The 60948-nt window shown below is 43.0% G+C and overlaps 3 protein-coding genes and 1 non-coding gene across 4 annotated transcripts in view; 2 read left to right on the top strand and 2 right to left on the bottom strand.

Annotated features, from left to right (window-relative positions):
* The first annotated feature begins 214 nt into the window (after nucleotides 1–214).
* Nucleotides 215–17186, top strand: LOC122421105 (zinc finger protein 211-like). The gene is made up of 3 exons (XM_043436906.1): nucleotides 215–458; nucleotides 4511–4637; nucleotides 12618–17186. The coding sequence occupies exons 1-3, from the start codon at nucleotides 426–428 to the stop codon at nucleotides 14240–14242; spliced, it is 1785 nt and encodes a 594-aa protein (XP_043292841.1). The 5' UTR covers nucleotides 215–425; the 3' UTR covers nucleotides 14243–17186.
* A 5205-nt stretch (nucleotides 17187–22391) lies between these two features.
* On the bottom strand, nucleotides 22392–30238 carry LOC122421106 (zinc finger protein 211-like). Its single transcript, XM_043436907.1, has 3 exons — nucleotides 30029–30238; nucleotides 27986–28112; nucleotides 22392–26010 (listed from the first exon to the last, which is right to left on the bottom strand). Exons 1-3 carry the CDS (start codon nucleotides 30059–30061, stop codon nucleotides 24620–24622), a joined length of 1551 nt encoding a protein of 516 aa, XP_043292842.1. The 5' UTR covers nucleotides 30062–30238; the 3' UTR covers nucleotides 22392–24619.
* A 6836-nt stretch (nucleotides 30239–37074) lies between these two features.
* On the bottom strand, nucleotides 37075–37181 carry LOC122421871. Its single transcript, XR_006263672.1, has one exon. It is a non-coding gene; the product is annotated as a U6 spliceosomal RNA (small nuclear RNA).
* A 14897-nt stretch (nucleotides 37182–52078) lies between these two features.
* The window catches only part of LOC122420721 (zinc finger protein 211-like), a 9780-nt gene continuing 910 nt past the window's right edge, over nucleotides 52079–60948 (top strand). Inside the window, 5 exon segments of the mRNA XM_043436121.1 lie at nucleotides 52079–52321; nucleotides 52736–52774; nucleotides 53597–53723; nucleotides 57707–59035; nucleotides 59038–60948. The exon segment at nucleotides 59038–60948 is cut by the window's right edge and continues 910 nt beyond it. Coding sequence (XP_043292056.1) covers nucleotides 52742–52774; nucleotides 53597–53723; nucleotides 57707–59035; nucleotides 59038–59156 — 1608 coding nt within the window. The 5' untranslated portion in view covers nucleotides 52079–52321; nucleotides 52736–52741 and the 3' untranslated portion in view covers nucleotides 59157–60948.

The raw sequence follows: 60948 nt of genomic DNA, 5'->3' as shown, positions 1-60948 counted from the left end.
CTTCTCCAGCCCTAGAGGTCACTTTTCAGCTCTCCTTGCAATTCAGCTTGGCTTTTTCTGCCCCAATGTTTCAGGTGTGGACCATTCTTCCTTGAGGACTTAGAACTACATCACCCAGAAGTGTTGCGCTACGGAGGAGCGACGTTTATCCAATGAAAATACAGAAAGGGAGCGTTTCCGGGGAGGGGCTCCCGGTGTCTTCCTGGCGGACATTTTGATTGCTCTCAAGTTGGTGGAGCTGGACGGAAGGTCTGAGCGTGCGGTGTTGCGAGGTCTGTTACAAGCCGAGAGAGCGCAAGGGGCGTCAGGCTCTGCATAGGGGACGGCGTAAGAGCTGGGGACACTGCCGCCTGCAGGTTGTGTCCGCGCCAAGTCCGACCTGACCAGTGGACGGTCGCTGCACCACTCTGTGGAAAGAAGCTCTGATGGCGGTGCCTGCCCTGAAGGACCCCGGTCAGGTAAGTGCAGTGAGTTCCGGGTTCTCCGCTGCCCGTTTCCCCACCAGAATGTGAACTCCCCAGGTGAGCAGGTTCCCGCTCATGTTGTTTGTGGCCTTAAAAAAAGTACAACTCAGGGCAGCTCCTGGCGCGGTGGTGGCGACGGCCGGCCTCCCGGGTCTTCGCTCCTCTCCGCGCCGCTGCGCCTCCTGGGCGCCGGCCGCTTGAGTCCATCGCTGAGTGCGGCCGTCGCCGAGCAGCGGAGCTGACCCGCCGTGGTCCGGGCCTCGTCTCCCCCTCAGACGGTCATGGCACCGCCGTTCTCCAGGGGCACCAGGGCGATCTCCATGACCCGGGGGTGGAGGGCATGCTGCGCCCCTGCGGACCGGTTCCCGCGCCCCCCTCACCCGCAGGGCGCCCCGCGCCGGACTCCTCTCCCGCCGGCGGCCTGCCGGCCCCGCTGTGGGGCGGGCTGGGTGGCTGGCGCGGTTCCCTCGCTGGGTCCTGACGTCAAGAAGCCGCTGCCCTGCGCTCTGCCTCGCTCGGTTCTGGCAGCCAAAAGCCGCCTTCCAGCCGAGGCAACCTTCAGCCGCAGGCCCGGCCTCCACCCCGCGCGGCTCCCCGCCTCCCTCCCGCCCTCCCTTCGGGGCACCGAGACCGCGGGTGTCTTCCCGAGGGCGCAGCTGGGGCCCCCGAGCGAGGGCGGGAGGAGCTGAGCTGGGCGCAGCCTGGAAGGGGAAGGCAGAGGATGGAGGAACAGGTTGTACCGAGAGCGCTGCAACCAACTCCCAGGGCGGCCAGATGAGAATAGTTCTGGATTTCAGTTCACCTGGGAACCCGCTGATCGCCGAGTGGACTCTGGGGAAATGAATCCTCCTGTGTTGGAGAGATGCGACTACAGGATGAGCCGGGGTTCGAGAGAAGGCGGTCCTTTGGAGGAATAACGGTTCTCTCTTCTTTGGGAAAAATTACAAAATTGGGTGAGAGGCGGAGCTATGGGCCTTGAGAGGAAAAAAAAAAAATATGTATGTATATGTATATGTGTGTGTGTATATATATAGGCTTCCCCGGTGACTCAGAATATAAAGAATATGCCTGCAATGTGGGAGACCCCTGTTCGATCCCTGGGTCAGGAAGATCCCCTGGAGAAGGGAACAGCTACCCACTCCAGTATTCTAGATATATTTGTATCTTCAGAGGAGTGGAGAAGCCTGTCTCTTCCCATCTCCCTACAAATATTTGCACCAGAAAGTAGCTGACCGAGAATTCACCTTACAGCACTTCCCTGCCCTTGCCCTTGGGAAAGCCCTGATTCCCAGGGCAGACAGGGGTGGTCCCCCAAGCACATCAAGCCTGGCATCTCCCCAGGCAGGCAGCTGAGACTGGGGACTGGCTGCCTGGCTTCCTATTCCTACCACACACAGCCGCTGCTCTCTCCACCAATCTCATCTGTAGGAACCAGGAAGAGGGAAGGGGAGGAGGGAGAAAGACCCTGGAGAGAGCAGTTCCTGCCAGTGGAAGCTAGGAGCTGGTGACTGCAAGGAGGCTTGTATAGGAAGACTGGGAGGGGCGCTGCTGGGGAAGGAGCCTGGGAACCTCGGAGTCCCCAGGGTGGAGAATTGTCAGGAGTAGAATAAAAACCGATATTCACTTTGCTCTGCTGTAGCAGGCCCAGTCTCAGCACTTGACAAATATTGGCTGGTCTAGTCTCTCAGAATTTTTAAAAAAAAAAAAAAGTACAACTCAGAAGTTGAGTTATGTTTTATTCCGTGGGGATTTTTAGAACTTCCAGCCCAAGAAATATCTTAAGGAACCCTGGGAGAGGAAGGGGGACTCCCTCCAGGGCCTGAAAGTGGGCTCTGTCTAACACTGGGAAGTGGATTGTTCGAGGAGACACTTGTGCTGGCAAAGCAAGAGATTTTATTGGGAAGGAACTCTGGGTCAGAGAGCAGTAGGGTAAGGGAACTCAGGGGAACTGCTCTGCCATGTGCATTGCAGTCTGGAGTTCTATGGTGAGGGGATTAGCTTTGGTTGTCTTTATCCAGTCATTCTGACTCCTTCCTGGTGGTGCAAACCTTGTTCAGCCAAGATGGATGCCAGTGAGGAGGATTCTGGGAGGTGGTTGGACACCTGGTGTCACTTTTTTACATTTCCTGAACTCTCCCTGTTGGTGGTGGCTTATTGGTTCCAGTGTTCCTTACCAGGACCTCTTGTTGTAAAACAGCTCATGCAAATAGTTACTATGGTACCTGGCCAGGGCAGGCGGTTTCAGCGTTCTTCCCCTAACAAAGCCAGCTTATATATAAGTTTTGCAACAAAGGGCAGGTGTTTGGACATCAAAAGATTATTGTTAAGGAAAGTCAGATAACCCAAGTTAAGGAATTAAGCACTTTTCTGTGTATGGAAAAATGTGAGAGTCTGGGCTCACTGAAATAATTTCTGTCTTGGCAATCTGAGCTCTAGTTGAAAAAGAATTTCCAGACACAAAGCATTTTAGACTAGAGCAAATTTATTGAGAACAAAGGGGAGAGGTAGAGAGGGGCACTGCAGAGACAGAGGGTGGACTTCCTAACTGACCAGGGAGAGCCGCCAGGAGACTGTCAGGGCAGCGGGTGGCTCAAGGGCTTGTGGACTGTTTATAACCTCAATGAAAAGAAAATTCCTGTGGAGAGGGGTATGTTAGGTCATTAGTCAGGATTCTGTATGTTATGTCATATGGAGGCTGGAGCTGGCTAGTTAGGAACAGGACGGCTCATAGCAAACATGACAATGGTGGCCTTTGAGCTTCACTAATTTTGGAGATATTGTCCTATCATCTCAGTATAGGGCTCCACAACTCCTTTGATATGCACCTCGGCTAGCTGAGGCAAGTATCCTGTGTTTTCATATCCTGAGTTTCTCGGGACTCAGCATAGGAGTGACTAGTCTGCTAAATGGCAGGTATTCTTCCTGAATTCCCTTAGGGCTCACTGGCTGACACTAGAGGGCTGCAATCGCTGATCACTGTGACATCTTTTTTGTTTACCGATATGGCAGGAAATGTCCCATTTTTCACACTTTATCTCATGAGCCTGGCCCAGTGCAGTGAGGCCTTCAGGGGTGGTGTCCCTCTTTCTGACCACAGATGTAATGTGGTGTGGGTGAGGCTTGGAGATGCAACTGAACCAGGAACATTGGGGAACCTGGAGTCCATCCTGTTTCTTCAAAAAACAAAGTTCGAGGCCAGGCTGCACCTGGAGTGGCAGATGAGAGGTTGTACCTTTCTTCTTAGAGTGCTGGGAGTGCTGGAGAGTTTTGAGTAAAGGAAGCACATGATCTCTGGGCTTTTAAAAATTCTCCAAGGCCTGTTCAGTGGAAGAAAAGTCTGTAGCTGTTGATGAGGACTTGAGCAATGGAAAGTGTGGCTTCTCAAAGCTCACAGCTGATAAAAGGTAGTACTGAGGATGGAGCCACACAGGAGATGTTAGCCAGTCAGCCTGAGGTTATCTGGCTATGGTACCAGGCAGCTGCCCTGGCAAGTCCTGAGCCTCTGGAGCACTGCCCTGGTCACTTTCCTCTGTGGTCTGCATGTTCCCACAGATTCCCACAGCTGCAGAAGAACATTTAGTAAATGGAGGTTGTCCCAGTCCCTTACTTGTTCACACTCTCACGCACACATTTTCTGTATTTGAGGAGGGTCTTGGGGCTCTTAACCTGCCATTCTCCCAACACTTCGGTTTGGGGACCTTGGCAACCCTGTGCCTGAGGTAGTGAGTGCACACTGGTTCTATGGAGGAAGTATGGAACAGTGAAACCCATACCAGTATATCATAGTGCTTTGAGGTGAGGCTAAGCTGATTAAGGTAAGTGCGGGTCTTTTTTTTCTGGTGGAAATAAACAACAGGGAAGAGCAGAATTTCAACTTGAAATTAAATGCCTGTGTGTTCCAGAGGCAACAGGAAGTTCAGATCACGGGAGGGAGCTTTTCTTTCCCAGGTATCAGGAGAATCCATCAGGTTGGACAGTAGGGGAGATGAGTGAGAAGATGGAAGGTGTAAGACTGTTCATGATTTTATTTGTCCCTATTATACCAGAGCCGTGTGACCTTTGAGGATGTAGCTGTGTACTTCTCCCAGGAAGAATGGTGTCTTCTTGATGAGGCTCAGATACAACTGTACCTTGATGTCATGTTGGAGAACTTTGCACTTGTATGCATGCTGGGTAAGGCGCGCACTCCCTCCTCTATCCTCCTGAGCTAGACTCTGCCTTTCTTCTTTTCCCCAGGGACAGCTCTGTCTTTCTTACATGTGGACCATGGTCACCATGTATCTGACATTTATTTGTGCCTGTCTGTACAGAAGAGTGTTGTCAGTGACATGGGCACTGCTAAACAGATGGTGAGCTATTCTTCCCACAACCTTTTCCAAGGTTCCAGTTTCCCTACATACATGCCTGCAGCTTTATTTTCTGTCTTCTGATGATTACCATCTAATGGATATGTAGTGGTATATCTTTATCATTTCCATTGCATTTCCATTATGGTCTGCTTATTGGCCATTTGTATATCTTTTTTGTTGTTGTTGTTCAAGCCACATTAACTTCTGGGATCTTAGTTCTCCGACCAGGGATTGAACCTGGGCCTATGATTGTGAATGTGTAGAGTCTCAACCACTCTAATGTCAGGGAATTCCTGTGTATATCTTTTAAAAATATCTATTCAGGTCCCTTTCCCATTTTTTTTCATCAGTTTGGTTTTTTAGTTGTTGAGTTCTAGACTTCCTCCATATATTCTAGATATAAATTCCTTGTTGTACTCTGTGGTTGCCTTTTTACTATGATTATAGTTCCCTGTGATGTACAATAGGTCAGTTTTTTCCTTTTCCCCTATACCTTTCTTGAGGTATAATTGACAGATGACATTAAGTTAAAGGTATGAAACAAAAAAAAATGTTCATTTTTTTGAGGTCCAGTATCTCGTTTATTATTTTGTTGCTTGTGCTTTTGTTGTCATAGACAAGAAATCATGCCCAAATTCAACATTTTGAAGCTTTTGCCCTTTGTACGTATCTTAGTAGATTTATAACTAAATATCACTTTCTTTCTCTCTTTTTTTGTACTCAGGTACATGGTATTGAGTTTTTAGCCTCAAATTTCAGTTTTTTGTGGGGCTGGTATGTAGGTCAGTGATTGGTTTTTATAGTGTAACTTTGTATCCTGAAAACTTTGTTGTTCTTTAGTGAAAGCAGGCTTATTTAGAGATACACTCAGAATGTGGGCCATCTCAGAAGGGGAAAATGGCCTGTAATTATTTCTTAGTTCTAGGATATTTTTGGCAGGATGTCTATATTGGGGGTTTTTGATGTACCTGATCATGTCATCTGAGAGTGAAGACAATTTTCCTTCCTTCCCAATCAGTACACCTTTTCCTAATTAAACTAAAAAGCTTCTAAACAGCAAAAGAAACTAGCAACAAAATCAAAGGATAACCTACCTAATGGGAGAAAATATTTTCAAGCCATATATTTAAAGGGTAAATATTCCAAAATATAAGAACTTACATAACTTGATACCAATCAATATACCTTTTGTATAAACTCCTCATCTCATTGTATTAGTTGTCTTCCAATAAAAATTTGAAAAGGAGTGGTAAGAGAGAACACCCTTCCTTCTTATTCATCTTAGTGGGAAAGCTAATTTTTCTCTAATAAGCATAATGATAGCTAGAGGGTTTTATTGAGGTTATCAGTTTGAAGTTTTTCCTCTAAGTTTACTAGTAGATGTATTTTTTTTAATATATCATAAATGCAGGTTGGATTTTGTAAAGTCCTTTTTCTGCATCAATTGATGAGATTGTGTTTTTAAGTATTGATAAGTATTATGTTAACTGACTTTCAAATGTTAAACCAGTTTCACTTGCTCAGTTGATCATGGTATATAATTCTTTTTATACAGTGTTTTAGTCGATTTTTAAAAGTTGTTAAATTTTTTGTGTGTATGTCTATGAGAGATATTATTCTATAGTTTTATTTTAATGTTTTTGGTTTGGTATTAAAGTAATACTGGCCTCACAGAATGAGTTGGGAGGTATCCCTTTGTTTCTGTCTTCTGAAAGAGATTGTAGATAATTGTATAATACATTCTCTCATTACATGTTTGGAAGAATTCAGCAGTGAAACACTCTGAGCCAGTTAGATTCTCTTTTGGGAGGTTATTAATTATTGATTCATTTTTTTCTTTTTGGCCACAATGCATAGCATGGAGGATCTTAGGCCCTGACCAGGAATTGAATGCATGCCCCATGCAGTGGAAGCACAGAGCTTAACCATTGGAACCCCAGTGAGGCCCCTTGATTCATTTTTTTTTTTTTAATTCATTTTCTTTAATTGACACGGACCTATTCAGATTATCTGTTGTGTGGGTTTTGGTAGACTGTCTTTCAGGGAATTGATCCCTTGCATCTAGGTGATCAAATTCATGGGGTTAGAGATTGCTTGTATTTTTCATTATTATTCTTTTACTCTCCATGGTATCTACAGTTATGTTTTATTTTGAATTTTTTATGTTATTAATTTGTGTTCTCTGTTTTTATCTTCATGAGCCTGACTAGACTGCTGTGAACATACGAGTCTATCTCTTTTTGAATTATAGTTTTTGGCCAGATATATGCCCAGGAATTAGATTGATGGATCATAATGGCAACATTACTTTTAACTTCTTGAGAAACATCTATACTGTTTTTCATAATGGCTACACCAACAGCATTTGTTATTTGTAGACTTTTGTTTTTAATATGTATGTATGTAAGTATTTATTTGGCTATTCTGGGTCTTAGTTGGGATACCCGGGAACTTTTAGGTGCTACATGCAAACTCTTATCTGGAGCTTGTGGAATCTTAATTCCCTGACCAGGGATGGAATCTGGGCCCCCTGCATTGGGAGCATGAAGGTTTCTTGTTTTTTTTTTTTTGGTAAGCAAGGGAGCATGGAGTCTTAGCCATTGGACCACCAGGGAAGCCCCTGTAGACTTCTTAATAAATGACCATTCTGCCTGGTGTGAGGTGGTACCTCATTGTAGTTTTGATTTGCATTTCTTTCTTTTGTTTTTCTCTTTGCTTTTCAGTTTTGGAAGTTTCTACAAAGAGAACATCAAGCACAGAGATTCTTTCCTCAGCTGTGTCCAGTGTATCAATAAGCCCATCATATTCATTCTTCATGTCTTTTATAGTCTTTTGACTTCTAGAATTTTGAGTTCTTTCTTTGAATTTCCGTTTCTCAAATGTCCAACTCTTTGCGACCCTGTGGACTGCAGCATGCGGCCAGACTTCCTGTCCATCATAAACTCCCAACTCTACCAAACATTAATCAGCATATATATCATACTTGTTTTGTATTTCCAGTCTGGTAATTACAACATCCTTGTGATAGCTGATTCTGGTTTTGAAGTTTCCTTTGTTCATATTGCTTTTCACCATTTAGTATGCTGTGTAATTTTTTCTTGATAACTGGCATGATGTATGGGGTAAAAGGAACCGCTATAAATAGGCCTTTATTCATGTGTTGGTAAGATGTGGAGAAGGGAAGCCTGCACAGTACTGGAAGCATTCATAGCATGTTTACTTATCAGTCTTTTAATGAGCTTGTGTGTCTGGACTATGAACTTCACAAGTTACTTTCAATTTATTTTCCTTCCATTAGGTGGGACAGCAATGTAGAGAGGGCTGGAATTGAGCACTTGTTTTTCTTGTCAGTTGAGCTTCCCTGGTGACTCAGAGGTTAAAGCGTCTGCCTCCAATGCAGGAGACCCAGGTTTGAAACCTGGGTCAGGAAGATCCCCTGGAGAAGGAAGTGGCAACCCACTCCAGTATTCTTGCCTGGAGAATCCCATGGATGGAGGAGCCTGGTAGGCTACAGTCCACAGGGTCACAAAGAGTCGGACATGACCGAGCGACTTCACTTTCTTTCACTTTCTTTTCTTGTCAGTTAACCTTATTAAGAAGAACAGAATGTTCTGGCTATTTTATTTGTCTGATCTTTATCATTTCCTTTTTCAGAATGCTTTGTCTCTTTAATTTGGTTTTTTTTTTTTTTTTTTTTTTTTTTTGGTAGTTTATCAAGTTCTCAAGATAGATTATGATTTATATATATATATATATTCATTTATTTTTATTAGTTGGAGGTTAATTACCTTATAATATTGTGGTGTTTTTTGTCATACATTGACATGAATCAGCCATGGATGATCCCCCCTCCCACCTCCCTCCCGATATTTCTTTTTTTAATATAAGCATTTTTTGCTGTAAATGTTCTCCTTAGTACGGCCTTTGCTGCATCCTGTAGTTTTAGTATGTGGTGTTTTGTTCTCATTAGTCTATTAAATATTCTCTGATTTCCCTTGTGATTATTTTCTTGAACCTATTTATTTCCAGAAATGTGTAGATATTTCAGTTTTCCATGTTATGTTATGGATCTTCATTCTGTTGTGGTTAGAGAGGCTAGTTGGTATAAACTTTATCTAATTAAATTTATTGTTCCTATCCATTACTGAGAATAGAGTATTGAAGTTTCCAGATATTAGTGTAGAACTGTCTGTTTCTCCTTTTGATTGTTAGTTTTTGCGTCATGTATTTCAGTGATCTACTATTGAGTGTATGAATATTTATACTTATTGCCTCATGTTACATTGAATCTTCTCAAAATAAATGTCCTTCATAGTCTTTTTAGATTTAAAATCTTTGTTTGGTATGATTTATAGCTACTCCTGTGTGCTTTTTGTTACTATTTGCATGAAATATCTTTATCTACATTTCAGTTTCAACTTGTGTTTTGTCAACAGCATACAGCTGTTGTTGTTGTTGTTGTTGTTGTCTTGGATTGTGCCACACAGCCTGTGAATTCTTCCTTCTGTGGCCAGGGATTGAACCCATGCCCTCAGCAGTGAAAGTGCAGAATCCTAACCACTGGACTGCCAGGGAGTTTGCTAGATCATTTTTTTAAATCTATTCTGCCAGTCTGTGTTTTGCTCTGAGAGGTTAATTTATTTACTTTAAAGCAGTTATTGATGAGAGGTATTTTTTTTTCGTCTTGCTCTTTGTTTTCTATATACGCCTTGAAGCTTTCTCATTTCTTACTTTTTGTTATTTTCTCCTTTTGTATTTAGTTGATTTTTTTTTTGTAGTGAAATATCTTAATTCCCTTTTCATTTCCTTTGTATACATTATAAAACTTTTTTTTTTTGCTATTTACCATGGGGATTACATTTAATATCCTAAAGCTAGAGCATATTAATTTTAATTTATACCAGCTTGCCATCAATAACATTAAAAAAATTCTGGGAATTCCCTGGTGGTCCAGTGGTTAGGACTCTGCAGTCTCACTGCTATGGTCCTGGGTTCAATCTATGGTCTGGAACTAAAATACTGAGAGCTGCACTGGCAGGCCAAAAAAAAATTTTTTTCTGCTTCTATACAGCTTTGTCTGTATCATTTTACTCGTTAGTGTCTTTTCAGTTCAACTTGAAGGACTCCCTTTAGCATTTCTTGAACTTCCTCATCTTTTGTTTACCTGGGAATATGCTAATTTCTCCTTCATTTTTGAAGGAATCTTGGTTGGTAGGTTTTTTTCCTTCAGCCATCTCTGAACGTATCAGCCCACTGTCTTCTGGCCTTCCCAGGTTTCCCATGAGAAATCTGCTAATGATACTGTTTGGGACCCTTTGTCTGTGATGAGTCACTTCTCTCACTGATTTCAAGATTCTCTGAGATTCTCTGAGTTTCAGCAGTTTGATTATAATGTGCCACAATGTGGGTCTTCTCGTTTATTCTGCACAGACAATAAATGAATAATAAAAAAAAATCATAAAAGACAACCACTTCTTTGTATGCCTTGTGAGTTTTTGTTGTTGAAAACTGAACACTGGCATTTTATGGTTGTAAGTCTGGAGATACTGTGCTTGCCATTAACCAGGGTTTGCTGGGTGGGGGGTTCTCCTTGTTTTTGATGTTTTTAGGGTGTCTCTTTCCTGTATATTGACATGAGATGTAAACTGACAGGCCTGTCAGTGTGCTTTTCCTTGGGGGTGCACCATGACTTAAATTTCCACAATATAAGTGGTTGTCTTTTATGGGTTTTTTTTTTATTATTATTCATTTATTGTCTGTGCCAGGTCTTCATTGATATATAGGCTTTTCTCTAGTTGTTGTGAGCAGGGGCTGCGCTGTAGTAGTGCATGGGCTTCTCATTGCTGTGGCTTCTCTTGTTGCAGAGCACGGGCTCAAGGGTGTGTGGCCTTCAGTAATTGCAGCACATGGGCTCAGTAGTTGCGGCTCCCAGGCTCTAGAGCACAGGCTCAGTAGTTGTGGCACATGCACATAGTTGCTCCACAGCATGTGGCATCTTCCCAGACAGGAGATTGAACCTGTGTCTCCTGCATTGACAGGCGGACTCTTCATCATGAGCCACCAGGGAAGCCCAGTGTTTGCTCTTGATTGCCTTAGTCCTCAAATGTGTCACTCTCAAAAGGGAAAAAACAGAAAAATGAAGAGGAGGCAGTGAGACACTGGCTCTTAAAATCTTCAGCCAGAGGGAGAGGAGATTTATGTATCGGTGGTACCATTTACAGCAATGAGTGTCCACCTCTGTATTACTCACATTCATTCAGGAGCAGCAGCCAGCAGTCAGACTATATTAGATCACTGACATCTGGTGGACTAACTAGGTCCTTCCTTATTTTCCACGCTGGCTCATAAAAAGCATGTGCAGTCTGCTCTAGAAACATGTACACAGTAGCCCGCCATGGGACTTTGGGTTGGGGAATGGGCAGCTCCAGAGGCTAAGAACTGAACTTGACTGAAATAAATTTAACTTGGGAAACTGCAGATCTTCAATAGATTCGAGTTCCGAGAGCTACATTTATTGGATTCTGTCAGCACAGTTATTGTTAAGGCAAGGAGATGGAATCCTAACATTTTGTATTCCATCTGCTGCACATCCTTTCATCTGGTTCCATCAGAGCTTCTTTTTGCAGTATTTAAATATTGTCCCTTTTTGTGTGCTGAGTTCTTCTGGGCTGGTGTTGGCTACTCACCTGACCTGCTCTTCTATTAAGAGTTGTATCATTTGCCTTCCATGTAGTTGTTGAACTGAGAGTGGACAGTCCTTCATGCTTCGCAGGATGGACATGACTCTGGTCTCAGCACAAAGCACTTGCAGTTAGCCTGGCCAAGTTGAATGGCAGCTGGTATAGCTTAATGTCAGGTCTGTGTTCAAGTCATTCCAGGAACCTATCCTGTTTGACTAGTGCTTTTAGTGTGATTACCAGTGGCCACAACTCATTTCTATAGTCTTCTCTCCATTCTTGACACTACCAACTTGCAATTTTTTCTACTTCTCATTATTTATTTATCCATTTATTTTATTTTTGGCTGGATTCTCATTGCTTTGCAAGGGCTTTCTATAGTTGTGGCAAGTGGGGGCTACTCTTTGTTGTGGTACGCAGGCTTCTCATTGTGGTAGCTACTCTCATTGCAGAGCATGGGCTCTAGGCCTGCAAGTTTCAGTAGTTGTAGCACACAGGCTCAGTAGCTGTGCATGGTATTAGTTGCTTCACAGCATGTGGAATCGTTGCAGACCCAGCCTCAAATCCATGTCCCCTCCATTGGCAGGTGGATTCTTACCCACTGAGCCACCAGGGAAGCCCTACTTGTCATTTTCATTCTGACTCCAGCCTGGGATTAATTCCCTACCACCTCTCTAAACTGTTTATTTCATTGGTCTTCACAGTATTTTCTCCAGAGTATTTTTCTGACACTGTTTATGTCCTGAATCAAGGGACTATCCCTTAATATTCCTTAAACACCAGGTACCTGTTCCAGTTAGATTTTCTGAGGCCTGGACGTACAGTTCTGCAGAGAAAAGGTCACCAGCTGTTGTGGTCTAGGCAGAAGCTATTGATAAGAGTGAACTATAGAAAAGGCCTTTCACCCTTTCTCCATACCCAATCCTTGCATCCTGTGTTTGCTGAGACCTCATCTATTCTGTGACCTTAAAGCCCTGTAACACAGACCAGCTGCTTCCTCAGTCTGACCCTAACTCCATTTCCTGAACACAGTCTTGTGGACTCGTTCTTTCAAGTGTCAGATGTACAGTTGTGATGGTGTCATTTCCCTGTACTAAACTCAATGTGGACTTCACTATTGTTTTCAGGTTCTTGGCCTGGAGCTGGGGATGAAGAGACACCTTTTGAACAGAGCAAATCGGTAGGAGTGTCACAGATTGGGACTCCCAGGGCAGATTTGTCTGCTGAGAATGTCCAGCCCTGTAAGATATGCATCCTGGTCTTGAGAAACATTTTGCACTTGACTGAAGAGCAGGGAACAAATAGTGGACAGAAAGCATACTCATGTGGGACACATGGAAAACAGTTCTGTTTCACTGCAGACATTCAGCAGCACCAGAAGCAGCACACGAGAGAGAATCTTTTACAATATGTTAAGGGGAAACTCTCATTTTTGAAGAGCTGCACAATCCATGCATCAGGAAGTCTCTCCCCATACAGTGAGATTGGGAAGGAATTCGTGGCCAACATGGGAGTTCAGCCACAGATAAAAAACACCAGGAATCAACAAAACAACAGTAAGGAGTGTGAAACTGTTTTTCACAGTGGAAAAAGTCATCAGAGCTGGGGAGAAGGCAAGAAAGCCTCCAGCCGCACAGACATACTTGTTCAAGATGAGAGAATCCTCACTAGTGAACGGTCTTGTGAGTTCACAGGCGGCACTCACAAAAGTAACCATGTTCAGCACCAGAAAGGTCACATTAGACAAAGGTCTTCCGAGTGCACTGAATGTGGGAAATCCTTTGGCCAAAGAAAGTATCTCAGGATTCATAGGCGAATTCACACTGGAGAAAGGCCTTATCAGTGCAAGGAATGTGATAAATCTTTTACCTATAAGAACCGTTTCATTGGACATCAGAGAATTCATACTGGAGAAAGGCCATATGAATGCACTCAATGTGGAAAATGTTTTACCCATCAATCCTCTTTCTATGTACATCAAAGAATTCACACTGGAGAAAGGCCTTATAAGTGCAATGAATGTGGGAAGTCTTTTATCAACAACTCCAATTTCCATAGACATCAGAGAATTCACCAAGGAGAAAGGCCTTATACGTGTAATGTATGTGGGAAATCTTTTATAACTCTGGCTGGCATCCGATATCATCAGAAAGTTCACAACGGGGGAGTGCTGAGTAAGAGCAGTGACTCTGGGACATCCTTTAATCAAATGCAGCAACTCAGTTCCAGTAGGAAAATCCACACTGGAGAAAAGCCTTATGAGTGCAGTGAATGTGGGAAATCTTTTACTGCCAGCTCTAGCCTTTGGTATCATCAGAGAATTCACAGTGGAGAAAGGCCTCATGAATGCAGTGAATGTGGGAAATCTTTCATTGTTAGGTTGAGCCTTCGCAATCATCAGAGAGTTCACACTGAAGAAAGGCCTTATAAGTGCAATGAATGTGGAAAATGTTTTACTAGCAGTTCGAGCCTTCTTCGTCATCAGAGAGTTCACAATGGAAAAAGGCCTTATGAGTGCAGTGAATGTGGGAAATCTTTTACTGCTAGCTATGGCCTTCGGTATCATCAGAGAGTTCACAGTGGAGAAAAACCTTACGAGTGCAGTGAATGTGGGAAATCTTTTACTGCTAGCTCTAGCCTTCGGTATCACCAGAGAGTTCACAGTGGAGAAAAACCTTATGAGTGCAGTAAATGTGGGAAATCTTTTACTGCTAGCTATGGCCTTCGGTATCATCAGAGAGTTCACCATTGAGAAAAACCTTATAAGTTCAGTGAATGTGGGAATCTTCTACTGCTAGCTCTGGCCTTCAGTATCATCAGAGTTCACAGTGGAGAAAGGCCTCATGAATGCAGTGAATGTGGGAAATCTTTCATTGTTAGGTTGAGCCTTCGCAATCATCAGAGAGTTCACACTGAAGAAAGGCCTTATAAGTGCAATGAATGTGGAAAATGTTTTACTAGCAGTTCGAGCCTTCTTCGTCATCAGAGAGTTCACAATGGAAAAAGGCCTTATGAGTGCAGTGAATGGGAAATCTTTTACTGCTAGCTATGGCCTTTGGTATCATCAGAGAGTTCACAGTGGAGAAAAACCTTACGAGTGCAGTGAATGTGGGAAATCTTTTACTGCTAGCTCTAGCCTTGGGTATCACCAGAGAGTTCACAGTGGAGAAAAACCTTATGAGTGCAGTAAATGTAGGAAGTCTTTTACTGCTAGCTATGGCCTTCGGTATCATCAGAGAGCTCACCATTGAGAAAAACCTTATAAGTTCAGTGAATGTGGGAAATCTACTGCTAGCTCTGGCTTTCAGTATCATCAGAGTTCACAGTGGAGAAAGGACTTATGAATGCAGTGAATGCAGGAAGTCTTTTATTAATAAGTCCAGTCTTTTTGATCATCAGAGAATTCACACTGGAGAAAGGCCTTTTGAGTGCAGTGAATGTGGGAAATCTTAATAGTGGATCAGGTCTATTTGGTTATCAGAGAGTTCACACTGGAGAAGGGGACTTATGAATGCAGCTAATGAGGACAGCACTAGCGTTGGAGTTGGGGGTGGGTAACAGCATGGGAGGCCACAAGTGCAGTCATCAGGCAGCAAATGGACTATTTCTAGGGAGGAATTTGAGGCACAGAGAGGCTGTGTTTTCTAATTATTACCTCCCAGCAATGGACAGATATTCGGGATTCAGTGTCAGGTTGCCTATTTTCAGGACAAGAGAAGTCTGGTCACTGTAATCTTCTTTCCCTTCCAACCCAGCTTTGGGAACTCAAAGAAGACCTAATCATCCTCTGCCCCCATCCTCAGCTCATACACTGCGCTCCATGCTCAGTGGTCATGACTATCCACTGAAAAGCAACGTTCATGGCTTTCCTGTGAATGAATGATCCCATTATCTACCTAGTAATGCTCTGTTCCCAGCACCTCCGTCCCACAGCATTGCACTGGGTTTAGCACAGCCAGGAATGAAGAAGAGACTTGTATGATACTGTATGATATCTCTTATGTGCAATTTTAAAACAATACAAAATAATACACATGCAAAACAGAAACAAACTCAGGTTTAGGGGCTTCACTGGTGGCTCACTGATAAAGAACCTGCCTGCCAGTGCAGGAGATGTGGGTTCAATCCTGGGTCAGGATGATCCTCTGGAGAGGAAATGGCAACCCACTCCAGTATTCTTGCCTGGAGAATCCCGTGGACAGGGGAGCCTGATAGGCTACAGTCCATGGGTTCTCAAAGAGTTAGACATGACTTAGCAACTACACAGATGTAGAAAACAAACTAATGGATATCAAAGGAGAGACAAAAGTGTGATAGGACAAATGATGTGTATGGGATTAAGAGATTAAAAACTCCTATTTATAAAACAGCAACAGGTTTATATTGTATCAGATAAAGAATTATAGCTATTATTGTATAATAACATTTGGTGGAGTACTGTAAAATACTGAATCACTGTGCTGTACACCTGAAACTAGCATAATATTGTAAATCTACTGCAATTAAAAATAAAAAAATTTAAAAATTAAAAAATAAACAGGTGAATTTTCCACAGAGAATTGTTAATATTGTATTTTCTGGATGGTACAAACCACCAGACATTTAATAAAGGGAGTTTCTATAAAAGTGATTTGTATTATTTATGAGATGATCAGTCAGGTGTGGCTATAAGGAAAAAACAACAACAGGAAAACATTGATGCTCACAGATCCTGGAAACACATGGGAAGGTTATCAGGGTAGTCATGAGACATAAGGCAGGAGTGGGAAGTGTTCAGACCACTGTCTGCTAAGGTTCTATGGGAAAGGCCTGGCAGAGAGGGGTAAACACCTTAGGATTGCTTGCTTTGAATAACTTTGGACTTCATGCTATAGGGGTGGCCTCTAGTTGCCTGGTGCCTGGTGCTGTGATGATGAAGGAAGAGAAACATTGCCTCCAGGGGTGTTCAGCCATGTGGAGGATGTGTGGCTCTTGATTGTTAAGTTTGTTTTCACAGAGAGGCAGGACAAATTTGAGTATCACATGAGGAGCTAGTATATTTTGCTATATGAGAAAGAAATAGTCACTTGGCTGCTTAACCACATGTGCCATGTCACTTTGGCCATGACCTCCCTGGCTACTGATAATGGGCATGGGGACTAGAAATAAAAATGCCAGTCAGGGCTTGCAGCTATTATGAATCAGTGGCCTACCTGAGATGAATTTCCTTCATTTCATAAACATTCCTGAACGGGAGGTGTCTGGTGGGGGAACAAAGCGGATCCTGTCCCTGTGGTGTAAACAAGCACATGGTAACAAATTGTATCTCCCAGTTTGATGTTTCTTTCCATTTTCCCAGGACACCCTACTAGATAATGAAGCATAATTAGGTTAATTAGTTACCATATAACAAGTTTTTCACTCTTAGCAATAGAAGGCAGGAATATACTCCTTAACCATTTTACGCCCAGGATGTAGCAGAAAAGAATAAAAATTAATTTTAAAAAGAAAAAAAAAAAAAACAATGAGTAATTGATCCAAATGCCAAAATGAGAGAAAACTTACAGATGTTTAACAAGAGTAGGAAAAGCATTTGTTTCTGGTGCAGAAGGCAAAGAGAGAAACAAGTGTCACTGCTGATACGCACAAAGGAGCTGGAAGCTGGGAAATGTGAAGGAAGCTAGTAGCACAGTGTCCATCAGTCACTGGCATGGATTTAGAATCATAGCGACAGAAAGTCAAAATAGAAGAGAGAGTAAAAACAGTTGAGGAAGCTCACCAGGATCAGGATGGCGTGTGGCTCTGGCATCATGGGAAGGTCTGGGGAAATTCTGTTGCTGTGAATGTGTTGGACCTGCTGCTTGTCTGTGAAGGACAGAGATCATGTACCCACTAGTCCAGATCGTGACGCCCAAACAGTAGAATCCAGTTAAGAAAAGCCAAATACATCTGCATCTAACATCTGACAGAGTATGTCAGACATAACTGAGGAACTGTATCCAAAATTTTCTGAATGGAGCCCCCCAGAGAGCTCCATCACATGTATACATGTACTGGTGGCATTACTGTAAATTGTGCGATCTCCCGTTGTTAACTTGTTCAGTGACCAAGTCATTTCCCACTCTTTGCCACCCCATGCCAGCTTCCTCTGTCCTCCACAATCTCCCAGAGTTTGCTCAAATTCATATTCATTGAGTTGATGATGCTATCTAACCATCTCATCCTCTGCACCCCCCCATTCTCCTCTTGCCTTCAGTCTTTGCCAGAATGAGGGTCTTTTCCAGTGAGTCAGCTCTAGGCATCCAATGTCCAAAGTATTGGAGCTTCAGCTTCAGCATCAATCCTTCCAGTGAATATTCAGGGTTCATTTCCTTTAGGATTGACTGGTTTGATCTCCTTGCAGTCCAAAGGACTCCCAAGAGTCTTCTGATTGATCCCAAGTGTATGCCCAAGTAGCCAGTACTGTGACCTTTGGCAAGAGACTGAGGACAAAAGCCACCTCTTCTGCAAGTGGGAAACACCAGAGCTCCAGGAACAGCTCTGTCATGTATCAAGGCCTTGCTGTTGCACTGTTTACTGGGTGTTGTGTTGCTTTAATAACCGAGAAAATAAGGTAACTGGGTACAGAGTGTCACAAGTTCAGGTCCTGTGAAAGCCTTCCTTTATGAGAGGGTTGAGTAAGCATCCAGCAGTTGTTGCTCACATGGCATGTCGTGACATTGAAACAGACAACACTTGGTACCAGAAGACCTTGGGTAGCTTACTGCCATCATGGGCCCAGAGACTGCAGAGCATAGGAGGTGTGTGCAGAGCTTCGACCGAGGAGTCTCCAGGAGGCAGCAAAATAAGTGCCTGTTAGGGACTTTGCTCACGGTCCAATGGTTAAGACTCCACGTACCCAATTTAGATCCCTCGTTGAAGGAGCGAAGATCCTGCATGCTGTGTGGCACAGCCAAAAAAAAAGTATCTGTTGAATGGTTGGCCATGTGAACTGATTAGGACTTTTTCTTATAAAGGCCCCAAAGTGGGATGATCTTTGAGTGACTGTATAAATAAGCCTTAGTCATCAATGCAGAATATCTTGCCTCTAAAAGTCAGAAAGATCCAATAGGTTTGGCCCCTCTGAGACTGATGGAAGCTGACAAAATCAGAAGTTGTCCTTTAACCACATTAGCAATAGAGTAGCCCGTACAAACACTGGATGGAGCTAAGAAATTTACTGTGCTGGCATGACACTGAAATGTGTGGGGCTGTAGCCCATCTGTTGTCTGTAAGCACAATGATGAATGTATGTCTTGCACAAGTGTCTTGCAAATCCCCTCACAAGGGGATGTCATCAATGAAGCTCCATAATTGGGTGCTTGAGCACAGATGGGTCCAATAAAGTTCTTGTCCAGTGAGGTTGTATGTGATACCTGAACCTTTGAGGTATCCCATGGGCAACTAAGTAAAGGTGTATTGTACTGAGTTCCTGTGTAGGTGAAGAGGCTCTTGAAATAGGCATATGAGGATTGAATACACATTCATTTCAATTATGAGTGAGCTATAGGGATCTCAGTGGATGGAACCAGGATATCAAGAAGTCACCATGAGATGCTGTTCCTCCTAGGACACTTAATATCTATCTATGATAGTGTCTCAGATGTAAACAAAATTGGTTACTTCTCACTTTAAGTTAATGAACATGATTTGTATGTTAAACATATATTTAAAAAAAAAAACATTCAATCTTGGCTGTGTTGGGTCCTGTTGTGGCACACGAGATCTTCCTTGGGGCATTCAGGCTCCAGAGCACGTGTGGGCTCTAGTTTGTAGCACTATAGTTGAGGTGGGTGGGGGTGGAGTTGCACCATGGCATGTAGGATCTTAGTTCCCCTCCCACGAATCGAACCTACATCCTCTACATTGAAGGCAGTTTCTAACCATGGGCCACCAGGAAAGTCCCAACATATCTTTTTGATACATCAAGATTATTTCTGGCCTTTCTGTTTTCTCATTTAATTAATTATTACTATTTTACCGACTACTTTAGTTATTTCCTGTTCGTGTACGTACATGTGAAAGTGTTACATCACTCAGTTGTGTCCAATTCTTTGTGACCCCATGGACTATAGGCTGCCAGGCTTCTCTATCCATGGAATTCTCCAGGCAAGAATAGATATGAAGATAAATTTAACACAAACAGTTTCCAACCCACTTGTATAAATCTGGAAGGAAACATTTATGGCTGTAGATCCTTCCAGAAACATTCAGATTCACTTAATTACATACATCTTTTCTTTTACATCTATCTTTTCTCACTCCATCGTTCTGACCTCCTGGTTGTCAGATCAAACTCCTGTTTGATTCATTCCCATAGTGCTGTTTTAGCCCCTGCCAGATGCCTGCAAAAATTGGTGATTCAGTGATTAAGACTCCAAGCTCCCAAAGCAGGGGTCACAGTGTGGTCAGAAAAAAAAGTCTAACCCTGTAACTGTGAATAATGGGCAGCTGCTCCTCTTAAATACAGATGATCCTACTGAGAGTGCTAGAGCATAACAAACTTAAGTATGCTCCTTTGTTTTCAAATTTATTGAAATTCCCAAACAGAGCTCTAATCATAAATTGTGATTTACTCATGAATTTTCTGTCAACAAAGAGCAAAGACACAAACTTCCAGAGCATTCACACTGAAAAAAGTATAGTTTTTACTCTAAAATAAACTGCCAGAAACTGCATCTCAATTTTTTAAAATTAATTAATTTTATTTGGCAGTGCTTGGTCTTAGTTGTGGCGTATGGGCTCTAGTTCCCTGTTCAGGGATTGAATCTGGGTCCCCTACATTGGAAGCACGGGATCCCAGCTCCTGGACCACCAGGGAAATCCCTGCATCTCAATTTTTAATTAATGTGCATTCTTTTGATCCTTTCTGAGGAAAACATCCTCAAAGTTCAGTTGTTGTTTCCGCCCCGCCCCCCCCCCCCCAAGAATTGCCTTTATTTTAAATATCTTTCTTGCTCTGTTTATTTTTTAAAGCACTGAAGTGTTTAAATTAACTGAGTAAGGGCATTATAGATTATCTTTTGTTTCCAGTGAAAATACTGATTTTCTGGGTAAAAGTTACGTATTAAAACATTAAAATGTCGGGGCATGCGGGGTGGGACTCTGAACATTACGCATGAACGGCTGTGGCCGGGAGGTTCCCCTCCGTCTCCCCTGTCCCTCCAAGGCCTCTTACCCTGAGACAAGGCTCCCGGTGGGGATCCTCTAGCGTCTGCCCGGCTGTCTCCTCAGGCTCACCACCCATCCATCCCTGACCTGTAGATTTAGTCTGTAACAGCGGCTGTGGGCACAGAGCATGGTGGTCATTTATAAAAACCTTGTCGGACTTTGTGGGGTTTTTTTTTTGTTGTTGTTGTTATTATTATTATTTAACTGCTGCTTGTCTGTCTGAAGTCTGTGGCCACAGGGGAGCGGGCTGGAGTCTGAGCCGTTTAGGGGAGCTGCCTCGGGCTGGGAGGGGGGAGTGGGCCGGCTGGAACACTGCGGTTTTCCTCGGGGATGAGAGCAGGCAGGTACCTCCCGGAGGTGGACAGGCGGAGACGACGGGGCCCTCCGAAGGGTCCTGAGCCCGAGTGGAAGAAGGACTCTGACAGAGGAGCTCTGTGCTCAGGGCGCGCGCCCACCGCAGAGGCGACGTGTGATGTGTGAGTGGACGAGCTGAGGGCTTGTCCAGTTAAGGAAGCCCCTGACCCCCGAGAGCAGGGCCCTGCTGGGATCGTTGGGTTAGAAGCGCCCCTGACGGGCGCTGGGCGGAAGCACCGGGCCAGTGACCCTCGGCGAGGCTGCACCGGCAGCCCTTGGCGGGTGCACGCACACCACCTCGCTGACGTGCTCGCCGCCCCTCCTGGGCCCCGGGGGCTCTGCCGTCTGCTGTCCCTGCTGGGCGGCCCCCGCGGCCTTACATAACGCTTCCTGAGTGACTGCCTTCTGAGTCCTGGGGACAGGCTTCTCTCTCTCCCTCTCTTTCCTCTTTGGAATCCAAACAGCACATCCTGAGGCTGACAACCGGTGACAGCGCTGTCGCCCGCTGACAGGGCTGAGACCCGGCGGCCCCCGGAGGGGGCGGCCTTGGTGTGGGGACGCCCGCTGCCCCAGGGCCAGGCCCGCCCCTCTGGGCTTCCAGGGAAGCTCCATCGGTTTTCAAAGACATCAAACCACCCTCCCCCCTCCCGTGGGGCCTCCTGCCAGGGCCGGACCAGGGAAGGCTGTTTGCTATTCTGGCGGACTGTTGTAATTTAAATGATTGTTTTAATAAAAATTCTCAACTGTAAAAAAAAAAAAACCAACAACAACATCAAAATGTACATCCTAAATACTTGCACTCTGTATGTTCAGTCAGGTATACCTTATGTGTGTGTTCAGTTGTATCCAACTGCTTACAAGCCCCTGGATGGTAGTCTGCCAGGCTTCTCTGCCCATGGGATTTTTCAGGCAAGAGTACTGGAATGGGTTGCCATTTCCTCCACCCAGAGGTTACACCTTACACAAATGTTCACAACTTGTCACTTCATAGTAATTTTACTATGTTTTTTGGGGAGGGATGGTTAAAATATTTTAGTTGAAGGATAATTGCTTTACGGTGTTGTGTTAGATTCTGCTGTGACCAAGTTTCATTACCATTTGTTGCTACTGGATCAGTATGATTGAGTTGGAATGATGTACCTCTATCAACTTTTCCCAACTCCATGTTCAGTGACACCATGTTTAGTTTGAAAATGGCCATGCTAAGAATATTTGTATTCGGAAAACTGGAAAACACTACAGACCTGGACTTCATTATATTATTGAAAGTCTAGATTTTAAAATATGTGGATAGTGCAGATTAAATTTAAACTACATGGTATATGGGGTAATTACATTGTATATAGCACACACAAAAATTGAGGATAAAAAGGAGCTATTTATTTGTTAATGAAAAGAAAAATAGGTGAAAGATATGAACAGATATTTTACCAAGAAGACATACAGATGGCAAATAAACCATGTAGAAAAAGAAAGATCAACATTATGATTCCTTAGGGAGATGTAATTAAATGACTACTTCCTTAAATTCAAAATTTAAGGAAATTCAAAAGACTGACCATACCAAGTATTGGCCAGAATGTGGAAGCATTTTACATGCTCCTGGTGGGCATGTAAAAACAATCTATAAATGTAGATCATAGTTTGTCAGTTTTACAAGTCAAACATTCACCTATTCTATGACTCGGGCTTTATACTTTGAATTACTAACACAGTGTAAGTGAAAATCCATCCATACATACAGAATTACATATAAATGTTCTAGCACCTTTATTTACAATAACCCACAATAGAAATAACCCAAGTGACCATAACCAGATGAATGGGTGAACAAACAACGTAACTATAGAAAAGATACTACTTAGCAATAAAGAATGAACTACTTATATATTATCACTTAAGAATCTCAAAATATTTAGATTCTGCACTTCAAATAGATACACTATATCATATGTCAAGTACACCTGAATAAAAATTTACAAAATGACTCAAAAGAAAAATCTAGGTCTGTCACACTTTTTAGGAAGTCAGATCTTGAGAAATCCCTAGTGGTCCAGTGGCTAGGAATTGGCACTTTCACTGCCATGGCCCAGGGTTCAGTCACTGGTGAGGGAACTATGATCCTGGAAGCCTCAAAGAACAACCAAAATGAAAAATCCTCAGGTCTCGCAATCCTATATTGCCTCTCTTTTCTGATGACCTTGGAGAAGCACCCTTGCCTTAGTGGCAGCAAATACTGATGAGAATAGATCTCTTCCCACCTGAGTTAACAGGAATGCTGGCTGATCACAGAGCCACAGTGTGGATGAAGGTATCTTTCTCTGTTTCTCTGCCTCTGTGGCAATGGCCTTTGGCTGAACATTCTAGATGTTCAGGTATCTGTGCACTCTGATACTGCACAGTCACAGTCACTGGAGCATCTGCTGATGCGATGTTAGGACACACTCCACCTACTTCACTGCAATCTCCTCCGCTCCAGGGTTACTTGACGAACATGGTTCCCTCCAGCCCTGTAGTCTTACAGTGGAACTATCTAGTGAATTCTGGGGATCAGGGCATGTGGTTCTTTCATAGGTTAACTGCTGAGCATTATGTGATTATTCACTGTGAATAACAATTCATGTTTCCAGAAGCACTGGAGGTTGTCACAACTTCATGGCTCCTCAGATGTTTTCTGAGCCCACAAAAAAACCTGATACACAGTCCACAAATCAGGACCCCAAAGCCTTGCAGTCTTTCTGAGGAGACCTTGAGCAACAATGTATTTACATTAGGCCAAAACCACAAAGAGAGTTACATTCTTCAATCATACTGATGTGAGGCACACAAAGCACAGGACCCCCATGAAAGCTCTGCCATCATTAATGCTGGTAGAGCCCAATTTTCTTCCAATCACCTCATATGAAGTGAATAGAACCCCCAGACCAAAGAGGGCTGGAACATTAACGCCTTTATTATTGCAAAGTGCAAAGGAATACAAGGCATGCAGTTCTCAGCTTGGTGAATTGGAGGCTGGGAAAATCAGAAGTGTCACCAGAAACTAACATGTCCCTGAAAATACAGTCCCTGCTGGCAAGTCACCAACAGAACTGAAACTGGGTCCACTAGGCCCAAATTGAGTGAGGTCCAAGCCCTACTTTCGAAATGAGAAAGGAATGAGGATGTCATAAGAGCTAAGACTACTCTTTACTTCCCTCCACATAAAGGGATGGGACAGAAATCAGCTTCCCTGAGCATGTTGGGAGGTAACTTCCACACTGTGTGAACCTGCCAGGTGATAGAAATGAAACTGGCCATGACATAAAGCTGTAAAGGGCCTGGCAGGTAATTGAGCCACAAGGGAACCCCCTAATAAAGTAAAGCACAGCTTCTTAAAGATTCCTACATACCTGGAACTTAAGGGAAACCTCACCAGTGTGGATTTTCAGATGCATTAGATGGCTCAGTCACAACTTCTCCAGTGTAAATATACTAGAAGGAAACTGCACATCCCAGCATTATCTAAGGCCTTTCACTGGTGTGACATCTCTGGGGTTGAATGAGGTCATGTTTGTAGCTGAAAAGTTTTTTCCAACATTCACTGTACTCAGGACCTTTTTCCAGTGTGAACTCTCTGGTGCTGAATGAGGCTGGAACTTTGGCTAAATGATTTTCCACATTCCCCACACTCATAAGGCCTTTCTCCAGTGTGAACTCTCAGGTGTTTAACAAGGTTAGATTTACAGCTAAATGATTTCCCACATTCACTGCACTCAACAGGCCTTTCTCCAGTGTGAACCCTCCAGTGATTCTTGAGGTTGGAGCTATGGCTAAATGATTTTCCACAGTCCCCACACTCATAAGGCCTTTCTCCTGTGTGGACTTTCCGATGTGAGCTAAAGCTAGAGCTTTGCTTAAAGGATTTTCCGCATTTACTGCACTCATAAGGCCTCTCTCCAGTATGAAGTCTTCTGTGGTGAATGAGGCTAGAGCTTCGGCTAAATGATTTTCCACATTCACTGCACTGATGAGGCCGTTCTCCAGTGTGAACTCTCCGGTGGTAAATGAGGCTAAAGTTTTGGCTAAAAGATTTCCCACATTCACTGCACTCATAAGGCCTTTCTCCAGTGTGAACTCTCTGATGCTGAATGAGATTAGATCTTTGACTAAAAGACTTCCCACATTCCCTGCACTCATAAGGTTTTTCTCCTGTGTGAACTTTCCTATGGCTGTTGAGGCTATAGCTTTGGCTAAAGGATTTCCCACATTCGCTGCATTCATAAGGCCTTTCTCCACTGTGAACTCTCTGGTGTATAATGAAGCTGGAGAGGTAGGTAAACAATTTTCCACATTCATGGCATTCGTAAGGCCTTTCTCCAGTGTGGACTTTCTGGTGCTGAATGAGGTTACATCTTCGAGTACAGGCTTTTCCACATTTGCTGCACTCATAAAGCCCTTCTCTAGTGAGGACTTGTTGGTCCTCAACAAGTGTGTCTGTGCAGTTGAGGGCTTTGTTGCCTTCTCCCCAGTTCTTATGCCTTTTTCCATTGTAAGAGATGGCTTCACATTCATTACTATTGTTTGGCTTCTCCTCAGTGTGAATGACATGTTGATGGAAAAATCCTACATTGACTAAGAAATCATTCCCAATCTCCCCATAGACAGTGGGTTTCCCTGACACATGGGTTGTACAGCTCTTTATAATCAAGGCTGTGTCCACAGAACTTCTGATGGGTATCTCTCCAATGTGTTGCCCCTGGTATTGCTGAAGATTGGCAGAGATATAGAATTGATTTCCACACATGTATGGTTTCTGCCCAAGATTTGTTTCCTGGTGCTCAGGAAAGTGCAAAATATCTCTCAAGACTGGGCCATACATCTCAAAGGGCTGGTCCTTCTGGAGAGATGAATCTGCCTTGAGAGTCCTGATCTGTGACACTCCTATACAAATGCTTTGTTCAGAAGGTGCTTCCTTATCTTCTACTCCATGCCAACAGCCTGAAATTAAAGAAGTGATGGTGAAGTGCATGTTAACCTTATTGAGAAGAGGCAAAACCATCACAAATGTAACTCAACACATCAAAGGATCAGTTCATGAAATTGCTTTCAGGAAAAGTCACCTGGAGGAAGCAACTGCTGTGCACCACTGGGTCCCTAAGGTCAGGGAATGGTGCAGGTCTCACTAGACACAGGACATGAGGAAAGGCCCAGGGGAAAGGTTTGTGCTGTAACCGATTTTTCTGTCAGCGGCTTTTCTTTTTTGTGGCCATGCCACCTGGCATGTGGGATGACAGTTCCCCAAACAGGGATTGAATCAGCGCCCTCTGCAGTGCAACCACAGAGTCTTAACCACTGGACCACTGAGAAAGGTCTGTCAATAGATTTTAGCAGGATTTTATCTGCTGATGACATGTGATGCTGTGTAAAAGTACAGTCCACTCCCAGAAAAATCCGTCTGGAACAAAGGTAACAGTATTTAAGGATTATTAGATACCTGCACACTTTAGAACACTACAAAGTCTGAGTAGGGAACAGTGTGAGGAATGAGTGAGGTAAGCAGTGTAGAGAGGTGGAGAGTATCTCTCAGCTGGAATCAGAATAGAAATGACGAGTCAGCAAAGTGTCAAGAATTGAAAAGGGAAAGGAGTGAGGTGTGGCTACTGGCAGTGGAACCAATATAGAAATAAAACAGGATAGATTCCTGGTATGATTTCAACCAAGACCTGAAGTCATGTCCTCTGTCAACTTCTATTCATCTAGGTCAGGCCTGCTCTGAGCCCATCTTGTTGAGAATGGAGTCATGTCCATCCTGTGAAGCTCAGAGGACTTTTTCATAGCCTCACCTGAAGATCTGCATGTACTGAAGAGAACTAAAATCATAAGGGAATGACAGGACAAGTCAGTAGTCAAAACAGGCCCAGACAACTCAGCACACAGGAGACCACCAGAAAGCTATTTAAACATTACCAAAAAATTCCTAAGGCCATTCCTGAAGGGAAGATACACAGTAGTAAGAATCAGGAATCTGACTTTCCTTCTGGACGACCACACCAGTAGAATTAGCCTAATGCAACTCTTTTGCAATGCTCAACTGCTTTAATTTTGTCCCTTTCAGCTCTTAGCATGGTAATAGTATTCATCCTTCCACTCGCTACCTCTGAGCCCTTGGGGTGGGGACCTTGTACATATTCCAAGAATAGCTTCTAGGAGTCAGGAAGGGCAGTAAGGAGTCTGTCCTCCAAGTGTCAGAAATACTCCAAGACCAGAAAAAAGAAAATGATGCCAGCTTCTACCACTAGTATTCATCGTAGTATTGGAGGTTCTACACGGAGCCTTAAGAAAACAGACAAAAGGCATTCACAGCTCATGAAATTGTAAAGATTGCACGACAAAACTTCTAGAATAAATGAATTCAGCAAATGAAGAGGATACAAATTAAATAACTGTGGGAATTCCCTGGTGGTCCAGTGGTTGAGACATGGGTTCATGCTGCAGTTGGGGAACTAAGATGTTGAAGGCAGCAGTGTGACCAAAAAAAAAGAAACTGGTAAATGTTTTGTATACGTGCCACAAGTGAAATAAAGCAAAAAGAACCTTAATTAAGGGTCTGTCAATAACATTTGTCTAAGCAGTGACTATGTAACTGACTACACTTATAGCACAGTCAGAAACAAATGTGATCTATAGGAAAGAAGGGTGCTATACTAGGGTGTTATGGTGCTGAGAGTCACCCAGTGAGGCAGAGGGCAAGACATGGGGGTCCATTAGGCTGACAAAACAACAGTGATACCAAACCCTTACCCAGGAGGCTTTGGGGCAGTAGGTGCTGTGGTGATACAGATGAGAAAGAAGCGAGCACTCAGCCCAGCCCTTGTAAACACAGAAATCCAGGCAACTAGGGACGCACCTGCCCCTGGAGAAAAGAGATGCACAGAGCTTGGCCCAGGGCACAGGGGCAGGTGGAAGAGCTTACCCAGTGAGGATGTAAGTGCAAAGTTCTCCAGCATCACATCGTGGTATAGGCATCTCTGAGCCTCATTAAGGAGAGCCCATTCCTCCCAGGAGAAGTACACAGCCACATCCTCAAAGGTCACACTGCCCTGCCAGGATACAGACAGAAGAGACCATTAACTGCCTCACTCCTGAAGACCCACAATCCACCTCCTCGCACATCTACCCCATCTCCATCTTCCTCCTAAGAGCTCAGAAAAGATTCTGGACCTTGGTGCCATAGCTGTCTGCCCTCTCCTCACTCTCCCACTAACTGCACTGTTCACGCTGCTGTCCACTCTGCAACCAGTGGAGCCTGTAAAGATCCAGAAGAAATCACCTCCCTGATTGATCAGATTAGTTATCTGATCCTCACCTCCCACTGCCTCCAGAATAGATGCCCGACTTCACAGGCAGTCATTCCAGGTCTGACTGCTGCTCCCCACACCCAGTTTATTCTTGCCAGGAAGGAAGGAGACCTGCAATTCCCTGAACCAGCTTAGTCTCACCTCCAAGCACTTCCTGTTTTTGTGACAAGCTTCCACATCTCTTCCTATTGGTGGCCTGAAATGGGAACCCTTTCATATAACACTTAGACTGAACTCAGGACTGAGCTAGGATTCTCCAAGGTCTGCACACCCAAGGGCTAGGAAAATGCCAGGTGACAAGTTTCAATAACAACCCTAATTTGGAGAAAACTAGAAGGCTTCCCTGGTGGCTCAGATGGTAAAGAATCTGCCTCTGATGCAGGAGACCTGGGTTCGATCTCCAGGTCGGGAAGATCCCCTGGAGAAGGGAATGGCATCCACTCCAGTATTCTTGCCTGGAGAAATCCATGGACAGAGGAGCCTGGTGTGCTATAGCCCATGGGGTCGCAAACATGACTGAGCGACTAACACAGGGTTGAGACTAGTGAGGGTAATCTCCACTTGCCCGATTAGATTCTAAAAGCACCTCTGCAGCCATGGAAACCTGTGAGAAGTGGTAAGTCTTAGAGGGATGTGATCCTGGCAATTTCCCAGGGACTGAGACCTTTCCTGCACACCTGGGGGCATCTGAACCAGGTTCCCCGAGTGTCTAACCTCTATTGACTCTCAGCAGTTGTGTGTCCTTGGAAAAAAACCCCAAACTAAGTCTGCTTCAGTGTCCTCAGCATCCCTACAATTAGTTCTTTCATTGAACAGACTTTGGTGATTTTGCAAACCTAACTTACATCACGTTTCTTTGCCTCAAAATTTTCCATGGCTCCAAATTTGCTGTATGGCTCAGGAAACTCAAACAGGGGCTATGTATCAACCTGGAGGGGTGGGATGGGGAGGGAGGTTCAAAGGGGACCAGATATATGTATCGGTTCAATTCAGTACAGTCGCTCCGTCATATGACTCTTTGTGACCCCATGGACTGCAGCACGCCAGGTTTCCCTGTCCATCACCAACTCCCGGAGTTTACTCAAACTCATGCCCATTGAGCCGGTGATGCCATCCAACCATCTCATCCTCTGTCGTCCCCTTCTCCTCCCGCCTCCGATCTTTCCCAGCATCAGGGTCTTTTCAAATGAGTCAGTTCTTCACATCAGGTGTATACCTATGGCTGATTCATGTTGAGGTTTGACAGAAAACAACAAAATTCTGTAAAGCAATTATCCTCCAGTTAAAAAAATAATTAAAAAAAATTTTTTTCCATGGCTTCAAAGGCCTCAAGAAGGAAGGTACAACTCCTCAGTCCGCCACTGCAGGTGCGACAGCATACACACACTGTTCCCTGCAGCCATCAGAAGGACCCCAGGTTTCCCGAATTCTCCCGCCTCACTCCGACAGCCACATCGCTGCGCCTGCGCATCCCTCCGCCCATCACCCACTACCAGGCGCCACTATACTGTCTGTCAAACAGAAGGCCCCACCCACCACCGCATCACTGTCCTGGATACCCGGGCCTGGGCTGCGGGCACGTGAGCAGGCGCCCGGCGCTCGGGGCTTTAGCGTCTGTTAGGATGAAGCCAATGAGGGCCGGACGGATCAGCGTTTACCTGAGGCGTGTCCCTCAGAGCCGCCGCCGCCATAGGACTCGGTGGGCGGAGAGGGGCCAGCCGAGCGTCCCGGAAGGACCCGGCACCAACGTCTCCAGGCCGCCCTGCAGGCAGCGATGTGCCCGACTGTTGGACCGCCTCTAGTCCCTGGGAACAAAGCGTCTTCTCGCGCCTTCTCTGTCACCTCAACCCCGATCCTTCGGACCTGGAGAACCGCTCAAAGAACCGCTATGAAAACACAGGAAGTCCCGCCTTCACCCAGTGAGCCCACCCCCCGGAAATGTCGAAATTCTGGATGTTCATTGGGTGTTCTCCGCTGCCGCTCAACGCTTAGCTTTCTGGATAATGGAGTTCGAACAGGCACAAGCCTGCAGCCTGAGTTTCTGCTTGAATCTACCAGGGTCAGGCAATCCTCTAGGCTGCTCAAAACTGACCTCCCTGTTCTTTCCAGGTAGGCTAGAAGCTTCGTTTCCTCTTCAAGGGGCTTAGGACAATTTCTGGGCAATTCGAAGAGCATTTAGAAAGGCTTCAAACCTATTGATCTCCGAAGTGTTTGGATAATAATTTAGATTCCATGCAGCTGTCTCTAGTGAATTTGCCCTGATAGATGACAGTGATGATACACTATCATACTGTCCTTTAAATGTACTCAGACTGAGGCATTTAAGTCATTTTTGTGAACTTTAGTGAGTTTTGTCTGGGACTTTAAAGGAAAAAAATCACCTGTACCATAGGAGACAAGATAAAGGAGGCATATTGGGCAGCTCTGACAAAGATGGACGTGGTGGGATCTTGGCCTCGCCTTCCTCTTAGTCAGTGATTGTGCTGAACTCAGAAACATCGTTTTATCCATAAAACATGAAATGATTGTATCTTAAGAAACGCAAATATTTTATACATGCACGTTCTTTTTTTAATATACAGTTGCCAGTTTCTCATGAAATAGCACCTTTGCTATTGTTTATTAAGGAGTGCTACTCTCTGTACATCTATAAAATAGAAAATTGTTGAAAAACAAAATTAACTGAGTATGAGTTAAAAATCTAAATGATTTGGACTTCCCTTGTGGTGCAGTGGTCAAGAATCCGCCTCCCAGGGCGAGGGACTTGGGTTCCATTGCTGGTCTGAAAAGATTCCACATGCCTGGGGCAACTGAGGCCCTGTACAGTAGCTACTGAAGACTTCCAGCCTAGGGCCTGTGCACCACAACAAAAGAAGCCACTAGGATAAGCAGCCCTCGCCCGACAGCTAGAATGTTACACCACTCCCCACCCCGCTGCTGTCCCACAGCAACTAAACTAAAGAAAGCCTAGGCACAGCAAGGAAGAATCAGTGTACCTAAAAATAAATAATTAAAATTTCTAAATGGCTTTATTGAATGATTCATGAATCTGACAGTGTCGATCAAGCAAGTTCAGAGGAGCTCCAAAGTGCCACAGAAAGAGAAAGGTTTTTTTAAGGCAGCACAAAGATGTCATAAAACTTGTGGACATGGGAAGAGGGGAGGAGATGGTGAGATGGATGAAAGGAATAACAAGGAAACTTACATTACCATATGTGAAATAGATAGCCAAGGGGAATTTGCTGTTTGGCTAAGAAACAACAAAGGGGCTCCGCACCGCCTAGAGGGCTGGGATGGGGAAGGAGATGGGAGGGAAGTTCAAAAGGGAGGGGATATATGTATACCTATGACTGATTTCAGGTTGAGGTTTGACAGAAAGCAACAAGATTCTGTAAAGCAATTATCCTTCAATAAAAAAAATAAATTTTAAAAAAGTCATAAATAGGAAAAGGAACTATTTCACATATTATCTCCCTTTGGAGAAAAGTTCTTTTTAGATCGGTTACCACATCTTCCTCTGAGGAATGGAGAGGGTTCACGTGACAGATGGTAGTGAACCAGAAAATTCCTTGCTAACACTTTACGATTACATTTCTGGGGAAGGTTGTAACTGCAGTTATGATACAGACCAAGTCTTGGTTTTAACACGAATGATTCTGCTTAGAGCCTGTTGTTTCTTGTTTAAGAAAGTGAAAAATCTGATTATTCTATCTTGTGGGAAAAACCAATGTTTATGCAATGGTGACTTTTTAAAAATTCTGTCTACACATAGATGCATCTATCTGGGTTTGCCTGTGTGTATGTATGTATGTGTATATATATATATATATATATATATATATGCACATTATATATATATGTTATCTGTTTCTTAAAAAGTAGTTTGTAATTTGGGTATAGAGTTGTTGTTTGCTGACTTAACAAGAGTTTTTTAATTTACGTTATATCAGTAATTCTAGCAGAATAATTTGCACGGGTAATTATCTAATTTAAAAAGTTAAAAATACAAATTGATAACTGACCTAACAGAAGAAATTAGTATAGTTATAGCTGGTAAGCTAAATTAGGGAATTTTTTTCCCTCGTGCAGAGAACAAGGAAGAACTTAGAGACACGAGTGTCACTGCTAATGAACACAAAGGTGCTGAAAGCAGGGAAACATGATGCTGTTAGCACGGTGGTGTCCATCAGCCACTGCTTTGGATTCGCAATCAGTGTATTGCAAAGAGTCAAAATGGAAGAGAGACAATAAAGAAGACAAAGATGCTTACTAGGATCAGGATAGTACCTGCGGCTCTGGCCTCATGGGAAAATCTGGGTGAGAGTCTGTTGCTTGTGCCTGTGTAGGGTAAGGACCATGTGCCTACTAGTCCAGCTCATGCAGCCCAAACATACAACATCAATGGAAGATAATATAACTGCATGTAAGAAGCTGATAAATTTGTCTGGTGTGAGTGAGGAACAATATCCATTATCGTTTTTACACTTATTGTTTTGCTGTTTCTTGGGCCACCTACTCTAATAGGAATGCAGATGTATACCAAGAGCTGTAGTATCCAGAAAAGGAAACTACAGAAATCAGTGCACTTTGGAGACTGAATTCCGAAGTCCACCCACAAAGCGGTTCTGGGGCAAAACTTCATGGCCTAGAAGCCACTCAGAAGACAGGGAGTGCTGAGAGAAACCCCTCTGACCACTCTGTGAAAATAGAAGAAAAGTTTACATCCACCGTCATCAAGTAAATATTTCCATCCAAACGCTGACATCGTTTGGGGGACCCCTCTGGAAAAAAGAGCCAAGTTGTTGCCTAAGGCTAGTTGGTTGACAGTCTGATCTGTGAGTCTCAACTTGTGTCCAGTCAACAAAGTGAAGTGATGAAGACAGAGGAGAGAGGAGTTCCCCAGGATCCCAGCTACAGTCTGAGTGAGGAAGATAATTTCCATATCCTGCTTGGCATGTCCTTCACTTTCACATCTGAAATATCTAGGAGATATTGATTTTAATTTGAGGTAGAAATAAATGAAGGAATCCTAGAAAGATAAATGAACTCAAATGTGTCACTTCCTTCTGCTTGGCTGTGTCTACTGCTGAACAGAGCACAAAACTCTTTTGGTAGCACATTTTCTTACTTTAGTCACTAAGTCATGTCTGATTCTTTTGGGAACCCGTGGACTGTAGCCCGCCAGGCTTCTCTGGCCATGGGATTTCCCAGGCAAGAATACTGGAGCAGGTACCAGTTCATTCTCCAGGGGATCTTCCTGACCCAGGGATCGAACCCGAATCTCTTGTGTCTCCTGATTTGGCAGGCAGAATCTTTACCCCTGAGCCACCTTGGAAGCCCTATAATAATGCCCCTATTCAAGTCAGAGTATTTTACTTTAAATGGACTTTAAAGAGTAAGTGGTTATTAATGAAGGTCTTCTGGTGGACTCCATCCAAGTGTTCATATAAGGGAGTATTTGAATAAACAATGTACCATTCACACAACATTTCTTCCTACAGCCATGAATTGAATGAAGATCATTTCATTGATGTATAAAGTCACCTTCAGTATACGTATATATATTTTTGGCCACTCCGTGTGGCCTTTAGGATCTTAGTTCCCCAACTAGGTATCAAACTCCTACCCCTGTACTGGAAGCACAGAGTCTTACCCACTAGACCAGAGGGAAGTCATCTTTAAAAAAATATATAGTTATTCTAAACACTCAAAGATAGAAGGAACTATGAGTAGTTTCTCCTGTGCTTCCAGTGCAGACCACCTCAGAGTAATCAAATTGAGGAGACGGAAAAAATTTTTTTAATTAAAAATATTTTTTATTAAGTACCAAATAGAATAGTTCCTAAACTCTTCACTGAGAACCTCTTCATTACTAAAAGAATGTCTGAAACATAATCAGTTAAGTCAGGCTTTTAGTCAAGAAATCTCAAGCTGCCAATTGGCTTCCCTGGTGGCCCAGACGGTAAAGAATCCACCTGCAATGCAGGCATACAGGTTTGATCCCTGGGTTGGGAAGATGCCCTGGAGGAAAGAATGGCTACCCACTCTAGTTTTTGCCTGGAGTATTCCATAAGCGGAGGAGCCTAGTAGGCAGCAGTCCATGGGGTCACAAAGAGTCAGACTCAACTGAGCAACTACCACTCACTCATTCACTCAAAGCTGCAAATCAGAGCTTCTGATAACCAGGTTAACAACCTTGGAATTGGATAAACAACTTTTAAAATCTTTAACTGTTCACTCTGTTAAATGGAAACAGTGACAGACTTTTATTTTCTTGGGCTCCAAAATCACTGCAGATGGTGACTGCAGCCATGAAATTAAAAGACGTTTGCTCCTTGGAAGAAAAGCAATGACTAACCTAGACACCATATTAAAAAGCAGAGATACTACTTTGCCGACAAAGGTCCATCTAGTCAAAGCTGTGGTTTTTCCACTAGTCATGTATGGATATGAGAGTTGGACTATAAACAAAACTGTGCACTGAAGAATCAGTGCTTTTGAACTGTAGTGTTGGAGAAGACTCTTGAGAGTTCCCTTGGACTGTAAGATTAAACCAGTCCATCCTAAAGGAAATCAGTCCTGAATATTCATTGGAAGGGCTGATGCTGAAGTTGAAACTCCAATATTATGGCCACCTGATGCGAAGAACTGCCTCATTAGAAAAGACCCTGTCCTAGGAAAGATTGAAGGCAGGAGGAGAAGGGGAAGACAGAGGATGAGATGGTTGAATGGCATCACTGACTCGCTGCACATGAGTCTGAGCAAGCTCTGGCAGATGGACCATAAAGAAAGCTTCAGTTAGTTCAGTTCAGTTCAGTCGCTCAGTCGTGTTCGACTCTTTCTGACCCCATGAATGGCAGCACGCCAGGCCTCACTGTCCATCACCAACTCCCGGAGTTTACTCAAACTCATGCCCGTCAAGTCGGTGATGCCATCCAGCCATCTCATCCTCTGTCGTCCCCTTCTCCTCCTGCCCCCAAGCCCTCCCAGCATCAGGGTCTTTTCCAATGAGTCAACTCTTTGCATGAGGTGGCAAAGTATTGGAGTTTCAGCTTCAGCATCAGTCCTTCCAGTGAACACCCAGGCCTGACCTCCTTTAGGATGGACTGGTTGGATCTCCTTGCAGTCCAAGGGACTCTCAAGAGTCTTCTCCAACACCAGAGTTCAAAAGCATCAATTCTTTGGTGCTCAGCTTTCTTCACAGTCCAACTCTCACATCCATACACGACTACTGGAAAAACCATAGCCTTGACCAGATGGACATTTGTTGGCAAAATAATGTCTCTGCTTTTTAATATGCTATCTAGGTTGGTCATAACTTTCCTTCCAAGGAGTAAGTGTCTTTTAATTTCATGGCTGCAATCACCATCTGCAATGATCTTGGAGCCCAAGAAATTAAAGTCTGACACTGTTTCCACTGTCTCCCCATCTATTTCCCATGAAGTGATGGGACCAGATGCCATGATCTTAGTTTTCTGAATGTTGAGCTTTAAGCCAACTTTTTCACTCTCCTCTTTCACTTTCGTCGAGAGGCTTTTTAGTTCATCTTCACTTTCTGCCATAAGGGTGGTGTTATCTGCATATCTGAGGTTATTGATATTTCTCCCAAAGGATTGATACTTTTTTTTTTAGGAATTGATACTTTTAACTGTTGTGTTGCAGAAAACTCTTGAGAGTCCCTTGGACTGCAAAGAGATCAAAGGAGTCAATCCTAAAGGAAATCAGTCCTGAATATTCATTGGAAGGACTGATGCTGAAGCTGAAACTCCAATACTGTGGCCACCTGATGCGAAGAACTGCCTCATTAGAAAAGACCCTGATGCTGGGAAAGATTGAAGGCAGGAGGAGAAGGGAATAATAGAGGATGAGATGGTTGGATGGCATCACTGACTCAATGAACATGAGTCTGAGCAAGCTCCGGGAGTTGGTGATGGACAGGGAAGCCTGGCGTGCTGCAGTCCACGTGGTTGCAAAGAGTCAGACAAAACTGAGCAACTGAACTGAGCTGAGAGATACACTGGATACTGAAAAAGGAAACTGACTATTGCTAACAATTCAATTCATTAAATACATATTTTTTAGTACATAAGTCAAATGGTAACATAGCTAATATTTCTTCAATAATATCAAGGTAATATTTTATAATTTTTTATTTTTTTTTTATTTTTTATTAGTTGGAGGCTAATTACTTCACAACATTTCAGTGGGTTTTGTCATACATTGATATGAATCAGCCATAGAGTTACACGTATTCCCCATCCCGATCCCCCCTCCCACCTCCCTCTCCACCCGATTCCTCTGGGTCTTCCCAGTGCACCAGGCCCGAGCACTTGTCTCATGCATCCCACCTGGGCTGGTGATCTGTTTCACCATAGATAATATACATGCTGTTCTTTTGAAACATCCCACCCTCACCTTCTCCCACAGAGTTCAAAAGTCTGTTCTGTATTTCTGTGTCTCTTTTTCTGTTTTGCATATAGGGTTATCGTTACCATCTTTCTAAATTCCATATATATGTGTTAGTATGCTGTAATGTTCTTTATCTTTCTGGCTTACTTCGCTCTGTATAATGGGCTCCAGTTTCATCCATCTTATTAGAACTGATTCAAATGAATTCTTTTTAATGGCTGAGTAATATTCCATGGTGTATATGTACCACAGCTTCCTTATCCATTCATCTGCTGATGGGCATCTAGGTTGCTTCAAAAATATGGAACGCTTCACGAATTTGCGTGTCATCCTTGCGCAGGGGCCATGCTAATCTTCTCTGTATCGTTCCAATTTTAGTATATGTGCTGCCGAAGCGAGCACTCAAGGTAATATTTTAAAAGTTAAAAGTTTAAATCATGTAATGAAGAAAATTAGTCCTCACAATGATAAAACAGATATTAGCCCTCACAAAATAAAAGCAACAGATTTTACTTATTAGAATCTGTTAGTTCATTGAAATGTAGCAGGATGTTTAAAGAAACATATCCACACACTAACATATATACACATAAAGTTAATTAATGTGAAATACTTGGGAAAATAATTGTATATATAATATTAAGATTTTTTAAACTTCATTGATAAAGTGAAGGTGAACATTGGCTTGACACATTAAGAGCTTTAAAAACCTAAAAATAAGTGGCAGCAAATACCCTAACTCAAATAATCGTGCCTATTTTACATATTTATGGATAAGAAGAGAATAATGACCACATATGGCACAGATGACAGGTCACTTTATTTTGTGAAAATGAAACTAAAATTAAACCAGAATAACATATATAAAAACGTGGAATGTAAAAAACTGTTGATAATTACTCAGTACTAATACAATTCATGGGGTGGCAAAGAATTGGACACGACTGAGCGACTGAACTGAAGATTTATCAGTTGCAAAAATGATGTAAAAACACTAGCTATGAAGAATCCTTAGAAAGAAAAAGTGAAACTTTATCAAATATCTTTGTCTCACAAATTATCACAAATTAAATTGAAATGATATTCTGTTATTTTTAACTATAACATATTTTAATTTACCCAAATTTTATTGTGGGTCAAATTCTTCTAATAGGAGTTTTACATTCTCACCTTCCTGATCATAAACCATAATTAACCAAATCATAAATAACCTAAAAATTGATAGTTCTTCATAACAGTCTGAACATTTTATTTATTTTTTAAATATTTTTATTATTTATTTAATTAGCTGCTCTGGGTCTTAATTATGGCCTGTGAGATCTTTAGTTGCAGAATGTGAACTCTCAGTTGCAGGTAAGATCTACATCCTTGACCAGGGACCAAACCCAGGTCCCCTGCTTTGGGAGCGCGGAGTTGTAGCCACTGGACAACTCGGGAAGTCCTAGTCTGAACATTTTAAACTGTTCAAAATTTAAGCAGAGAATACTCAGATTTTATATATTTACACTTGTATAGTTTATCACCCATTTTTACCTCAGTGACATTTCTTAAGAATCTCCAATTTTCATTTAAAGGAATTTAATAGACATTTATAGAAACAAGAATTTATTTTGTGTTATCTATTTCAGTACTTTCCATTACATTATCAATTATGTATCTGAAGTAAAGAAGGCATTCAGCATCAATATTCAGCAGGCAGAAACTGACTCTTCATGAACATTCACCATCGGTCCTGAGAAGTTTCAGTGTTAAAGCAACTGTAATCCAGTCAAATTTTTCTAAATAAAAAATAGATCTCATTTCTGGGCAAGTAAAAATGTTGACCCCAGTAGCAATAAACCTGTGTGGTCCTTGGATGTGGAATATCAGATATAACAAAAGTTATGTCATAGAACTGGACATAAAAGCAAGAGGAAGGGCAAGGGCAAAGACTTAGGAAACTTGTTGAAGACGAATCATAAAATGAACCTAAATTACAGGATGCAGGCCAATAGACATGGCGAGGGAATTAACAGTTTTCTTAAGCCACAGGTGGCTCTAATGGTAAAGAATCTGCCTGCAAAGAAGGAGGATTCCGTCTCTGGGTTGGGAAGATCCCCTGGAGAAGGAAATGGCAACCCACTCCAGTATGCTTGCCTGGGAAATTCCAAGGACAGAGAATCCTAGTGGACTATGGTCCATGGCTTCACTAAGAGTTGGATGCAACTTGGTGACTGAGTGTGTGTGCACCTGTGGGCACGCACGCGCGCGCGCACACACACACACACACACACACACACGATAAATGTGGGGGTGGTAGGAGGGAGGGAGGAAGAGTGAGAGAGAAAATGTGTTGCCTGGCAAGATTTAGAAGTTTAGAAGGTTGAATGACAACAGCAAGGCATTTAAAAATATAATCACCTGATAAGCTGACTTTATATTTTAATTTTTTAATTCATTGATTATTTGTTTGCATTGTTGTTTAGTGGCTCAATCTTTTCCACTCTTTGCAACCCCATGGATCATAGTCCCCCAGGCTCCTCTGTCTATGGGATTCTCCAGGCATGTATCCGTGGGATAATCCAGCATCTCCAGATACCGGAGTGGTTTGCAATTTCCCACTGCAGGATTCCTTTGCATAATCTTTAGTAATATTTGCTTTTATAAATGAATTAAATGCCTGTCGATGAGAGGGAGGGACTCTGGTTTCTCCAAATGGCAAAATAATATAAACAGGCTCTGCTGATGATAGAAAGGCTGAGACTTTATTACTACAGACTTCCTTCAGCTCAATATCCTTTTCCACCATAAGAAATGCATATATGAGCACCTGCCACTCAGACATCAGGTGCCTGCTTAGTGTCTGGGAGATCACCTTCATCTTATTGCTCTTCACGTGCCGGCAGTGGGAAGCTGTTCAAGTGAAGCTGGTTCAGAGTGTGTCTTCAGGGAAAAGGGGAGAGAGGATTACAAAGAGATGAAACAAGGGCTTCCCTGGTGTTTCAAGGGTTAGGATAATGAACTTCCATTGCAGCGGGCATGGATTCGATCCCTGGTCGGGGAGGTAAGATCCCACATGCTGTGGTGAACAGTCAAGAAATTTAAAAAAAACAAAAACAAAAAACACTCAAAGATGGTATAACTGGTAGGAGAAAGGGGAGATGTTATGCATTGCCAGGGTTGGAGAACCAGGTTGAAAATCTGTCTCTAGTTCTCTCAGAAAACATCTCACCTAAATATGTAAGATACAGGTGTGCTGTGACCCCAGAAAACAAAACTATTTTACAGAGAAGAGTATGATCTCAGGGAGACAGCGGTGTGTGGTCTTGAAGAGAGATCTTACTTCCCTGCCCAGGAATTGAACCTGGGTAGCCTGGATGAAAGCCAAACTACAGGGGCTACAGGCTAGAATCAAAGTGTCCCTGGTTCATCCTTTCCCCCGCCCCGGTCTTTGAAATGAGGAATGTTTCAAGGAGGCGAAATCTGTTAAAAAAAAAAAAAACAGGAATAAAATTTATTATTAGAGACACAACATAGTATGGAAGAGCACACAGCGAAGCGGTTGATTTCTCTGAGTCAGAAGCAAGGCCGAAATACACAGCCAGAGAGGAGTCCAAAGAGGAGACTTAAATCCCTTATATAGGACAGTCCTTCCAGGTCTTTGTGTGTTTTTGCTGTCGTGTCCTACTCTTTTCGACCCCATGGACTAGAGACTGCCAAGGGTCTTTGTTTACTTTTGGTCAATCATCTTGCTTTTTCTTCAGACCTGACCAGTCTTAGGAACACACCTCAACATAGGTGCAAAACTTTTTGTTAAGATGGATCCCACTGCAGAGACCTGTGGATGCATGCCCTCACTTACGGGTTTCGGCCCCTCCCTTTTTGACCTTCTTTGAGGAGCATTCCTGTGCATGTGGAGACAAGGAAGTTTTCCTTGAGCTCTGGAAAGGACACCTTCTCTCTCTTTTATTTAATTCTTTTTATTTTTTAAGTTATGAAAATATAACACATCTACAGGAGACTTGGAAAATACAGAACAAGGTTACATATAGTTGCACTATATATTACAATTTTTTAATAGATACATGAAGGTTTTTAGTTGGAGTTTCAATATCAAATCCTCAAAAATTAGTAGAATGAATATACAGAGAAGTAAAAGGATATAGTAGGCCTGAAGAGGACTAGGAACCAATTCAACATAACTAAGATTTACAGTTTTCACACAACAGCAGGATACAAATTCTATTCAAGTTCCCATAGAGTAAACCAGGAGACACTGGAACATATCCAAGGATATAAAACGAGGAGGAGTGGGCACCTTATCTCTTTATTCCAACAGAGCTCAGCTTCTGCCACTAGCTTTGTCCTTGGAGTGTCTGGGTGAAAACAATGCTTCAATTTTCCTCCACTTGACAAACACCAATCTTCTAATGCCAGGGCCTATCTACCTCAGTTACTTCTGGATTTCTTCAGATAAAAGACTTCTGGGCTTTCTTAGTGGCTCAGATGTTAAAGAATCTGCCTGCAATGTGGGATCCCTGGGTCAGGGAGATCCCCTGGAGAAGGGAATGGCAAACCATTCCAGTATTCTTGCCTGGAGAATTTTATGGATAGTGGAGCCTGGTGGGCTGTAGTCCATGGGGTCACAAAGAGTCGGGCATGACTGAGTGACTAAGGATTTCACTTTCAAGAATTGTTGCTTATCTGAAAAGTATCTACTTACCCAGTTGACTGCCAGGACAGTGGTTGCAGGGATGAGCTTGGAGCCTGTTCAGCAGCTGAATCACAAGATAAAGGTTTGGACGCCATGATCTCATCTCCTTGTTGGGAGGTGATTGTCATTTTACCTGTAATTGCAGTCACACTGTCTGCATGGGGAGTGGAAATTATCTGTAAACGACTTTTTGAATTGTGTATATCGCTCAACACTATAGAAATCTAATCATAAAGATGGCTCCCCGATGATGTGGTAAAAGAGCTGGGAGAGAAAACAACTGGGAATTATCAAGGGGGAAGGGGGAAAGGACAAAAGTCAGGGGCACACCTGACATTGAAACCTCTTAAATGAGGGAGTGAAGTTGAGTAGATGACTCTGCTGGATTCATTATTGCTTAGAAGGTTTTTTCCTTCAAAGAATGAGCTGTCAAAAATTTAGTGATGAGCTGTGATGTGGATTCTTCCCTTCAGTCTAATTGGGATTCATTGTGCTTTCTGTGTCTGACAACATGGAAACGTTTCAATCATTACTAACTTTTTTTTTTTACTTCCCTTGTTTCTGATTCATAAGGCCATTTGGTATTTTCCTACAAGTCACTCATGCTCTTCTTTTTTCTGTCTCTCCCTTTCTGTGCTTCTTTTCTCATACTTTCCATGGCTACACCTTCAGGTTCACTCATCTTTTGTTACATACTGTCTCGACTATTGTTTTTCCCATGTCACATATTTTATGCTTCATATATACATGTATGTAGGAGGCACAAGAGTTTGATCCCTGGGTTGGGAAGATCCCCTGGAGTAAGAAGTGGCAGTCCACTCCAGTATTCTTGCCTGGGAAATCCCGTGGGTAGAGGAGCCCGGAGCACTACCGTCCATGGGGTTGCAGAGTCAGACATAACTGAGCACATGCATATATACACATATCCATGTATAAACTGATAATATATAAATATATTTTAATTTCTCTAGCAAGAAAGTATATGGCACTGCTTATGACCTGTCCTTGAAAATAAACTGAACTTGAATTTCATTAAATTTCTAGTGTAAATGCACATTTACTGGAAAAATTTTAGAAGGGTAGTAGAAAGAATATCACTGGAATGCCAGAAACTAATAGATGATGGGAAGTTACCTTAACAAATGGTCTGGTTTTTCCTCATAAGAACAATTGGAATTATAATCTGTGGGTACTCTAATCAGTTTGGACCCTTTTTTAAGAAAATCTAGTATAAAATTTGTATGTAGTAATTAGGAAACCTGTATCCTTCCTGAATATTTAATAAGTGTGAATTATACATCTTGTGCATGTGTGATAAAAATATTCAGTTCTCATATTCAAATGATATCTATGTTTTGAAGACACATACTGAATTGTGTGTGCATGAAATTATACATTTGACATTTGCTGTGAAATAATTCAGGAGAAATAGAGAGGACCATCTTATATGGACAGGCTTGATGTTCTTGCACTGATAATCAGTTGTTGAGCCTGGGTCTTATTATTCTATTGTATGTGATGTCATATATATTTGAAAATATTCATTAGAGAAGGTTTGAAAAGCAGATCTTTAATAAAAATTAGTGCTCTTTTGATTGAAGAATGTATCTTCACTCAAGAAAAATATACTTCATTTGCTTTTAGTTTCTATCATGTAAGAGTTGTTTGAGTTCATTTCAGTTCAGTTGCTCAGTCGTGTCCGACTCTTTGCGACCCAATGGACTGGAACACATCAGGCCTCCCTGTCCATCACCAACTCCTGGAGCTTGCTCAAACTCATGTCCATAGAGTCAGTGATGCCATCCAACCACCTCATCCTCGGTCATCCCCTTCTCCTCCTGCCTTCAGTCTTTCCTAGCATCAGGGTCTTTTCCAGTGAGTCAGTTCTTCCCATCAGGTGGCCAAAGTATTAGAGCTTCAGCTTCAGCATCAGTCCTTCTAATGAATATTCAGGACCGATTTCCTTTAGGATGGACTGGTTGGATCTCCTTGCAGTCCAAGGGACTCTCAAGAGTCTTCACCACCACAGTTCAAAAGCATCAACTCTTCGCCACTCAGCTTTCTTTATGGTCCAACTACCATATCCATACATGACTACTGGGAAAACCATAGCTATGACTAGATGGACCATTGTTGGCAAAGTAATGTCTCTGCTTTTTAATATGCTGTCTAGATTGGGTATTGCTTTTCTTCCAAGAAGCATGTATCTTTTAATTTCATGGCTGCAGTCACCATCTGCAGTGATTTTGGAGCCCAAGAAAATATAGTCTATCACTGTTTCCATTGTTTCCCCATCTATTTACCTTGAAGTGATGGGACCAGATGCCATGATCTTCATTTTTTGAATGTTGAAAGAGTTGTTTACTTCATATTTTTCATTGCTTTTCAAAATGCAGGATTCGTAGGGAAAATCCCCTGTGGTCCAGAGGTTAGGGCTCCGGGCTTCCACCACAGGGAGTATGGGTTCAATGCATAATTGGGGAACTAAGATCCTTGTGATGTGGCCAAAAAATAAAATAAATAAGTAGGATTGTTCCAGACGTACTTGTATATATGCTGAGTCACTCAATCATGTCTGACTCGTTTGCCACCCCGTTGAAGTGTAGCCTTCCAGGCTCCTCTATCCATGGAATTCCACAGGCAAGCATACTGGAGTGGGTTGCCATTTCCTTCTCCAGGGGATCTTCCCAACCCAGAGGTGGAACCCTCCTGCATTGCAGGCAGATTCTTTATGGTCTGAGCCACTAGAGAAGCCCAAGTGAACCCAATATAAAAAAAAACTTTTTTAAAGATTAAATAATTTTTTCAAAATTTTAGGATTTGCAAATTCAAATGGCACTGCAAGATAAGTGATGGAAATCAGCCCAGTTGTGCAAGTTGCAAACCAGAGGAAGAAAAATCATCTCCATGAAATTACTTTAATATTCAGTGAATTACTATGGCACTAATGGTAAAAGACCTGCTTGGCACTGCAGGAGAAGTAAGAGACATGGGTTCGATCCCCTGGGAAAGGAAATGGCAACCCACTCCAGTATTGTTGCCTGGAGAATCCCATGAACAGAGGGGCCTGGTGGGCTACAGTCCATGGGGTCGCAAAGAGCCCAACATGACTGAGCTACTTAGCACCCAAGCACACACGAATGTTACCAGATTATCACATTTCTGAGAACAAAAGAGGCATATAGGTTACCACAAGGCATCTCCTAATTTCTTTTTGTAAACTTATCAAGGTAAAATTCACATAATATTAAATTAACCTTTCTAAAATAGTTTGTTACCAAATTAACAAATAGACAGGTGTCAAAACAAATCCCGGAGACAGAGTTCTGGGTGAATTAGAAAAGGATAGGCTTCTTTCTTGAAAAACTCTGTGTCTCAACCCCAGAGAACTTGATGAGGGTTTTTCCAGCAGTGAGTCAAGTTGGGGTCTTTGACAAAACTAGGGTGTGGGCAGGGTCTCAGGTGGTAGGGTCTCCTAATTTTTTTTAATTGGAGGATAATGGCTTTACAATGTTGTGTTGGTTTCTGCCCTACAAGGACTTGGATCAGCCATAAGTATGCATATATCCCCTCCTTGAGCCTCCCTCCCACCCTCCATCCCACCTCACCCTCTAGGCTGTCATGGAGCACTGGGCTGAGCTCCCTGTCTTATACAGAAACTTCCCACTGGCTATCCATTTTACATATGATAATGTATATGTTTCAGCTCTCTCAGTTTCTCCCACCCTATCCTTCCCCTGCTGTGTCCACAAGTCTGTTTTCTGCATCTGCTTCTCTATTCCTGCCCTGCAAATACATTCATCAGTACATTTTTCTAGATCCCATATATATATTTTAATGACTCATTGGAAAAGACCCTGATACTGGGAAAGATTGGAGGCAGGAGGAGAAGGGGACGACAGAGGATGAGACGGTTGGATGGCATCACTGACTCTACGGACATGAGTTTTGAGCAAACTCCTCCGGGAGTTGGTGATGGACAGGGAAGCCTGGTGTGCTGCAGTCCGTGGGGTTGCAAAGAGTCGGACACGACTGAGCGACTGAACTGAACTGATAGCCAATTAACAATGGTGTGACAGTTTCAGGTGAGCAGTTAAGGGACTTAGTCATTCATATACATGTATCCACTCTCCCCCAAACTCCGCTCCCATCCGGGCTGCCTCATAACATGGAGCAGAGTTCCCTGTGCTACAGTAGGTCCTTGTTGGTTCATTTTAAATACCTGTATACATGTCCACCCCACACTCCCTGACTCTCCCTTCTCCTAATCTTGATGAGCTTCTCTGATCCCCTTAATCTTGCCTCAGGTGATTTCTTGGCTGTTGTTTTTCAGTCACTAAGTTCTGTCCAACTCTCTGTGACTCCATGGACTGCAGCATGCCAGGCTCTGCTGTCCTTCACTATCTCCCAGAGTTTGCTCAAACTCATGTCCACTGAGTCAGTGATGCTATCTAATCATCTTATCCTCTGCCACCCTCTTCAGCTGCCTTCAATCTTGACTGCTTCTCCCTTATTAGCAACTGTTTGGAACCACCCTTTGGAACTCAGTGAACCTCATAATGGCTGGAGTCTTGCCTACAGGAAATGGGGGACAGAAAGGCCTCCGTGTCTGGGAGCCCCAGAGTCCCACTCAGTTTCAGATTCAGTGGCATTAGGTGCATGCAAATGTGGTGCAACAACCACCTCTACACAGTTCAAAACAGGTGCATCACTCCAAAGTAAAACCTCTTACCCATTAAACGGTTTCTCTCAATTACTCTCACCCCCACCCTACCCCCTGGCAACCACCAATCTGCATTCTTTCTCTAGAGATTTATGTATTCCAGATTTGTCATTGTTGTTGTTCAGTCGCCAAGTTGTGTCCAACTCTTTGCGATCTCATGGACTGCAGCATGCCAGGCTCCTCTGTCCTCCACCATCTCCCAGAGTTGCTCAAATTCATGTTCATTGAGTTTGGTGATGCTATCTAACCATCTCATCCTCTGCCACCTCTTCTCTTTTTTCCTTCAGTCTTTATCAGCATGAGTGTTTTTTCCAGTGAGTCAGCTCTTCGCATCAGGTGGCCAAAGTGTTGCAGCTTCAGCTTCAGCATCAGTCCTTCCAATGAATATTCAGGGTTGGTTTCCTTTAGGATTGACTAGTTTGATCTCCTGGCAGTCCTAGGGATTCTTAAGAGTCTTCTCCAGCACCACAATTTGAAAGCATCAGTTCTTCAGCCCTCAGCCTTCTTTATGGTCCAGCTCTCACATCTGTATGTGACTCCTGGAAAAACCATAGCTTTGACTATAAGGGCCTTTGTTGGCAAAATGATGTCTCTGCTTTTTTAATATGCTGTCTAGGTTTGTCATAGCTTTTCTTCTAGGGAGCAAGCATCTTTCAATTTCATGGTGGCAGTCACCATTCACAGTGATTTTGGATCCAAAGAAAATAAAATTGGTCACTGCTTCCACTTCTTCCCCTTCTGTTTGCCATGAAGTGATGGGACTGATGCCATCCATGATCTTAGTTTTTTTCAATGTTGAGTTTCAAGCCAGCTTTTTCACTTTCCTCTTTCACCCTCATCAAGAGGCTCTTTAGTTCCTCTTCAGTTTATGCCATTAGAGTGATATCATTTGCATGTCTGAGGTTGTTGATATTTCTCCCAGTAGTCTTGATTTCAGCTTGTGATTTTTTATATTTGAATATATTGCACAATGATCATGATATGTCTAGTTAATGTATATCACGGTACATGTTTACAATTCTTTTCTTTTTTTATTCATTTATTTATTTGGCTGCGTCAGGTCTTACTTGTGACATGTGTGATCTTTAGTTACAGCATTCCAACTCTTGGTTGCAGCATGTGGGATCTAGTTCCTTAACCAGGGATCCAGCCCAGGCCCCTGCGTTGGGAGTGCAGAGTCTTAACTGCTGGACCACCAGAGAAGTCCCCACAATTTTTTCCTTGTAATAAGAAATTTTAAGATCTACTCTCTAAGCACTTTCAAATACACAATACTTTTTTTTTTTTGGCTGAACTGGATCGTCGTTGCTTTACATGGACTTTCTCTAGTTGCAGGGGCTACTCTCTAGTTTTGGTGCACAGGTTTCTCACTGCAGTGGCTTCTCTTGTTTCAGAGCACGGGTTTCAGTAGTTGTGGTGCAAAGGCTTGGCAGGATGATGAGTCTTCCTGGACCAGGGATCGAACCCCAGCCCCCTGCATTGGCAGGCAGAACCTTTACCACTGTGCCACCAGGGAAGCCCAATACATTGTTATTAATTATACTCAGCATGCTGTGCATTACATCACATGACTTTGAGTCAATATCAAGAAAAAATAACATGAGGAAAATATATAATTGTTTCAATCAATGGGAAATTGATTGTATTAATTATGGTGTATCTTCTTGATGGGACACTTGTCAGCTGTGGATGGGTTTGTGCCGAGTTCTCTCTATCAATGCATGCCCAGAATGTACTGATGCTGTTTAGTAAAGAGTGGCAGAACGTTAAGTGAGGTTATCTTTCTTTTTCTGAGTGAGAGAAAGAAAAACATATATATATATATACACCTATGGGCTTCACTCATGGCTCAGATGGAAAAGAATCTGCCTGCAATGAGGGAGACCTGGGTTCGGTCCCTGGGTTGAGAAGATGCCCTGGAGAAGAGAATGGCTACTCACTCCAGTATTCTTGCCTGGGAAAGAGGAGTGGGTGGACTACAGTTTATGGGGTCACAGAGAGTCAGATATGACTGAGGGACTAACACTTTGACTTATATACATGTAATCATACACATTCATAAATACACATGCATTGGTGATTTTTAAAATAAACTACATGTGTTAGTTTTGTATGTTTGCATGTGTATGTCTGTACATTGACATGTATGTATGAATTGAAATTACACATTAAAAACGTTTATGAAAAATGAGGCTGATTCATGTCAATGTATGACAAAACCCACTGCAATGTTGTGAAGTAATTAGCCTCCAACTAATAAAAATAAATGAAAAAAAAACATTTATGAAAAATGAGTACCTGTGAGGAGGAATCATATGTTAAAACAAAGACTTCACACTCATAAGGAATCTTGAATTGATTCTTATTTTTCAGATTTATATATATATTTGTGTATATATATGGAGAAGGCAATGGCAACCCACTCCAGTACTCTTGCCTGGAAAATCCCATGGACAGAGGAGCCTGGTAGGCTGCAGTCCATGGGGTTGCGGAGAGTCGGATTCGACTGAGCGACTTCACTTTCACTTTTCACTTTCATGCACTGGAGAAGGAAATGGCAACCCACTCCAGTGTTCTTGCCTGGAGAATCCCGGGGACGGGGGAGCCTGGTGGACTGCCGTCTATGGGGTCGCACAGAGTCGGACACGACTGAAGCGACTTAGCAGCAGCAGCAGCAGCAGTGTGTGTGTATATATATATACACATATATATGTATTTGACTGCATGGAGTCTTAGTTGTGGCATGTGGGATCTAGTTTTCTGATCAGGTATCTAACCTGGGCCACTTCTTAGCTGCCAAACCATCAGGTAAGTCCCTGGATTGAGTCTTGATGGGCTCCCCTCTCTTGCTGATAGATCTCAGGGTCCTTTCCTCACATCCCACTGGAACTATTCTCCCACATCTGTTCCTGCCACTTCTGGTGGATATCTGTATTAGTCATTTTTAGTGATTCTCTTTCAGTGCTTTACAGAAGTCCAAATGTTTGTCACAGATAACTTCTATTCTCTTTGCAGTCACTGTTACTGCAATTACAGGTGGAGTGATAATCACTTCCCAACGAGGAGCTGAGATCACGGAATCCCAAGCCTTTATCTTAGATGTATATGTCCCATTTGCCCACTTGAACATACTCTGTATCAACAGTCACTGTCCTTGAAACAAATCCAAGTTTTTAAGTAGCTCTTAATTTCAGATAAGTTTCAGGTTCTTAGAAAGCATGTATTACAAAATCAGGTAACTGTTCCGAAGGCTATTAGATAGACTATAGACAACTTACCCCAACTCTGTGTACAGAGACACTAAATTTCTTATTGACCTCTATGATCAGGAGAAATGATGAGAGTCATTATTACTTCCGAGGTACTGCAGGACTTTAGGGGCCAGAATGATCAGTACCTTCAGTGATGCCAAGATTGTCGGGCTCCCTAATATATGTAAATTTTAAATACATAGATGGTAGGTAGATAGACAGACAGACAGGCACAAGCATATTTGAACAGAAAAAGATATTTGCTAAGGGAACCAGAGACATGTCATCATGCTATTCCACCTCATTCAGGAAGCCTGTCATCTTCTCTCTTCTCAGCTATATTGTCTGAATTTCTCTCACTTTATCCTCATTAAACACACCCTCATAGCCTACCTTCTAAAAACTTCAGGACATAGGCCCTGATGAGTTTTAAAATGAAGAAGGTAAATCTACTTCGTAGACTCCTGAGGTCTGTGTGATGGTGGTGTTTATAAGCGCATAACTGGTTTTGTGTTTGTTTTTGGCTGGGGACATGTGTTAAGCGGAGTCTTTAATGAAGTATTTGTAAAATTCTATCATCACTGCAAGGCTATAATATTTGTCACATTCAGACCAAGGAAATAATCATATAGTCAATTTGGGGGGATTATGGAATAAATGAGTAATCAGGGTGGTTAATCAGAAATCGGGGTTCCCCATTGGCTCAGCTGGTAAAGAATCTGCCTGCAATGCAGGAGGTATTGGAGATGCAGATTTGATCAGGAAAATTTGATCAGGAAAATTCTGTGGAAAGGGAAATGGCAACCCATTCTTGCCTGAAAAATTCCATGGACAGAGGAGCCTAGCGGGCTACAGTCCAAAGGATGGCAAAGAGTCAGAAGTGACTAAGCATGCACAAAGTGTAATAAATCACATAAATGAATCATGAGCTGCAAATTTAAATAGCTGCACACAGCCTTCTCACTTAATCTGTAACCCACACATGTTCCTCTAATAGATTCTTTTTTTAAGTTACGTTCTCTTTTTATTGTTGTCATTCAGTTGCTAAGTTGTGTCCAACTCTTTGTGACCCCATGGACTGCAGCAAGCCAGGCTTCCCTGTCCTTCACTATCTCCCACAGTTTGCTCAAACTCTTGTCCATTCAGTGATGACATTCAACCATCTCATTCTCTATTGCTCCCTTCTCCTTTTGTTTTCATTCTTTCCTAGCATCAGGGTCTTTTCCAATGAGTCGGCTCTTCGCATCAGGTGGCCAAAGTGTTGGAGCTTCAGATTCAGCATCAGTCCTTCCAATGAATAGTCAGGGTTGATTTTCTTTAGGATTGACTCGTTTGATTTCCTTGCAGTCCAAGGGACTCTCGAGAGTCTTTTCGAGCACCATAGTTTGGAAGCATCAATTCTTAGGCATTCAGCTTTCTTTATGGTTCAGCTCTCACATCTGTACATGACTAGTGGAAAACTATAGCTTTGACTATATGGACCTTTGTTGGCAAAGTGATTTCTCTGCTTTTTAATACACTAGGTTTGTCATAACTTTTCTTCCAAGGAGCAAGCATCTCTTTTTAATTTTTGGGTGTGCTGGGTCTTCGTTGCTGCCCAGGCTTTTCTCTAATTGCATCAAGGGAGCGGGGGTACTCCTCATAGCAGTGCAGGGGCTTCTCATTGCAGCGGCTTTTCCAGCTGCACACCAGCTCTAGGGCGCTCAGGCTTCAGTAGCTGCAGTGAGTGCACTCAATCCTGGGCTTTAGAGCAGAGACTCAACAGTTGTGGCGCACAGGGTTAGTTGCTCTTCCAGCATGTGTGGTCTTCCTGAACCACAGATTGAACCGATGTGTCCTGCATTGACAGGAGGATTTTTTTTTTTTTTTTTTTACCACTGCAGAGGGCTTCTGGGAAGCCCTCTCTAATAGATTTTTAACAGAAAATAGCTCATGTGGCATTTCGTACATGACCGTCAACTGTTTACTACAAAAAAATTATGTGCCTGTGTAAAACAGTGTTATGTTTTTCAGCTAAAATAATCTAATGTTTTATGGATCAGACGGTGTTTCTCAGAGTTCTGCACATTGACTAACAAGAAGGAGAGGCCCGGGTCCCATCGTGTCCGTCTTCCTCAGAGATGTCCAATAAGCCTCCTCTATCTTGTCTACTATGGTCCAAGTGATTTTTTTTTTTTTTCCTTTAAAGTCCCGGCCAAAACTCACTAAAGCTCACAAAATTACTTAAACTCCTCAGTTTGCGTGCATTTCAAGGACTCTTGCATCTATTAGTGTATGTTCACTAGAGTCGACTACATGGACTCTAAATTATCTAAGCACTTAAAGAGATCACTATTGATCTCATTAAGGCTTTCGAAATGCACTTCGGACTCCGCAGAAATTGGCCTTCGCCCCTTTAAGAGGAAGCGAAGCCTATCCCCGACCTAGAAAAACGGGGAGGTCTGTTCTCTGCAGCCCTGGAGATTGCTTGATGCCTTTCCAGGCATTCAAGCAAACACGCCCCTCCTGCCGGCCTGTGTAGCAGCAGGAACTCCATTACCCAGAAAGCCAGGCGTTGAGAGGCAGCTACGATTACCCAATGAACGCTCAGAATTTCAGCATTTCCGTGACATGGTGAGACGGGACTTCCGATGTCTTCGCTGCGGTCTTTTTGGTTGTTATCTGGGTCCTAGGGCCGAGTGCGTAAAGTCAGGCTTGAAGTAACAGAGAAGGAGCTAGAAGAGGCTTTGTACCCAGTGACTGGAGGCGGTTCTAGAGTCGGGCACGTCGCCGCCTGCGGGGCGGCCTGGAGACGCGGCTGCCGGGTCCGTCCGGGCCAGGATTTACCAGGCCCAGCGGCTCCGTAGCGGCGGTTGCCCTGAGCGACCTGCTTCAGGTAATCGCTGTCCTTCGGGCCCGCACCGCCCTCGACCCACCGGACACTAAAGCTCCGAGTGTGGGAAGCCTCCTCACGTGCCCGCAGCCCCGGCCCCGGGATATAGGCGGTGAGGTGGTCTTGGGTGGGGCCCTGTGTCTGACAGATAGTGTGATGGCGCATGGGAGAGGGTGACAGGCTGAGGGACCCCCAGATGCAGAGGTTTGAAGGTCGGACTGAGGCGGGAGGACCGGGACCCCTGGAGCCCATTTGATGTCTGCAGGGAACAGGACACACAGCTGCTGGAAGTCAGTACAGAGGTTAGATGCTCGGCCCCAGGTACTTGGTTCGGGTGCCGCCAAGTGTGCAGGGAAGGCCTGAGCCCCTGGAAAATTGCCAGGATCACATCCCTCTAAGACCTACCTCTTCCCACAGGTTTCCATGGCTGCAGAGGTGCTTTTGGAACCTAATCGGGTAAGTGTAGGTTACCCTCATTGGTCGCAACACTGTGTTAGTCGCTCAGTCGTGTTGAACCCTTTGCGATCCCCTGGACTGTAGCCCGCCAGGCTCCTCTGTCCATGGAATTCTCCAGGCAAGAATACCGGAGTGGGTTGCCATTCCCTTCTCCAGAGGATCTTCCCGACCCGGGGATCGAAACCAGATCTCCCGCATCAGAGGCAGATTCTTTACTGTCTGAGCCACTAGGGAAGCCCTCTAATTTTCTCCAAATTTGGGTTGTCATGAAACTTGTCATCTGGCATTTTCCCAGCCCTTGGGTATGGTATGGAGATCTTGGGAAATCCTAGCTCAGGGTCCTAAGTCCAGTCTAAGTGTTATATGAAAGGGTTCCCATTTCAGGCCACCAATAGGAAGAGATGTGGAAGCTTGTCACAAAAACAAGAAGTGCTTGGAGGTGAGACTAAGCTGGTTCAGGGAATTGCAGGTCTCCTTCCTTTCTGGTGAGAATAAACTGGGTGTGGGGAGCAGCAGTCAGACCTGGAATGACTGCCTGTGAAGTCGGACATCTATTCTGGAGGCAGTGGGAAGTGTGGATCAGATGAGGGAGGTGATTTCTTCTGGGTCTTCACAGGCTCCATTGGTTGCAGAGTGGACAGCAGCGTGAACAGAGCGGTTAGTGGGAGAGTGAGGAGAAAGCAGACAGCTATGGCACCAAGGTCCAGAATCTTTTCTGAGCACTTAGGAGGAAGATGGAGATGGGGTAGATGTTTGAGGCGGTGGATTGTGGGTCTTCAGGAGTGAGGCAGTTGATGGTCTCTTCTGTCTGTATCCTGGCAGGGCAGTGTGACCTTTGAGGATGTGGCTGTGTACTTCTCCTGGGAGGAATGGGCTCTCCTTGATGACGCTCAGAGATGCCTATACCACGATGTGATGCTGGAGAACTTTGCACTTACATCCTCACTGGGTAAGCTCTTCCACCTGCCCCTGTGCCCTGGGCCAAGCTCTGTGCATCTCTTTTCTCCAGGGGCAGGTGTGTCCCTAGTTGCCTGGATTTCTGCTGTGTTTACAAGGGCTGGGCTGAGTGCTCGCTTCTTTCTCATCTGTATCACTACAGCACCTACTGCCCCAAAGCCTCCTGGGTAAGGGCTTGGTATCACTGTTGTTTTGTCAGCCTAATGGACCCCCATGTCTTGCCCTCTGCCTCACTGGGTGACTCTCAGCACCATAGCACCCTAGTATAGCACCTTCCTTTCCTATAGCTCACATTTGTTTCTGACTGTGCTAGAAGTGTAGTCACTTACATAGTCACTGCTTACACAAATGTAAGTACTACTTACAGATCCTTTGTTTATGTTTTTTTTACTTTATTTTTGTTGTCGCAAAATATACAAAACATTTGCCTAATGGACTAAATGGCATTTAGTCCATTCTCATTGTGCAGCCATCACAATCCTGCATCCATAGAACTTTTTCATCATCCAACAGAAACTCCATACCCATTAATCAGTAACTCCTACCATCCATTGACAGCCACCATTCTACTTTCTGTATCTATGAATTTGACTGAGTGTCTCATGTAGGTGGAATCAGACAGTAGTTCTCCTTTGATGTTTGGCTTACTTAGCATAATATGTTAAAGATTTATCTGTGTTGTAGCATGTGTCAGAATTTCTTCCTTTTTATGACTAAATAATATTGTATGTACAGATTTTGTTTACTCAGTATTCCATCTGTGGACAGTTGGGTGGTTCTGCCTTTTGTTTCTCGTGAATCATGGTGTTATGAAATGGGTGTGCAGATTTCTTTTACTGTCCTTGCTTCAATTCTTTTAGGTATATACCCACAACCAGTATTTCTGTATCTGTGATAGTTTTTTTTTTTTTTAATTTTTTGAAAAATCACCATAGTGTTTTCCATAGCAGCTGCACAAAGGTACCAATTTCTCCTCTTTTTGCATATACTTCTTTTCTGTTTTTTTGAGTAATAACCATTATAATTAGTGTGAAGTGGTATCTCATTGTGTTTTGATTTGCATTTCTCTAACGACTAATGATGTTGAGCATCTTTTCATGTGCTTATTGTCTATTTATCTTCTTTGGAGAAATGTCTCTTCAAAAAATCTTTTGAGAATTTTTGAATCAAGTTGATGATTTTTGTTGTTGAGTTTTAGGAATTCTCTCTATATTTTGAGTGTTAACCCTTCATTGGATATGTGATTTGCAAATATTTTCTCCCATTCTGTCAGTTGCCTCGTTCTTATGTTCATGGCATCCTTTGATGTACCAAAATTTTTCATTTTGATGAAGTCCAGTTTGTTTTTCTTTTGTTGCTTGTGCCTTTGATGTCATATCCAAGAAATCATTGCCAAATGCAGTTGTCTTGAAACTTTTCCATTATGTTTTCTTTTAAGAGTTTTGTGGTTGTCGCTGTTAAGTTTAGATCTTTGGTCCATTTTGAGTTAATTTATGTACCATGCAACTTCATTCTTATGCATGTGGATATTCAGTTTTCCCGGCATCATGTGTTGAAAAGTCTGTTTTTCCTTTTTGAATGGTATTGGCCTTCTTTTTGAAAACTGTTTGAACTTACATGAGCAAGCTTATTTTTGAGCTCTTTATTCTTTCATTGGTTTATATGTCTGCCTGGATTCCAGTATCACGCTGTTTTGATTACTGTAGCTTTACAGTGGTATTTGATTTGATATTTAGACATGTGACTCCTTCAACTTTGTTCTTTTTCAAGTTTGTTTTGGCTGTTTGGTGTCTCTTGAGATTCCATATGAATTTTAGGATGAATTTTTCTATTACCACAGAAATTCTCACTGGATTTTTTATAGGATTGCATTGAACATGTAGATGTTGTGGTTAGTTTGGTTTTTGGGGGTTTTTTTGGATAGTTTTGACATCTTCAATATTAAGTGTTCTAATCCATGAGCATAGAAGTTTTTCCATTTACTGTCTGTAATTCTTTTAGCTATGTTTTGTAATTTTTAATGAACAAATCTTACTTCCTTGGTTAAATTTGGTAATTTGTTCTTTTGACAAATACTTTTATCTGTGGAATTGTTTTCTTAGTTTCCTGTTGATTGTTAGTGTATAGAAATATAACTGATTTTTTTTTTCCATTTTATATTCTCTTTCTTTGCTAACTTGATTTATTCTAACAGTTTTGTGGTGGAATTTTTAAGATTTCATGAGATGTGGTGATTCTTACTTCCTTCTTTTCTCTTTTGGATGACTTTTGTCTTTCTTGCCTAATTGGTCTGTCTAGAATTTCTAATAGTATGTTGAATAGTAGTGTTGGAAGCTGGCATTCTTTTCTTATTTGTGATCTTGGAAAAATAGTTTTCAGTCTTTACTATTGAGTTTAATGTTTGCTGTGGGTTTTTAATTTTTTGCTTCCATTATGTTAAGCTAATTTCCTTCTAGTCATAGTTTCATAGTTGAGTATTTTCATCATAAAATGGTGTTGAATTTTGTCAGGTGTGTTTCGTACATTGACTGAGGTGATAACATTTTTTTCCTTTCTGTTAAAGTGATATATTACATTGATCAAACTTTGTATGTTGAATCATCCTGGCATTCTAGATATAAATCCCAGTTGTTTGTGGCAAACATCTTTTTATTATGCTGCTGAATACAGTCTGCTAGTATTTTATTGATTAATTTTGCACTGATAATCATCAAATATATTCCCCTGTAGGTTTCTTTTAGTGTCTTTGCCTGTCTTTATTTTAAATATCAGAGTAATAGTAAGAGCTCCAAATGACATAAATTAAAGCAATTTTGCATTACAAAGTGGTTACATCAGACTGATTCTACCACTGTAGTTGTTGTCCAGGTGGGAAAACACCTGGTTTTACTACTCTGCCATCTTCCTGCTTACTTACTCCTGCATCCTACTACTCTGCCATCTTTACTACTCTGACACTCTTTTGTTGTGTCCATAGGTACTATTTGTAATATTTGAAATATGTTTGCTGTGATCTGTTGTGTCCTGAGTTTTCTGGGCTAGTATTGGCTGCTGACTTGTCCTGTCCTTCCCTTTGGAGTTGTATCATCCAGCTCTCATGCAGTAGCTCAACTGGGGCTAGAGGAAGAGTCTTTTGTGCTTCCCTGGAGGCATATGACTCCACTCTCCACAAGATGGGCCCAGAGGGGACCTGACACAGATGAATAGCAGATGGGAGAGGACATGACTTCAGGGCTTGGTTGAAGTCACATCAAGAATCTCTCTTGTTTTACTTCTGTTTTGGTGCCATTGCCAGTGGCCAAGCTCATCTCCATCTTTCCTCCTCCATTCTTGACACTTTACTGACTTGTCATTTCTGTTAGTTGTTTTTATTCTGACTCCAGCTGAGAGCTACTGTCCACCTCTCTGGACTGCTTACCTTACTCATTCCTCACACTCTTCCCTCCTCAGTGCTTTCCCCCTTTGTAGTGTTCCTACAAAGGTATGCACCTATCTAATAATCCTTAAACACCTGTTAACCTCTGTTCCAGTCAGATTTTTCTGGACCTGAAATAGACTTCTGCACAGCATCACATGTCATCAGCAGATATAATCCTGCTAAAAGCTATTGACATGCCCTACCTGGTGGTCCAGTGATTAAGACTCTGTGCTTCCTCTGCAGGGGGCACTGATTCAATCCCTGCATCCCACATGCCAAGTGTCATGGCCAAAAAAAATAAGGCCATTGACAGAGAATGATCTGTAGCACGTACCTTTCCCCCTGGGCCTTTCTTTGTGTCCTGTGCCTATTGAGGCCTGCACCGTTCTTTGACCTTAGGGACTGAGTGGTGCACAGAAGTTGCTTTCTTAAGGTGACCCCAACTTCCTTTTCCTGAAAACAGTTTCATGGACTGATTCTTTGATGTATCAAGTTACATTTGTGATGCCTTCTCAGAAAGGTTAACGTGTACTTCACCATCACTTCTTTAATTTCAGGCTGTTGGCATGGAGTAGAAGATAAGGGAGCACCTTCTGAAAAAAGCATTTTTGTAGAAGGAGTGTCACAGATCAAGACTCTCAAGGCAGATTCATCTCCCCAGAAGGACCAGCCCTTTGAGAAGTGTGGCCCAGTCTTGAGAGATAATTTTCACTTGCCTGAGCATCAGGAAGCACATCTTGGGCAGAAACCATACACATGTGGGAATCGATTCTATATCTCTGCCAACCTTCAGCAATATCAGGGACAACACATTAGAGAGATACCCATCAGAACTTCTGTGGACACAGCCTTGATTATAAAGAGCTGTGAAACCCATGTGTCAGGGGAATCCGTTTTGTCTGAGGGAATAAGGAAAGACGACTTAGCCAGCATGGGATTTTTCCATCAACTGGTCACTCACACTAATGAGAACCCAAACAACAATAATGAGTGTGAGGCTGTCTTTCATGGTGGGGAAAGGCATCGGAACTGGGGAGAAGGCAAAAAAATCCTCAACTGCACAGATACACTTGTTGAGGACCAACGAGTCCTCGCTAGAGAAGGGCTTTATGAGTGCAGCAAATGTGGGAAAACCTCTACCCGAAGGTGGAATCTGATTCAGCACCAGAAAGTCCACACTGGAGAAAGGCCTTATGAATGCCATGAATGTGGAAAATCCTTTACCCGAAGCAACAGCCTGAAGACCCACAGGAAAATTCACACTGGAGAAAAACCTTATGTGTACAAAGAATGTGGAAAATCTTTTAGTCAAAGATCCAACTTTGTTCAACATCAGAAAGGTCTCTGTAGAGAACGGCTTCATCAGTGTGGTGAATGCGGAAAATCCTTTAGCCGAAGCTCCACCCTCATTCATCACAGGAGACTTCATACTGGAGAAAGACCTTATGAGTGCAGTAAATGTGGGAAATCCTTTAAACAAAGCTCTAGCCTCAGTTCACATCAGAAAATCCACACAGGAGAAAGGCCTTATGAGTGTAGGGAATGTGGAAAATCATTTAGCTGCAAATCTAACCTCATTATCCACCTGAGAGTTCACACTGGAGAGAGGCCTTATAAGTGTCAGGAATGTGCAAAATCCTTTAGCTGCAAATCTAACCTCATTAACCACCTGAGAGTTCACTCTGGAGAAAGGCCTTATGATTGTGCAGAATGTGGACAATCTTTTACTCAAAGATCCATCCTCATTCAACATCAGAGAATTCACACTGGAGAGAGGCCTTATGAATGTCATGAATGTGGGAAATCTTTTAGCCGAAAATTTAGCCTCATTTACCACCGGAAAGGTCACACTGGAGAACGGCCTCATCAGAGAAAAGAAAGTGGGAAATCTTTAATTGCAAATCTAACCTCAATGAACACCTGAATATTCACACTGGAGAAAGATTTCATGAGTCTGGGGACAGTGGAAAATCCTTTAGCCAAAGTTCCAGCCTCATTCAGCATTAGAGAGTTCACAGTGAAAAATATCTTAAGAGTGCAGTGAATGTGGGCAATCTGTTAGCTGCTAATACGGCCTCATTCAATACTAGAGACTTCACACTGGTGAAAGGCCTTAGATGTGCCAGCAGATGCAGTCTAGTATAATTACACTGGAGGAGATAAGTTGTGAGGGAGCCATCTGCCTGAATTAAAACTCATAGATCAGAAAATCTTCAGTAGGGGCATTCCCCTCAAGTTCCAGGTATGTGAGAATCTCTTAGGAGTTGTGTTACAGTTTCTTACCTCCCAAGACCCTCACCAGCTTTATGTCACTGCCAGTTCTATGGCAGAATTCATTTCATCTCTATCACCTGGCAGGTCCACAGTGTGCAAAAATTACCTCCCGACATGCTTAGGTAAGCTGACCTCTGTCCCATCCCCTTTGTGGATGGAAGTAATGAGTAGTCTTAGCTCTTATGGCATCCTCTTTCCCTTCTCATTTCCACAGTAGGGCATGAACCTCATTCAGTTTGGGCCCAGTGGACCCAGTCTGAATTCTGTTGGTGACTTGACAGAAAGGCCTGCATTTTCAGGGACATGTTAGTTTCTAGTGATACTTCTCTTGGATTTTCTCAGCCTCTAAGTCTGGAGGAACTGGAGAACCAAGCTGGGAACTGCATGCCTCATATTACTTTGCACTTTGCAATAATAAAGGCATTAATATTAAGCCCCCTTTGATCTGGGGGTTCTATTCACTGTGTGAGGTGATCTGAAGACAGCTAGGCTATACCAGCATTGAGGGTGGCACAGATTTCATAGGGATCAGGTACACTGTTTGCCTCACATGTCAGTATGAATGAAGCATATAGCTGTCTTTCTGGTTTTGGCACATTGTTCTCCAAAGTCTCCTAGGAAAGACCACAGAGCTTTGGGGTCCTGACTTGTGGACTGTGTATCAGGATTTTTTGTGGGCTCAGAAAACACCCTGGGAAGCCAGGAAGTTGTGCCAACCTCTAGTACTTCTGGGAACATGAATTGTTATTCAGAGTGACTATCACATAATGCTTAGCAGTTAGCCTATGAAAGAACCACATCCCTGATCCCCAGAGTTCACTAGATAGTGCCACTGTAAGACTACAGGGCTGGGGGGAGCCCTCTTGGTAAAGTACCCTGGAGCAGAGGAGACTGCAGTGAAGTAGGTGGAGTGTGCCCCTTCTCCAGTTGTATCAACAGATGCTCCAGTGACTGTGCAGTATCAGTGTGCACAGATGCCCAGAAATTCCCAACCTCCAGTCGTGTGTCTTTTGTGACTGAGGTCATTGTCAAAGAAAATAAGCTATTGGTTTTCTGGACTCCTACATCCTCTCTGGGGTGTTCAGCCAAAGCCCCTTGCCACAGAGGCAGAGAAACAGAGAGAGAAAGGAGAACCCTTAGTCCACAGCGTGGCTCTGTGGCCAGCCAGCATTCCTGTTAACTCAGGTGGGAAGGGATCTATTACTCATCAGTATTTGCTACCACTAAGGCAAGGCTGCTCCTCCAAGGTCGTCAGGAAAGAGAGGTAATATAGGATTGCCAAGCCTGATTTTCTGAAAAGAGTGGGATATCTATGTTTTGCTTTTGAACCATTTTATAAACTTTTATTCTAGTCATCATGCAGTATTCTGTGTCTATTTGAAGTATGCAATTTAAAATTTACATGTAAACCAAGAAAACCTCATCATAATCACAATAATGTAAGTTTCAGCCATCATTGATTTACCTTCCAATAGATTATTTTGTGTGTTCTAGATTTATATCTGATTTTATTCTTAAAATGTTT

This window comes from Cervus canadensis, chromosome 18 (genome assembly GCF_019320065.1).
Source record: "Cervus canadensis isolate Bull #8, Minnesota chromosome 18, ASM1932006v1, whole genome shotgun sequence".
NCBI classification, from domain to species: Eukaryota; Metazoa; Chordata; class Mammalia; order Artiodactyla; family Cervidae; genus Cervus; species Cervus canadensis.
Note: the sequence above shows the minus strand (reverse complement) of the source record. Positions and strands in the feature narration are given on the sequence as shown.

Bases quoted from the DNA above. Each gene is read 5' to 3' on its own strand.
- LOC122421105 (XM_043436906.1), top strand. From the start codon at position 426: ATGGCGGTGCCTGCCCTGAAGGACCCCGGTCAG. The intron at 459-4,510 runs GTAAGTGCAGTG...CTATTATACCAG, and splicing joins CCCTGAAGGACCCCGGTCAG to AGCCGTGTGACCTTTGAGGA. The intron at 4,638-12,617 runs GTAAGGCGCGCA...TATTGTTTTCAG, and splicing joins TGCACTTGTATGCATGCTGG to GTTCTTGGCCTGGAGCTGGG.
- LOC122421106 (XM_043436907.1), bottom strand. From the start codon at position 30,061: ATGGCGGCGGCGGCTCTGAGGGACACGCCTCAG. The intron at 28,113-30,028 runs GTAAACGCTGAT...GTATCCTGGCAG, and splicing joins CTCTGAGGGACACGCCTCAG to GGCAGTGTGACCTTTGAGGA. The intron at 26,011-27,985 runs GTAAGCTCTTCC...CTTTAATTTCAG, and splicing joins TGCACTTACATCCTCACTGG to GCTGTTGGCATGGAGTAGAA.